The 72089-nt window shown below is 42.2% G+C and overlaps 2 long non-coding RNA genes across 2 annotated transcripts; one reads left to right on the top strand and one right to left on the bottom strand.

Annotated features, from left to right (window-relative positions):
- The first annotated feature begins 6 nt into the window (after positions 1-6).
- LOC123362884 lies at positions 7-1604 on the top strand. Its single transcript, XR_006576620.1, has 3 exons — positions 7-62; positions 936-1062; positions 1421-1604. It is a non-coding gene; the product is annotated as an uncharacterized LOC123362884 (long non-coding RNA).
- Positions 1605-30036: 28432 nt separating this feature from the next.
- LOC123362883 lies at positions 30037-59700 on the bottom strand. Its single transcript, XR_006576619.1, has 3 exons — positions 59606-59700; positions 46327-46412; positions 30037-30632 (listed from the first exon to the last, which is right to left on the bottom strand). It is a non-coding gene; the product is annotated as an uncharacterized LOC123362883 (long non-coding RNA).
- Between the last annotated feature and the right edge of the window lie 12389 nt (positions 59701-72089).

Here is a 72089-nt window from a genome sequence, read left to right as displayed (position 1 = left end):
GTGCCCCTCCAGGAAAGAGGGGAACAGAGGGCAGCAGAAATGCTGTGTAAGGCTTGAAGCAGGTATAAAAATTCATCTTCCGTCTCTAGAAGAAATAAATTGGCTAGGGAATGTTTAGTGAGACACTATCAGATTTATTTCTTATTTTGGCTTGTGAATCGCCTCTCTTTTAATCCCAGCTGCTTTTGTGTGCTTGTAACCTTTAAGCTGGACCCCCAAGAAAGCTATTTGGGGTGCTTAATTTTTGGAATTGCTCTTTTAAAATCCTAGCAAATGCCTAAATTCCAGATGTATTTTCTTTCTTTCTGTTTTTAATAAGATTTACCTTTTTTTTTAAGAACAGGATTGAATTGTTGGTGTCCTAAAAGGTTTGTAAATGTGGGGTTTAATTAGCTGGTGGCCACAACTAATTTTGTTTGTTTTCTTCCTTAGCTCTTCCCCAGAGGGGGGTGAAAGGGCTTGAGGGTACACCACAGGGAGGAATTCCCAAGTGCTCCTTCCTGGGCCCATAGTTTTTTTGTTTGGTGTTTTTTTGTGGGTTTTTTTTTTTTTGCATTTGGGTGGTGGCAGCGTTTACCAAGCCAAGGTCAGAAAAAGCTCTAACCTTGGGAGTTTAATACAAGCCTGGAGCAGCAAGTATTTTATTTTTTTAAAAAAAAACCTTGTGGGGCCCCTACTTCCTGCGCTGGAAGTGCCAGAGTGGGGATTCAGCCTATCACTCAACACCATCCTGGATGTCCAGTGGCCTGCTTTTCATCTGCTCCCTAATTTTTGATCTGGCAGGTTTGTGGGACCCTACCAGCAGTTAAAACCCCACCAACCTAGGTCTCAGTGTGATTGGAACACACAAGCCTTCTCACTGCAGTCAAGTGCAGTTCCCAGGGAAGGTGCCAAAATTAGGCTCTCTTTTATTCTATTTTTTTGGTCTATTGTAGATAGGTTCTGAATCTGTGTCCATCACTGTGGTATCTGAATGCAGGATTGGAAATGCGCAATGTGGTCCCATCTCAATATTGTGTCAAACAGGAACCTTAATGTGAACACATTCAAACTTTTGGAAAGGTGAGATTCTAATCAAGATCTGAGAGAGTAGGAGGGGAAAAAGAGAATTTGTAAAGTGCTTTGGGGCCATGGCAGGTGTTAAGTGTCTAGAAAAGATAGAATTAATTGAAGTATATAATATTATGGAAAAATTGCCTAGTGTATATTATTGAACCTTGAAGGCTAAAAGAAAGGAACAGTTTCTGGTAATTTTCCTTCAGTGTAATGCATACCCTTCAGGTAAAAATTAATTTTATTCTTGTAGTAAGAAGATTTTTGGTCCACTCTAGTCAAAGCTTCACTGAAGACATTTATTTTTTCATTGCATAGTTATGCATCATTTGGTTTTAGAACAATAATGCTTATGTGTTGCTCCTAGAAACCAAGTGTGAAGGCAGTAAATCAAGCAGGTGAATGAATGACATGAAATCCATTGTTTAAGTAACAGTCTTTTTTCAGTATATTGCAAGTGTCAAACAATCAGATTAAAAATTTGAGCAGCCCTGGGATGAATGAATTAAACATCTCAAGTAATCTTGATGAGAGAGTACATTTCACACAAATTCCACCTATTTATCTTTTCTGTGAACAGATTTGGTCCTTCCCTTCCTCTTGCATATAGCAGTGCTATATGCAAGTACATTCCTGAGACAAGCAGCAAAGACACACAATGAGATCAAAAAGAAGAGGCTGACCTACAGGATTTGTATTAGGAAGGTAACCCAAATCCTGTGTTTTGGATTTCTTGAGTTTTTATAAATATTGTAATAGGTAAGTACTATGTAATTTCAATCTTAATTTTGTTATTTTTAAGCAAAGTTTTTTTTGCTTTTGGATAAGATACCATCTGGAATTTTTAATACTTGCTTCTCATAAACTTGTAACAGTATGATACAAAATTCTTCAGACTTGGCTTGATTTTGAAGTCTCAATGAAATCTGAAGAACAAGCCAGATTTTAAGAAAATTTGTTCACTGGCTTTGAAACACACATGGTGCTATCCTTTTATGGATTTTTATGACCAGGAAAGACAGTGATGTAATCCAAATTGACCTCCTGTTATTGCAGGACATAGATTTCACCCAGTGATTCCTGCATCTAGCCTAACAACTTGTGTTTGAAAGAAATGCTGGATTAAATATAATATAGCAAAAGATGCCTGACATTGCTTATGATAAAGTCAAATATTTTTTAATCTTTTCATAAAATCTGTTTTGTGAAATCCTCTGTGTTTTGAATCTGTTGTCTGAGAGATCATTTTGCTTTCTAATTTCACAGAGGTATTCTGTTCACCCTTTTTCTTTAATTAAAAGTTGTCTTTTAAGAGCCTGATTGATTTTTCCTTGTTTTAAGATCCAAGAATTTTGGATCTGGGCTCACTAGAAATTGGTGGGGAGAATTTTCTTGAGTCTACCCAGGAAAAAGGGTATAGAGACTTGGGGGAAGGAAGAGTTCCAAGTGGCTCTCCCCTAAGATTTAGAACACTCTTGGTGGTGGCAGTGACTGTTTTGTCTAAACTGGTCAAAATAAGCTTAGGGGTTATTCATGCAGGTCCCCACATCTGTACCCTAAAGCTCAGAGGTGGGGGGACACCTTGACACTTGCATTCATACCAGTGCTACTGCAAACCCAGTGACTCATAGTGCCCTGTCACACACCTCCCCTCCCCCCCACTTATTTCACTTGAGGCCTTTTCTTGCCTCTGGAAGAGAACTTCTTTGCTGTTCATGCATTACCCTCTTTACAAAGTTAGGATTCTACCGGGGGTTCCTGTTCCCTTTGGGGCTGGCCTTCCATGGACCACCAGTGAGGGTTTCCTGCCTTCCACCTATAGAAAGTACGCTTTGAGGATAGAGGTTTTCCTCACAGCTCTGCCTCAGCCTATAGGGCATTGCACCAATCAAATCCTACAAATCTTTCTACCGATTTACTTGGCTGTGGGTTTATATTTACCTGAGTGAATTGTCCCTCTAGAGCAGTGGTCTCAGGATCCCTCTCATCCCCTGACTTGTCTTGCCTCTGCTTTGGGACTAGCAGAGTAGGTTCACCCATTAAGACTTCCTTGTCAGCTCACTGGGCTTACAGATCTTGGGCTACAGGGCTAAACTCTGCAGTGTAGAAGTTCAGGCTTGGGCTGGAACACAGGCTCTGAAACCTCTGCTACTTTTAGACTCAGCCCAAGCCCCGTGTGCTCAAGTCAATTGACCCAGGTTCTGAGACTCAGTCCCATGGGTTTTCAGTGTCAGGAATCAGGATCTGCAGCAGAGCCATCTGTGGGCAACCTAACAAGTACAGCTGGCATGTAGTAGGGTGCCTGATTGGTTACTGTGACAGGTTCTCCCCTGGGGTGCCGCCTGGAACTGGGGTATCATTGAGTCCTCTGACTCACCAGCCTGGGTTTCCTCTCACACTGTGTTGCTGTGACAAGCTGCAGACGACTCTCAGTCCTTTACTCCCACCAGCATTCACACAGGCAGGGGCACACCCAGCTGCAGTTGCATGCAGACTCTGGCCAGCCACTGCATGAACCAACAAGAGAGAGGCTACAGCCAAAATAACTGCCAGCTCCCCAGCCTAAGACCCAAGAGCTGTACCATCCTGCCCTGGTCAAAACCCCAACCAATATGAATGTATTACTCAGTTTGCCCGCCCTCAGTGTGGAGAGGAATATGCAACAGCCTTTGCTCACAGAGCTTTTTCCCCAGATACTTCACTTAAAGGCACACTGGTTTAGATAAAGCAAAAAGCAAGTTTATTAACTACAAAACATAGATTTTGAGTGATAAGTGATAGCAAACAGATCAAAGCAAATTACCTATCAAATAAGCAAAATGCAAACTCAACCTAACATACTAGATAGATTGGATATGAATTAGCAATTTCTCACCCTTACTGATGATACAAGCAGCCCACCAGGTTTCCATACACAGGCTAGAAATCCTTTTAGCCTGGGACCAGCACTCCCCCCCCAGTTCAGTCTTTGTTCCTTAGGTGTTTCCACAAGTTCTCTTGTCTGGGGAGTGAGGTCACTAGATGATGTCAGACCCCACCTTCTATAGCTTTAACATATGGTGGAAACTCTTTGTTCCAAAAACAGTTCCCAGCCCAGTTTGTGGAAAAATACAGGTACCCAAAATGGAGTTCAGTATCATGTGGTCTGGTCATATGCCCTTGCTGAGTCATAGCAGCCATTACTTACAGGCTGGCTGAAATGTTTATAGGAAGGCTAAGCTCTTCTATAGTTCATGGTGTTGCTGATGGACCATCAGCACAGTCTAGCTTCTTCATTGTTGTACCTGAAAGGCTAGCTGTGGGTGTTACTCAGAGTAAGCACATTTGAAATAGATACATAGTCAATATTGATAACTTGATACAAAAATGATACATTCACACAAATAGGATAATCATATTCACAATTCATAACTTTTCCAATGATGCCTCATGTCTCATCTTGTACAAATTGTGTCATAATCATACACCCATGATGAATATGGGATGTAGTATCATAGTTACACCATCTGATTGGTGGGAATAGTCATCAGACCAGCTCTTAAGTCCATCCTCAGCAGTTTAGTGACTGCTCAAAGGATTTGCCTACAGCTTTGATAGCTCCTGCACCTGCTTGTTCCCAGTCTTGCTTGTGCCTTGTTCCAATGCTGCTCCAGCCTTGCCCCTGAAGCTGCAATTCCTGATTTCCGCTCTGACCCTTAGAACTGGCATCTGACTCTGGTTCTGACCCTTGCATCCTATTCCTGACTACCAACTCCTGCTCCAGCCACTAGATATGACCACCCATGTGCCAGTCACTGATTGTTTGAGCAGCCAAAACACAAGCAAGAGAATTAGAGCTGACACCTCGAGCATGGATTCTGCAATGGCCAATATCTCTCTGATAGAAATTGCAGACCCAGGTTGCCATGATTTGCCACTTGCAGGCCATTTGGCCAATTCAAGACCTGGCATCTGGTCTAGAGGAACTTCTAGTGGCCAGGTCTATGAATTTACATCAAGGATTATATAAAAGGTCTTGAGACCTCTGCTCCCACACCAAGAACTCACAATCAAAACCCTTAGGTCACCTTCAGTCTCTGCCCATGCCTCCACAGTCTTGGTCTACTATATCAATGGACTTCACTGTAGAATTGCCATGCTTCCCAGGGACACTCAGTAATCCTGGTTGTTGTCCACCACCTAATACAGGTGGCTCACTTCATCCCATGTGGTAATGTTCCTACCACATAGGTGATGGTTCATATCTTCCTGGAAATTTTCTTCCATTAGCATGGGTTATTGATGGACACTGTATCAGTCCAGGGTCCCCAATTCATCTCCCCACTCTGGAAGGAATTTCTCAGATTTCTTGACATTGAGTCCCTTACCTCATCCATCTATTACCCACAGATTAATTGGCAAACAGAGAGTCGCTCAAATTTTGGAGCAGTATCTTTGCTGCTTTTGGAGTTGCCACCAGAACAACTGGCTTCACCCACTGTGCTCCACTGAGTTTGCATATAACAATGCAATCTATGCCTCGACCCAACATAGCCCATTCTTTGCAAATAATGGCTTTCACTCCTGCTTCCACCCAGACTAACCTGTGAGTTTTAAGTAATGGCAGCTTTGGATTTGCCTCCCACCTACACTGAGTGCATTGGGAGCTCAGGGAACACCTGCAGTCTGCCAGAGATGCCTATAAACACCATGTAGACCAAGATCATCAGGCTGCCCCCAATTTGGCGATAAGGAACACAGTGTGGCTTTCTGCCTGGAGCCCTAAATCAAGCAACCCATCCACAAAACTAGACTACCAATACCTGGACTCATCAAGAATATAGAATGGGTAAACCTAATGGCTTTAAGATTATAGCTGCCCAACGCCTTGAAGATTCATCCCATCTTTAAAAACCTACATTGAAAACCCATACCCAAATAACTCCAGCCCACCATCGCCACCCATAACAATCCACCAAATCCTCAACTCCCAGTGAATTAGTGGAAGGCTCCAATACCTGGTGGTCTGGGAAGGCTACAGTCTGGACAAGCAGTTTTTGGAACCAGCAGAGAACATCCACACCCCAGACCTATTGAGAGAGTTCCCTTGGAAGTAGCCAGAGAAACCTGGCCCTAAGGAGGCACCTTTATGGAGCTGTGGGTGTACTGTCAAGAATCAGGTTCTGTAGCAGAACCAGTCTCTGGGCAACCTAATGAGTGCAGCTGGTTTATAGTGACTACTGGATTGGCTACAGCACCTGACTAGTGAGGAGAGTCAATAGACCAGTTCTTAAGCCCAGCAGCAGCAATTTGGTGGAGCTGGACTCCGGCTGGCTGGTAGGGGACTCCAGCTGAGGCTGGCTTAGGCTAGCAGACCTATACTTTGGGGGCAGATGGAAGACACAATGAAGAATACTGAAACCAGTCTAGAAAGTTATGGAGAAAGCAGAGGGGAAGACTGGTCACAGGTTAGGAAAAAGAAAAGGGTGAAAATGCCAGTACTAGAAGAAGAAACAGCAGACAAAAAGACATGAAAGAGTAAAGAGAAAAATCACACTGCTATAATAATGAAATCACTAGTCAAGGATGTGACATAAACCCTCTGAAAGTGGTAGAGTGGATTTAAAAGTGCTGGAGACACTGAAAGAGCTTCAAAGCTACAATTAAGAGATCTATTAATTGACTATAAAGCAAGGAACAAGTGGGAAGCTATTAAAGATTACAATGCTAGGAAAACTGAAGTGAGCCAACTGCCTAAGTAGCTGACAGAGACAAGACGAGTTGGATTTGCGGTGCCAGTTGAAATGACTGAAGATGAGGTAAACAAAGAATAGGAGATGATAAAGTACTATATGCTAAGCAGCTAATTAGCAAGAAGAAGAGAAATAAAGCCATCAACAGTTGTGCTAGTTGGAGATCAGATTTTTTTTTTGGACAAAACCATATATACCATCCCCAGTGAGTTGCTACAGATACCAAAGGTTTGGACATGTGGCAAATATATGTAAAGGGAAAACTAGATTCAGTAGGTGTGCAGGGGGGCACTCCTAAGACAGTTGTATGGAAGGAGCCAAATTAAAGTGTAGCAACTGTGGAGGAAAGCACTGTGCGACATGCATAGGTTGTATAGCAAGAAAGCAAGTTACAAAAGAGTTACAAATAGCATGTCATATGTAGAAGCTATTAGGAGCCATCTAAGACCAAAAGGGGAAGAGAAAAGCAAACTCAATAAGGAGAAAGACAGATACACAGCTGAATAAATCCAAAGATATAATGAGTGATACATGGAAAATAGAAGACATTATGCATAGACAAATAGGTTTAGCTTTTATGATTGAAGTAATAAACTGCACATCATAGACAGGGGGGAAACAAAAAATGAAAAGTATAGTTAAAGCAACAGAAAAGTACCTACGTGTTAGCAACTTCTCGGCAGAATGATTCCATGCTTTTTTTAAGTGAAAAATATTGAAGGATAAATAGAATGCTACTATTTACTGTTGGAATGCACAGGAAATAAAAAACAATATTCTTGATAAGACTACTAACCCTGATATCATTTGCATAAAAGAAACATTGTTAATAGGAAATCCAAGGATATGGCATCTAGAGGCAAGACAGAGAAGTAGGAAGGGGTGGGGGAATTTTTTTTAAAGGAAAACTTAATTATTTTGAAATTGTGGTGAAGAAACTAAATATAGAGACTAATGCTATTGAGATTCCAATGAAAAAAAATAAATCTGCAGCTTTGAGAATATTTAATTTATACAAGCCCCATGGAAAACTGGAGATTAAGGACTTGACAGCGATAGCTGAAGGTGAAACAGGACATATATGTGGAGACCTAAACGGCCATAACAGATTGTGGGGAAGTGGAAAATATGATAAGAATGACAAATGTCTAGAACAATTCATCAATAAAAATAATATAGTAATTCTGAATGATGGTACACACCCACTAGGTTTAATGCAGACCATGGAAATCTCTCCTGTGCAGATCTAGGAATTGTGTCAAGTAGTCTAGCAAGCAAATGCAACTGGGAAATTGAGAAAGAAGAGGGAATGGGAAGTGATCACTTTCCTATATAGATATATCAAGAAAAAGGCAATATTGAGGATGGAGGATGATTCCTGCTAATTGGAATATAAAAAAGGCAAACTGGATACTATTTAGAAGCAAATGTAATGAAAATATTAATGAACAATGTATAAATGATGGCATTGAGGAGTTTAGTAGCAATATAACTAAAGGAATCATGGTGGCAAAAAAGTTAGCTATACTTAAGATATCAAAGCACCCTAAAGGCAGAGACCATGTACCGCAGTGAAATGAGGAGTGCAAAAAAAGTAATTAAAGAAAGGAACAAAAAAGCAAAAAATATAATCAATACTTAAGACAATGAAATATAAAGAAACAAGACAATTGTGAAAAGGTTTTTAAAAGTCAAAAAAAGAAAGCTAGTGAATGTAGTGTGAGAAAATCAGTAAAGATACTAAAATATCAGAAGCAGATTATGACAACAAATGGAATACAGAGTAGGAGCATTTCTTTACCAGGCCTTATTGTAGAAGGCCAAGGGATAAAAACTCTTATAAAGAAACAGTGAAGTTCCAGCAGAAATATTCCACAATGTCAGTAATGGTGAAAATCTCAGTATAGAAATCACTTGAGGAAAAGAAAATTCATTAAAGAGAATCATTAGAACTGGAAGAGGTGGGTGGAAGAGGTGCGTGGAAGATGACGCTACAATATTGAACAAAAACTTCAGTATGAGGGAACTTGAAAAAGTTATAGCTAAATGCAAAATCTCTGCACCAGGCAAAAATGTCTCATATATCGAAATGCTAAAAACACCTGGATGAAGGGAGTCTGAAAATACTGCTAAAACTGTACAACAGTATATGAGGGAAAGTTGAGCTACCAGTAGAGTGGAAACATGTGATTGTAGTCCCAGTATGGAAAGCAGATAAGCTGCAAACAAGACCTGATGTGTACAGGCCAATTGCCATGGTTAAAGCCATGGCAAGAATAGTGACTGAAAGATTTAAAACATATCTAGAGCTAAATGAATTTACAGATAACATGCAAAGTGGGTTCAGGAGGGGAAGGAATAAAGCTGCTTATGTAGTAAGAGTAGACATGGAAGCTCAAAAAAAAAGGAGAAATAAAGAATATGTGATAGTAGCTTTCCTAAATATTGAAAAAGGATATGAGAGGACTTATTGCATAAAATAGGCAATAAGGGCATAACAGGACTTCAGTCACTCAGCCAGAGGTTAGAGGTCTATTACAGGAGTGTGTGGTGAGTTTCTGTGGCCTGCAATGTGCAGGAGATCAGACTAGATGATCATGATGGTCCATTCCAACCTTAAAGTCTATGTGTCTATGACTATATAAGTGGATAAAGGATTTTTTAAGTAAAAGTACCATGCAGAACAGAGTAGGGAAAGCCTATTCACTGTCAGAGGGGATTTCTGAACATTGTTTTTGTACCCATAAGTTTTTACTGATTTAAAACTGAATTTAAAACTGAAAATATAATTAAATAGAATGACCTTCCCTATAAGTGCCACTGATGCTTGTTTTACACAATCTTCCCAAAGAGCATTATGCAGTTGGATGAGTAGAGCCAGAGAAGGAATTTAAGGCTTTATCTTACTCCCTTTGAAGTCAATGGCAGGACTCCCATTGACTTCCATAGAGCAAGCCCAAGTGGGCTAGGCAGGCAAATCAGTTCTGCCTGCTCCTCAGCAGTGATTATAAGGAAACTAAGGTAGGAAGACAGATTTCAGCTTCAGGTTGAAAATTCTGGTTAGTTAGTGCCTTCTAAGACTTCTAAGTGTAAGTCAGCTGCTTGTCTGATAGGCAGTAAGTAAATATATATCAATTGACTAGACTGGGATTTTAATTATCCCAGGCTGATGAACCATTCGATTCTTCCTAGCCTTTGTTAGATGCCATATAACCTACATCGTGCAGGTGATAGAGAGGAAAAATCGAAACAAATTGCTCAAGTTTTTGACATGACATCTTATTATATCAGGTTAGACCATGTTACTGTGCATGACTCTGAAGCAATAAAATAGCTATCCAAAAGGCAAGAGAGAATAGTGACATTAATCCAGAGAATGGAGAAAAAAAATCAATAATTATAAAACACTAGTGGTGCTGTATGTCAGAAGCAGAATAGGCAGAAATATTCATTTGAACCCCACTGGATAATAAACAGGATGTTTTTAGTATTAAGGCTCCATCTATTGTTGATCTTTTCTGCTTTAAATTGCCAGTGTTCCAGGCCAAGTTAAAGGAAAGAGAAAAAACAAACAAAAAAATATTGATATTACTGCAGGTGTCCAAAAGAGGACAGAGTCTTAAAGTTCCAGGTGTTAATCAACAACAGTGCCACTACAATAGTCTAGTTACACAAGGCCAACTTCTGCTCGGTAATTAATCACAAAGAAGAAAGCAAGTTACCAGTTGAACAGAACAATAAATATTTCAATAAATCACTGTTTAAAAATATGAACATTTATCCACATCAGATTACAACAAAATCCTTCTTAATACTCTGAGTAACAGATAACTCTTGACTCACAGTATGGATTGAGACCAGCATATGGTGATTTCTACATACAGCCTCGCTTTACCCCCTAAACAATTTCCTTTACCAGTTCTTTATTTTATAACAGAGATGCACAGATATTTTATGGCCAATTTTAGGATCTAAATATCAATTGTCTGAGGCTCCAACTATTTTAGTAAAAAATCATTGAACTAAGTCACTAACTTGTGAATTTCTTTCAAAACTTTATCATTGCAATGTTTTATTTTAAATGCAGTGCCCTTTAATTTGATCAAACATCCCTTTTCTCACAGAAGTTATATATACAAAAGACCTATTAGGTCATTCAGTACAGACCCCTGCCAAAGCAGGATAGTTCCATATAGTACTGTTCCTAGTGCTTTATTTAGTCTGTTTTTTTAAAAGTTGCAAGCAATGGGGTTTCTACTGTATCTTGATGTTTCTCTTGATCTTCAGTATACATTCTCCCCTTCTATATAACCACCCTCTATTCCTAGTTATATCCATGTGAACCTCTCACATAGTAAAACTGATGGAGGGGTTTCCAGAGTAGGAAACCTCAGTGAGGTTCTCCTCACAGTGTTACTCCCACAGAACCCACTTCTGGATTCCAAATATCACAGGGGACCAGTAGGAGGCTAGGTACATCAGCACAGCATTTCGGGCCCCAGCTGCCCTGTTCCTTGGCAATGCTGCGAACCACAATACCATGGTCTTCCTCTGAACCCAGATGCCTCAGAGAGACCCTCCCCATAAATAGGGAATCCTGCTGAGGTGAAAGCTCCCACTTCTACAGTGTATTCATGTGCTGTCGGCACAAACATCTGAAACACACTGAAAGCTGAAAATGTGTGACAGCTTAAAATAAATTGACTATCAAAATAAATAACAGGGAATATAGTATGTAAAGTATCAGTTCAGGCTATTTTAGTCAGTCATTTTCATTTTTAATTAAGAATTATCCAATTTTAAATATAAATAAAGCTGCCTGAAAATTTAGGAGTAGCTTGCCATGGATTATATGGAACCTTATCTATACACAGGTAACAAGGCAGGCTTCACTCCTGCCCTGTGATCCCACACGAACAGTCTTGTATATCTCTTGTTTGTTAACACCTTTACACAATTTATTATTATTACCAGCACCATCACAATCCTGTGCAGAAGCTCTATCTACAATATTTTTCAGACGTCAGCCCTTTTTCCAAAAAGATCTCACCCTCCTGAGATCCCCCTTTCCCTCAGCACTGTTAGTTTTTTTTCTCTCTCTTCTCTACACTGCCTTCCTATGCTTTTTAACTACCCGTCCCAGCTGATGGGACAATTAGCTCCTTACTGCCCCCAGCCTTATTAGGTAATTAAGTAATCCATTCCTCATTCAAGTCTTCTCTGGGGGGAATTAAGCAGAGCTTAAGTGACCAGAGTGCTGGGACAGCTGTTTCTCTCAGCACTCTGTCACAATGCCTTAAGATGAAAAAAATCCATTCTCACTTCTCAATCCCTCCAGTCCACTAATCTTTTTAATTAGAGCTGGCTCAGACTAGGAATTCCAAGTTCATGGGAAATTTTGACATTTTGAAATTTGATTTAGTTCTGATTCAGATTGTGGGGCTGCCCCCAGAGCCTTGAGATGGGATTCTCAGAGCTTCCAGACTCCTGGCTGCATAGCTGGGACTCCCAGAATTTCTAGGTTCCCATCTCTGTGGCAGGGAAACTGGAAGCCCTGGAATCCCTGACACTGTAGCAGTCCGCATGGCAGGGCTTCCCCATAGCCACACACCCTGGAAACCCTGGGGCACTCTGTATGGCACTGCTGTCCCAGCACTGTGGACCTTGGAAGCCCAGGATCCCCTGCAGCCCACAAGGTGAGCTGGCAGGGAACCAGGCTGCCTGGCAGTCAAGATTCTGCAAGCATTTCTGGTTCAACAAATTGGCATTTTCTGACTATGGTGTTTCATTGGAAAATTCCCAGCCAGCTCTAATTTTAATCATGCATGTCTGAACTCCTTCCAGTTTCTCGACATTGTTTTGGTAACAAATGCCCAGACCTGGTTAACAGGTATTACCTCCATACTCCATTATATGTTGTTTCAGAATATGCAGCACAAAACTACACTGGCCTTTTTGCTGTGCAGGTATGTTGCTTTGCAAACTGTGGCAATATTCTGGCTCCATTGAAGTCAGTGGCAAAATTGTCTTAAAATGACTTAAAATGAGGCAAGGATTTCATCCTTTATGACTTGTCTGATGTTCTCTCATACCCCTAGATCTCTTTCAGCATTAGGTTTTTCAGAGGTCTCTCTCTTTTATGGAGCATGAGTGTTTTGGATTAATTTCCCCCAGATATATTTACTTGCATTTTTTTATAATCTGAATCTGATTTTGTTATTTCTTGCCTCTAACTCTAATCTCTATAGGTCCCTGTGTATTATTCTTCTGCCATGAGTGGAGTTTGCAATTCCATCATCCCCATGACCCTGTAGATTTTGCTAACGTCTGCCAGCTCATTAACAGAGATCTTCCAAAAATACTCTACTTAATCCAGGTCGGGGTTAAGCCATCACTGCAGGGAAGCACTTCTGCTGTTTGTGTTCTAGGAGTTAGCTAGGGGTTAAGTATATAAAACTAGTGGTTAAATACATACAACTTTTCACAAGTGCCATGTTTACTTATAAGAAGGTAAATGCTATTTTTTAAAAAGCCACCCATGACAAATTGAGCTGTGTGGGTTTTGTTGTTTTGTTTCTGTTTCTTCATGGGATCAGATGTCAAAACTTACAGGATGTATTCTGATCTCAGTCACACCATTTTTTACACCAGAGTAACTCCATTGGTCTCAGTAGAATTACTTTTGATTTATACTCATGTAAAATCTGAATCAGGCCCTGTGCTTCCAACTTTTAATGAGAGCAAAAAAGTACTCGGAATTCCTTCCTTCTGGGTTTTGCCCCAGGAAATCAGATAAAGCTGACAGTGCAGCCTTGATTGTGACATTACTATCTAGGTCATGGAGCCACCCCGCCTTGCACTTAGCACTCCAGCTGGCTCAGTACAGTAGGATGACAAAGAGCAGCTACACTCCCTGTTTAGGCCCCAGTCCTACACTGAGCTTAGTGTAGATAGGCTCCTGTGCCCAAGCAGAACCCCATCTACTTCAGTGGGGTTTCACCTCTGCAGAGGTCATTGGGATTGGGGTCCTAACATCTTCAGGAGCTCCTGCTTCAGCTGTGAACCTCAACATCAGCCTTTTCACAGGGCTGTGCCTCAAAGCCAGAATGCATCCCTTAATGCCATTTACAGTTACAATCCTCTGGGATGGGCGGGAAGGAAACTAATTCCATGTTTGACAAATTACTCCATTACTGGTAGTTATGTAAATGTTCTCATTCCATTAGGCTTCTTAGTACTTTAGCTGGAATTCATTTTGTATATTTTATGAGTTGTTATTTCATTATTATTGTGTGTTAATTGTCCATGACCCAAACATATGGCTTTACAAATAAAGTGATATAATGAAGATGGTTAATTCCACAATTCGTCAGTCAGATTTTTGGGACAGTAATAAGACCCAGCATTCAAGTGACAACAATATAATCCCTTGGGTCACAGGCTGGAAGTGGCTCCAACCCAAAAGAAAACATCTCAAGCCCACATCCAGAAAGATTCATCCACATGCTGTGTAAGACCTGAGCTCCTGCAGGGTGAGAGCAGAATGGCTAATTCCCAATAGGATGAAACTCCTGAAGGCTAGAGCTCAGCAGGGAAGGTTTTTATCTGAGCCACTAATGAAGCAAAGACTGCTTGCTGAGTGAGTGGCTCTATTAGCCCAAAACTGGAATAGGACTATAAAATAATCAGTCTCATACCCTGAGCTTCCCTTCAGACATTATTTAGAGCAGTCTCATTTTGAAGTATACTAGGGCTGTCAAACGATTAAAAAAATTAATCGCAATTAATTGCACAATTAAAAAAATTAATTGCAATTAATTGCACGATTAATGGCACTGCTAAACAATAATAGAATACCATTTATTTTAAATGTTTTCTACATTTTCAAATATATTGATTTCAATTACAACACAGAATACAAAGTGTATAGTGCTCACTTTATATTTATTTTTATTACAAGTGTTCGCACTGTAAAAAGACAAGAAATAATATTTTCAATTCACCTAATACAATGCAATCTCTTTATTATGAAAGTTGATCTTACAAATATAGAATTATGTACAAAAAAAACTGCATTCAAAAACAAAATGTAAAATTGTAGAGCTTGCAAGTCCACTCAGTCCTACATTTTGTTCAGCCAATCACTCAGACAAAGAAGTTTGTTTACATTTGCAGGAGATAATACTGCCCGCTTCTTGTGTACAATGTCACCTGAAATTGAGAACAGGTGTTCCTATGGCACTGTAGTAGCTGGTGTCGCAAGATATTTACGTGCCAGATGCACATGCTTCAACCACCATTTCAGAGGACATGTATCCATGTTGATGATGAGTTCTGCTCGAAAACCATCCAAAGCAGTGTGGACCGACACATGTTCATTATCTGAGTCAGATGCCACCAGCAGAAGGTTGATTTTCTTTTTTGGTGGTTCGGGTTCTGTAGTTTCCGCATCAAAGTGTTGCTCTTTTAAGACTTCTGAAAGTATGCTCCCTACCTCGTCCCACTCAGATTTTGGAAGGCACTTCAGATTCTTAAATCTTGGGTCAAGTGCTGTAGCTATCTTTAGAAATCTCACATTGGTACCTTCTTTGTGTTTTGTGAGATCTGCAATAAAAGTGTTCTTAAAATGAACATGTGCTGGGTCATCTGAGACTGCTATAACATGAAATCTATGGCAGAATGTGGGTAAAATAGAGCAGGGGTCATACAAGGATTTCAGTCACAAATTTAATTAACATATTATTTTTTAAACAAGAGTCATCAAGCATGGAAGCACGTCCTCTGGAATGGTGGCCGAAGCATGAAGGAGCATATGAATGTTTAGCATATCTGGCACATACATACCTTGCAGTGCTGACTACAAAAGTGCCATGCAAATGCCTGTTCTCACTTTCTGGTGACACTGTAAATAAGAAGAGGGCAGCATTATCTCCTGTCACTGAAAACAAACTTGTTTTTCTTAGCGATCGGCTAAACAAGAAGTAGGACTGAGTGGACTTCTAGCTGCTGAAGTTTTACATTGTTTTGTTTTTGAGTGCAGTTATGTAACAACAACAAAAATCTACATTTGTAAGTTGCACTTTCAGGACAAAGAGATTGCACTACAGTACTTGTATGAAGTGAATTGAAAAATACTATTTTTTCTGTTTATCATTTTTACAGTGCAAATATTTGTAATCAAAATATACACTTTGATTTCAATTACAACACAGAATACAAGGCACGTATGAAAATGTAGAAAAACACCCAAAATATTTAATACATTTCAATTGGTATTCTCTTGTTTAACAGTGAAATTAAAACTGCAATTAATCATGATTAATTTGTTTGATTGTGATAAAATTTTTTGAGTTCATCGCGTGAGTTAACTGTGATTAATCAACAGCCCTAAAGGATACATCTCTTGTGTTAAAGCAGCATTATGATGGATAAAAGTGAAGTGACAGTGTTAACAGTCTCCCCTTTTGAGCCATAAATACTTATTAGTCTATATCCTACCTAGAAGACAAGAGTTTGTAATAACTTATGTGGAGAAAGATATTTCTCTTTTCCGTTCATTTCTCAGGGTTCTTCACCACCCCATAACAGAGTTTATATACTAATTAATCTATTTGTTCCTCCATTATTAGTCACTAACATTCTATCCTGTTGTAGGCAATGGTCTGTCACTCTGCTAGCTCAGTTTGCTTGCCTCAGAGAGGAGTCAGGAGAGGAGGGTGAGAGGAAGAGAGAAAGAGACATAGTGAAACCCTAATTTACCAGCTCAACATCCACAAAGATTGACTCTGGAAGGGAAAGATCTCAGGGGCTAGGGAATCAATTCTCAGCCAGGGCTGGGTAGTTAAGGAGAGTTCAAGTGAGGGAGGGGGTGTGAAATTCTGGGAATATTAGATTGCCCTTTCTTTAGCTAGTATCATAAAAAGTATCTTTACAATCTGACATCTAGCAAAAAGGACATTTATTATTGCTAAGAGTTGTATGACATTGGGTGAAATCATTAAAATTAGGTTGCATTAAACCAATACTACTGCAAGGTAGGCAATCCTTTATCATTCAAAACATGTGCTCACTGGAAACTTGCTCAAGGTAGCGTGACAGTAAGTGATTAGAAAACAAGTGAGGAAGCAGTACACCATTGCTAATTGTCTTCCGGAAATCAGAGATAAGCCTGTTGTAAAGAAATTGATTCCAGACAGCATTTGAGTGACGTGATGTGGTGTGGTTAAGGCATAACTGAATGGAAAGGCTGCCAGAATTATGATAAAGCAGTAGAAAACACAGGGAATAAGGCTTCCTTGTTAGTCATGATCCTCAGGGCCCATTAATAGAGACATTGCAGCTTGCTAGTGTCCTGACAATTACAAGGTAAGTCAAAATTGTATGTATTGCCATTCCATGCAAAAGCACAGTTGAACAATAGCAAATAATTCTGGGGTCACCGAGAAGTAGATTTGTGTAAATAACTGATTTTTCAGTGCAGTGGCTGAACCAAAAAAGTGGGGAAAAAGGTGTTTTAGTCAAATAAAATGTTTTCCTGGACCAGAAATTAAAGTTTTGTTTCGTTTGTGGGTTTTTACCTTTTTCTATAAAATAAAAGTAAAATTTGATTTTAAAAGGCATTTTGAATTTAAAAAAATCAAGTTTCTTTTCAAAAATGTCAAAATGAAATATTAACATTTTCTGATTTTTTTTTGGCTGCAACAATTTAGCAAATTCAACATGAATTCACAAATAGTTTTAGTAGATCCAAATATGCATTTTCAGGGGTGGAGGAAGAAAGTTTTGCCCCCAAAATTTCACTCATCTCTACTGAGAAGTACATTTTCATTACTATGTGTAGAAATAACCTTTTTGGGAGGGTGGAGGCAAAATTGGTGCTATGTTTACTTTCCTGTTGTACCCTAAGTGTTTTACCAATTTAATTGTTTTGTTTTGTTTAATTGTAATTGTTTACCATTTAATTGTTTTGTTCAATTGTAATTGTTTACCATTTTAATGTTTGTCCTTACAACTGCCCCAGCAGGAGTTGTGGGAAACATTACACCTGAACTTGGTACTTCCTAGAACTCCATAGGGTGCAGGGGGAGGTGGCCACATTGCTACAATTTAAGAGGATGCAGAATCCACTCCTCCCTGCCTAGTTATTTCCACTGGCTAGTGTGGAGACATGGGCCTGACCCATCCCCATACCCTGTGGAGAGGTCAAGAGCATGACAGTTCATCAGATATTTGAGTAGCAGCTTTCTCACTCACAGCCAACCTTAAATACCATCTTGCTCCCATATTATTCTTGTTTGTGATGGGTTTTTGTGACATTGGAACTTATTCGTTTATGACATAATATGACATTAGTATATGGTTAAGTAGGAAGATAATGAAAAGTACTATTTTCAATATGAGCAAAGACGGCAGGAAAAAATATAAAGGTGAATGAATTTCTTCTTAAATGAAAACATTTTACTTAAAATGTGCTAATCAATCAGCTTAGTACACATACAACAACAATTATTCATAATAAGCAGCTAAAATATTAAAATAAGAAATTAGTTCAATACCCAAAGTATCAAAATATTATTAGAACTAGAGCTGGTCAAAATGTTTTGACTGAAAACATTTCATGTAAAAAATGTGTTTTCATTGGAAACAAACATTTTGCAGGAAAATTTTATTTACGTAAATATATTGAGCTTGATGAGAAGTTTCATTTTGCTTTGAATTTAAAATGTTCATTTTAGTTTTAAATATATATTTTTTTGCAATTTTAAAATTTTAGGAGGGTTCCTTTTTTGCCACTGAGTGGTGTGTAGGTTCCTCTCCCCCACTTTTTTAATTTTCTTTTCTTCTCACTCTAAATTTCCATAACTTCAACTTTTGAAATGTTAGAGTGCAAAAATCAAAATGGAAAATCAATTTATGTCACTTATAGGCAAAAAGAAAAAAAGAAGGAGAAGAACCAAGAAAATGTTGAAAATTTCAAATCCATAAAAAGTTAAGACAAAAAAAGAATTGTCCAACTCTACAAAACAGAAATAACTTTAAAATGTCAAAAAAAATCACAACATTGTTTTTACATTTTCCCGCTAGCTTTGCTCATAACCTATTCCACCTCAGGAAATTATTCACAGGAAATATCCTTTCACCATGCCGTGAAGGCTATCAAGACTTGATTCCAGCTGACAAAGCAAAAAGCCCTGGAAACATTTAAATGGTTGACTCACTGTCCCTGTCCATTCTATAAGGAGCAAATTGCAATCCTTGTCATTTTGTTGTTGTTCTCTTCAAGATCAACTTGTGTAAAATATTTGTATTTGAATTTTTTCTTACTTGCTGCTTCTTTTCTCTTGCAGAATTCTTCTGCTCTATTGTTGGATGTGACATTACAAGCCCTGTCGTTGCTGATTCAGGCTTGTGTGTCATGCACAGACACATCAACAGATCCTGTTGACTAACAAATTCTCACTCAGACATTCACATAAATTATAAATCTCAAGATATAAGATGCTTTAGGCATCTGTCTTGCTTCAGCTTTAAGCATGTGCATATTTATATAGGAAAGACTGAAAGTTAAAGAAAGTTGCAATTGCTGGACAAGAGCAGTCAGGTTTGCTTTCCACTAACCTATAGCCAAAGGTATAATTAAGTATGGTAGCCTGCTTATAAATGTCTCCCTCTTACGTCATGTTCACTGTGGGATTTTGGTGCACACAAGAAAATGAGTGAGCAAGAAAAAGAAATTGATGAGGTTAGCACAGGATTTATATTCATGGATCTATTTTGGAGTAAGGTACTATTCAGTGTGAATAAGGAGGCAAAGTAGGGCCCTCAACAGATAAATATATTTTAACTTGACAGTGAAAAGTTCCCTTTAATGTAATTTTAATATAGCATTCTTTTATTTTAAAGGGGTTTTACCTTTATGTCCTGAAATGTGCTGTAATGCTTGCAGGGTTGAATTGAAAAGTGTTATTTCTATGGGAAATGTTGTAACCCTCTGTGGTACTAAGCCCTGTAGGTTAGTGAGCAATAAATAAAAGCATTTTTGTTATTAGTTTGTGGCCTTGTTTATATTCAGGCTTCTCAAACAGAGAGAATATTGGTTCTTTGCCTTCCCATTGGTCTTCAATCTGGTGAAATGCTTTTTTATTTCTCATATGCATTAGATACATTTCTCTCATTTGCTCTATCTGTACTTTCTTTTAGAGGTGTGTGTGATCAGCACTCAGCATTTTGCTGTATTCAGGGTATGTTTCTGGATATGCAGTTGCAAGGCTCCATTGTCTGCATAATCCTTTATGTTTTTATTTTTTTAAACTATTTATTATCTTTTCTACTTTTTTTTTTAAAAAGGCTGCCTTCATTTTCCATTGCAAATAAGGATTAAGGCAAGATTTTTTATCCAGCCTCTGAGTCAGTGAGATAAGTTTCCTACATGTCCAGTAGGAAATCTACTAAACAATGGTGAATGAGGTATAAGAAATAAAAAGATTCCCAGTTGGTCACTAATATGAACAACTGTAGTTTTACCACATACATTAAAATTATGCAATTCTTCATAAAGGTGTTAATGGGCTTTTGCATTGGATTTAGCTAATCTGAGTAGCTGTGGCATCCAGAAGAATAACCAGTTTTGGAGGAACTGGCCTTTAAAAAGGCCCAGAGGCCACTGAGAAGGAGAGATTATTTTTCTTCCGTCAGGACTTGTCTATACTTAAATTGCTGCAGCAGCACAGCTGCACCAACCCAGCACCTCAGTGAAGATGCCACCTAGGCCAACGGGAGGGCTTCTCCTGTTGGCATAGGCAGGGCTGCCAGGTGGGAGGGGCAAGTGGGGCAATTTTCCCCAGGCCCCACAGGGGCCCCCACGAGAATATAGTATTCTGTAGTATTGCAACTTTTTTTTAATGGAAGGGGCCACCAAAATTGCTTTGCCCCAGGCCCCCTGAATCCTCTGGGCAGCCCTGGGCATAGGTACTCCACCTCCCCGAGAAGCAGTAGCTATGCTGATGGGAGAAGCCCTCTCATCAACATATACTGATGTAACTCCAGGTGTAGACAGCACTCCCTGCATTGCTCAGAGGTGTGGATTTTCCACATCCTTGAGAGCCATATTTTTACTGACATAAGTTGCTAGTGTAGACCAAGCTTCAGATGCAGCATCTGCTTTACTCTTTTTTGGCCCACTGAATGGTTAAGATCCTATGAGTCTGTATCCACTTAGTGTTTCCCAGAGCCGATAGTTCATATTATGAAGGATTTGCTCATTTATTCATTTGAGATTAATGTGCTATAGAAATTCCTCCCACTCCTTTGTGTTAAATATAGCATGTTGACAGGGCCATCCTGATGGGAGGGGGATGGGAAAAGTGGCAGTTTGCCTCAGGCCCCCATTTGAGAGGGTCCCCAAAGCAAATGTCATTGTGACCTGGCATGGGGGTAGAATTGCCACTCACTTTTGGCTGGCATCCCCTCTATGTGAACAGAGTGGGAGTGGGCCAAATGTGAGGGAGTCTCATTGCATCCTAGTATGTGGGGTGACAGGGCGAAATTTGAATAGTCGTTCAAGCTAACAGGCAGGGTTGAAGTGGCCTCAGCTTTGGCCTGGACGCTCCTATGATGGAGAAGTAATTAGGTCAAACCTGAGTGGGCTGCAACCCGGCAGCCCAGGTCTCAATGCCTGGAGCAGGGAACCAGACTCAGCTCCTTGGGCCAGGAGCCACTGCTGTTGGGTGAGTCTAGGGCAGGCTCGCTCTCCAGTGTCCCTTCTACTCCAAAGGCCTCTCCTCAGTGGCAATTTTTGTGGAAGGGTGAAAGAGCCTCAGCTTCAGATTTTGCCCCAGGCCCCCAAAAGCCTCTGGGCAGCCCTGCATATGCCATTTCTGCCACCTGGTCACTATTGTACGTAAAACAAGTGTCCTATTGCACATAGCACAGGAATATATTTTGTTCTTTGTACAGCCTTAAATTCCATAGCCACCAGAACAGACAATGTTAAGTTCGTTGTGTCAAGATCAGTGTATATGATTGTTACATAACAACAACATATGAGGATTTTACTCTTCAAAGCAGTACATCTCGGTACTAATAAAAGATATGTGGCCAAACCCCATGCACCACTTTGAAAATATTAACTAGTATTTGGACCCACAATTCATTACAATTTCAATACTGTGGGCCTATTTATTTGTCTGTGCAGACTTTCATCCACAAAAAAGGAGACTGAGTTAAAGCCTAGCTAAAACTCTGGACTTTACGGCAAATTAATAATGTATTAGAATTGAGCAAATAAGTTCAGCATGCTTTGCCTCTTTCTACTCATGGAATGTCTGCAAGAAGTTTGCAATTTCCTCAAACTTCCTCATTATCAAATGTTAAACAGAGAAGAACTTATAGCTAACTTTGCCTCATCACATTCACACAAGAAAGAACATGTTCCACACTAGACTAACCACAGACAATGTGGTCATACCCTTGTTAGGCTCATTTAACTGCCTCTGTGCCAGCTGCCAGTGAAGTGGTGAGAGTTTTGAGTAGTCTGTCCCCTTGCTGTGTCAATCAGTGTTCTATCCCATAAAAGTTATACAACTTTCACTGCAAATACTCAAACATGTAAGTTTAAGATTCAGTTTCTGGGAGCTTGAATGTTCACTGAAGGCAAATATAAAATGGTACATGAACAAAGACAGTTTATTTTAAAATTTGAACCAAACTCAAATTGTGTGGTATTTGCCAAAACGTAGTATTATCTAAGTATTATTTGGTTTGAAAATTTGGTTAAAACGTCTACTGTATATTAAAGATCTCTGAAGTTTGTTCAGGGTATAAGAAATACAGTTTCTATGAGATCGTTAGTGTGCATTTTTCAAGCTTCTATTTGAATGTGATTACCAGTTATATCATGGTCAACAATTGAAGAGTTACTTTGGAATGAGTGACATGAATCAGCATTCATGTTGCACTCCCTGTCAGTACCTGCCCCGGGGAAGCTAATGCTCCAACAGAGGACCAAATTCAGTGATGAATCTTAGTCACATGCCACTTGAGGTACATTGCATATACGCTAACAAGAAGTGGAAAGAAGGTCTTTTTCTCCACTGGATTTACTTCAAGTAAATTCATATGAAGGACAAAATGCAATTTACTGAACATGAATGAAATCAGTGTTTGTCAAGAGCTGGCACTGTGTTACCAGCCAGGTGTACAGCAGGAGCTCTTTGCTGGCAAAGCTATAATATGCTGGCAAAGCACACATACTGTGGACACAACTTATTCCATCCCTGCACGCAAAGCAAAATATGCTATACTGGCAAAGCACAGTATTGCTGATGTAAACTCATCTATACTAGGGGCTTTTGAAGGAACAGCTATATCACTCAGGGGTCATACCTCTTCACACCTCTGGCCAATAGAGCTTTGCCAGCGGAAGTGTGTAGCGTAGACCTGGTCTCAAACACAGTAGCACCTCCCTTTATGTTCTTAGAAATAAGTAGAGATTAAATAACTAGAGCTGGTTGAATGTTTTACTTCAGTACTTTGACCATTATATGTCCTTTTTGCAAGAAATGAGACCTGATTTTTCCCCATCTACCCAACATGATGATCAGCAAACCTGAACCAGCACAGATGGAGCAAAGGAGGTGCTCAGACAATTCCCTTCTTGGTTCAAACTCTCACTGGTGTTCTCCTGGGGTAACACAGGGCAGACTGAGAAGTGACAACGTGTCCCTCTGTCTGACCATCTATGTGTTTGTCAGGAATTAGGAAGAAGTAATTTGGATGTCCTCTGTTCTCTGAAGAAGTCTAATCGACATACCCATCAGGAATGTCTTTACTTCTGTACTAAAGTGATCAGAGAACATATTCTTCTTTATCCACATAGACATAGAGCTGATGGGAACCTGATCCCTATTTCAGTGACAGACATTAATGCTTTTAATCTTGAGGGCCCAGCTGGCTACACTTCTGCTACACTGCTACAGTTAGAGTTATTTTGCTCAATATCCAGTCAACAGATTTCTTCAAATTCAATATGCTCCAATGTGGCACAAACATTACATCTGGACAGATGTTTGTTTCACTGCACATGTCTCTCTTGTTTACAAGAGTCTTGAAATGATTTCTTGTTGTCGCCTTAGGAAAATCCACAGTGGACAATAAAACAAGTTTCTGACTGTCCTATTCAATGATACTCTCCGCTGGTTTTCATTATCTGATTCTCTTTAATAAGATATATAGCATCAATAGTAAGTGCTAGATTCTATCTTTGCTATATTCCTAGGCTGCAGAGTAAAGGAGACAGGAAGACTCAAACAAACACCCTTTCCCATCTGTACCTGGTCCCTGGCCCTTAGGTTCTGGGGTGCAGAGTTATGTGGGCACTGCCTGTGACATTGCACCTCATAATGCTTTCTGAAAATATGCTTATGAGTGTAAATATGACATAACTGGAATATGTTTTATGCTGTGTATGCCATGTAACATATCTTTGCAAAGGTTATAATCTACTGAATATATTCATCCTATTTGTATGCATGTATCATTTTTATATCTGAAGTTATGAGCATTGGCTCTATGCTTGTATTTAAAGTGTTTGCTGTAGGAAGTACATAAGACATATTTGGTCAACATAGGGTGAAGGGGTTGGGTTATTCAAGTAATTGGGAGTACTTAACTAGCACTGGACTTTGGAGATGCCAATCCACATCTGAGCTTTCCTGGGAACATTCAAACTAACATGTAAACAATGGTGTTGGCCTGCAAAAAGCTGAATCATTCAGAGACATGTGACTTGTCCAGGTGGCTAGAGACCCCCATCTTGTGGCTGTGAGGTGAGACAAGAGAAAGACTATATTAGCCCCTGGATACCCCTCCATTTTGTCTTCAGATAGCTCAAGAGATAGCCTCTCCACCCCAAAGAGATGCCTGAAAGAAACTTGAACAAAAGACAGTAACTACAGGGGTGTGAGTGATTGCTGGACCCAGATTAGAAAGGAGTCTAGTCTGTCAAAGAATCTTATTGGAACATCTAAAAAGGCATCTTTTAAAAAGTGGAAGTCAAATCTTAGTGAGGTAAATAGAAAGGAGCATAAACACTGCCAAATTAAGTGTAAAAATGCAATAAGAAAAGCCAAAAAGGAGTTTGAAGAACAGTTAGCCAAAAAGTCAAAAGGTAAAAACAAAATGTTTTTAAGTACATCAGAAGCAGGAAGCCTGCTAAACAACCAGTGGGGGCCCTAGACGATCGAGATATAAAAGGAGCACTTAAAGACTATAAAGTCATTGCAGAGAAACTAAATGAATTCTTTGCTTCAGTCTTCATGGCTGAGGATGTTAGTGAAATTCCCAAACCTGAGCCATCCTTTGTAGGTGACAAATCTGAGGAATTGTCACAGATTAAAGTGTCACTAGAGGAGGTTTTGGAATTAATAGATAAACTTAACAGTAACAAGTCACCGGGACCAGATGGCATTCACCCAAGTGTTCTGAAAGAACTCAAATGTGAAACTGCAGAACTATTAACTACGGTTCGTAACCTGTCCTTTAAATCAGCTTCTGTACCCAGTGACTGGAAGATAGGTAATGTAACGCCAATATTTATAAAGGGCTCTAGAGGTGATCCCAGCAATTACAGACCGGTAAGTCTAACGTCGGTACCGGGCAAGTTAGTCGAAACAATAGTAACGAATAAAATTGTCAGACACATAGAAGAACATAAATTGTTGGGCAAAAGCCAACATGGTTTCTGTAAAGGGAAATCATGTCTTACTAATCTATTAGAGTTCTTTGAAGGGGTCAACAAACATGTGGACAAGGGGGATCCGGTGGACATAGTGTACTTAGATTTTCAGAAAGCCTTTGGCAAGGTCCCTAACCAAAGGCTCTTACGTAAATTAAGTTGTCATGGGATAAGAGGGAAGATCCTTTCATGGATTGAGAACTGGTTAAAAGACAGGGAACAAAGGGTAGGAATTAATGGTAAATTCTCAGAATGGAGAGAGGTAACAAGCGGTGATCCCCAAGGGTCAGTCCTAGAACCAATCCTATTCAACTTATTCATAAATGATCTGGAGAAAGGGGTAAAAAGTGAGGTGGCAAAGTTTGCAGATGATACTAAACTGCTCAAGATAGTTTAAGACCAAAGCAGACTGTGAAGAACTTCAAAAAGATCTCACAAAATGAAGTGATTGGGCAACAAAATGGCAAATGAAATTTAATGTGGATAAATGTAAAGCAATGCACATTGGAAAAAATAACCCCAACTATACATAAAATATGATGGGGGCTAATGTAACTACAACTAATCAGGAAAGAGTTCTTGGAATCATCATGGATAGTTCTCTGAAGACGTCCACTCAGTGTGCAGCAGCAGTCAAAAAAGCAAACAGGATGTTAGGAATCATTAAAAAAGGGATACAGAAGAAGACAGAGAATATCTTATTGCCCTTATATAAATCCATGGTATGCCCACCTCTTGAATACTGCATACAGTTGTGGTCTCTTCATCTCAAAAAAGTTATACTGGCATTGGAAAAGGTTCAGAGAAGGGCAACAAAAATGATTAGGGGTTTGGAATGGGTCTTATATAAGGAGAGATTAAATAGGCTATGACTTTTCAGCTTGGAAAAGAGGAGACTAAGGGGGGATATGATAGAGGTATATAAAATCATGAGTGGTATGGAGAAAATGAATAAGGAAAAGTTATTTACTTGTTCCCATAATATAAGAACTAGGGGCCACCAAATAAAATTGATGGGCAGCAGGTTTAAAACAAATAAAAGGAAGTTCTTCTTCACACAGCGCACAGTCAACCTGTGGAACTCCTTACCTGAGGAGGTTGTGAAGGCTAGGAGTATAACAGGGTTTAAAAGAGAACTGGATAAATTCATGGAGGTTAAGTCTATTAATGGCTATTAGCCAGGATAGGTAAGGAATGGTGTCCCTAGCCTCTGTTTGTCAGAGGGTGGAGATGGATGGCGGGAGAGAGATCACTTGATCATTACTGTTAGGTTCACTCCCTCTGGGACACCTGGCATTGATCACTGTCAGTAGACAGGATACTGGGCTGGATGGACCTTTGATCTGACCCACTATGGCCATTCTTATGTTTTCTGAGGATGAGATTTATCTGCATTTAGTTTCCTACTGTATTAGGCCTAGACTTGCGTGTTTTAGTTTATTTTGCTTGGTAACTTACTTCGTTCTGTTATTTCTTTGAACCACTTAAATCCTACTTTTTATATTTAATAAAATCACTTTTTATTTATTAATTAACCCAGAGCAAGTATTAATACCTGGAGGAGCAAACAGCTGTTCATATCTCTCTATCAGCATTATAGATGATGAACAATTTATGAGTTTACCCTGTATAAGCTTTATAAAGAGTAAAACAGATTTATTTGGGGTTTGAATCCCATTGGGAACTAGATATCTGGGTGTTGGAGACAGGAGCACTTCTTAAGCTGTTTTCAGTTAAGCCTGCAGCTTTTGGGGGATGTGGTTCAGACGTGGGTCGGTGTTTGTAGCAGGCTAGCATGTCTGGCACAACCAGGCAGGGTACTGAAGTTCCAAGCTGCCAGGGAAAATGGGCTTATAGGTAGTTTCAGTACATCAGGTGGCAGTCCCAAGGGAGTTTCTGTGACCTAACCCGTCACACTGTCCACCTGCTCACTCCCCAGCCACATGCACAAGAAGGTACCCAGACTTAGCTCCCTGCATCAGCCAAGGAGGGGGGTCTGTGGCATCTATAGACAAGCAGCAAACTTCTACTCTTTGGAGCAGCAGGAAGCAGAGAGCGTTTTGAGCCTCATGTGTGTTTGAGGCACAGTGCACCGCAGAGCTGTTCATTATTCACAATTGTGCTGGAGATATAATCGAGCCCTACATAACTTTTAGACAATTTTTGTTGAACATTTTAAAAAAAGCCTCTCATCTACCTACCAGAAGAACCAAATGTATTTTAAACACATTCCTGTTGTTCAGCATTCCTGTGATTTTGAAGAGACATTAGGTGGTTAGACAATGCAGTCCATAGATATGCTATGCACTAGTTACCTGGTATAGTTTGTATTCATAGGTATTCAGCTCTGCCATGAATAGTTCCGTACATCAGAACAAAAAAGTCAAGGCAATCATACATCTCTTGGAACACATATGAGTCATAATGTCTTAATTGCCTGCTGGATGCCCAAGGGTAAGTCATTTTCCCCATTTGTAAAATGGACATAATGATACTGACCTTTATAAAGCATATTGACATCTACTTATGAAAAAAGGTATGTAAGAGCTAGGTATTATTATTGTTTTATTATTATTATTTTTTATTTTATGGTATCCTCTAAGGATTTATTTTTGCCTAGCCTTTGTACAACCTGACTATCCCAAAAGTAGAGCCATTAAAATAGATTTTAAAATCTCAGCTATGGCATTAAAATGAGATATTGATAAAGTATTATACCAACATAAGGAGTAGACATGGAAATATTTATTAACTAGCAAATTTCACTGCAGTCTGTGTCCAAACTTAACACAAATCTATATTCAGACACCTATTTCTCCACATCCACAATTTTTCTGAAGATTTGAATTAAAAAAAAGTGATGTTAAGGACAAAAATAATCACTCCCCACATGCACCCACTGTGACAAAAATATCACCAAAAGGCTCAAGGGTTCACCAGAGATATGGGTATAGAACAATGGAGTGAGGAAGATCTGGCTGGGTATCTAGTTTCTAGTTTGTACATAGTTAGGGCCCTACCAAATTCGTGGCCATGAGAAACGCATCATGGACCACGAAATCTGGTCTTTTGTGTGCTTTTACCATATACTATGCAGATTTCATGAGGGAGACTAGCATTTCTCAAGTTGGGGGTTATTTTAGGACAGTCACAGTATTGCCACCCTTACTTCTGCACTGCCTCAGAGCTGTGCAGCCAGAGAGTGGTGGCTCTTGGCCAGGTGCCCAGCTCTGCAGGCAGTGCCCTGCCAGCAGCAGCACAGAAGTAAGGGTGGCAATACCATACCATGCCACCCTTACTTCTGTGCTGCTGTCTGCAGAGCTGGGCAGCCAGAGAGTGGTGGTTCTTGGCCAGGTGCCCAGCTCTGCAGGCAGTGCCCTGCCAGCAGCAGCACAGAAGTAAGGGTGGCAATACCATACCATGCCACCCTTACTTCTGTGCTGCTGTCTGCAGAGCTGGGCAGCCAGAGAGTGGCGGCTGCTGACTGAGGGCCCAGCTCTGCAGGCAGCAGTGCAGAAATAAAGATGGCAATACCATACCATGCCATCCTAACTTCAGCGGTGCTGGCGGTGGCAGCTCTGCCTTCAGAACTGGGATCCTGGCCAGCAGCTGCTGCTGTCCAGCTGCCCTGCTCTGAAGGCAGGCTGCCACCAGCAGCAGTGCAGAAGTAAGGGTAGCAGTACCATAACCCCCCCCACCAAAAACCTTGTGCCTCCCCCGCGCGCACGCATACACACACACAACTCTTTTTTGGGTCAAAACCCCAACAATTAAAAGACCCCATGACATTTCAGATTTGAATAGCTGAAATCATGAAATTTATTATTTTTAAAATCCTAGACCGTGAAATTGACCAAAATGGACCATGAATTTGGTAAGGCCCTATACATAGTATATGTTAATATGATAAAATTGAACTAAACATTCAGTTAAGGGAAAGTGCTATGAAATGAGGAATTATGGAAAAGTGGAGGCTTTCATTAAATAGAATGAACACAGAGAGCAAACCAAGCCAAAGAGTATGATATTCCAAGGAGCTGGTAGATAATCACTCCACTTCATAGTGGATGTCTGATCTATCTGTGAAAGCAGGATTTTGGCAGACATCAGACTCCCAATGAATAGTTGCCCCTTGAGCATCACTATGTTCCACAAACATTCTCAGCATACCTGGAGTTGCAGGAGATAATGCCTTCCATAAAACGCTAGATAAGCCAACCTTGAAATTTCTGCACCCACGAAAGATTAATAAAACCTGGTCCTTGCAGTGTCAGATGAAGCCAATATTGACTTTCACAGGAGTTGAATCAGACCCTAAGTGAGCAAAGAGAATATACCACTTATCTTCAAATTGCCCTAACTCAATTTTAATTACAATTAAAGAAGAGAGGTTATTTCTCCTCAAAGATTAATACATTAAAGAGCCATTATCTACTCAGATGAACAGGTATAGCAATTTGAGGTTTGCTTTTCACTGCTTTCCACCACTGTGTGGGTCTGTTAAACCTGTGCACTGTGCATAACATAAGCCTTATGTAAAGTATCCCTGCAAATGACTGCACCGAAACACACCCTCAAGGAGGATGTCAATGTGTGAATATACTTTTTAATGAAAATCTTTTTCATAATATGGGGGCCTTTTTTTATTTTACTTGGCTCTGTGTATGTGTGCATGTGTGTGTAAAACTGTCTCTTTTTATTCATTTTTAAGTTAAAAACATTGGAAATATTTTTAATTAACCAAACAGTGAGTCTTCTGTTAAAAATTCTGTCAATAAAAAAATGGCGGGAGGGAGTTAAGAGTTCCAAATTTAAAAATTCAGAAGAAAAAAATCAAATGGATCTGTTTCAGACACCTTGAATGTCAGGTTTTCATTGTTCAGCTAGTTCTAGTGGTAACCATATAATATTGATATTGCATTCTCTATTCATGGAACCTTCCAAGTTTTACAATGGGGAGGATGACACACAAAGTTGGCAAGCCCCTGTTCTGTTCCTCCTTCTTCCTTCCACACCCATGAAGATCCCCAGTCACATGTGGATTGTACACCAGGGCTAATGAAGAATTGAAGGTGGTGGCATTATTTTCTCCCTCCAAGATGTAGGTCCTTTCTCTACAAACAGCAAAAAAGTGGGAAAGAACAGGTAAAGCAATGAAATAACTTATTCCTAGTTTCTCATATCCTACACAGAAAATGAATGGCTAGAAATATCTGATCCAATGCTAGCAGTCTCATCCTCCATTTTATTTGTAGAGTAATTTTCATTTTGTTAATATTCATGCTCACTGAATTCACTTAAGAAGTTGAATCAGGGACCATGTACAAACAGGCAGATGTTCCCCAAACTAAGATTAATTTATTTATCTGATGCTGTTCACACCACACTATACCATATTGACAGAAATCAGGAATTAGACTTAGGGTATAAAGTATCAGAGGGGTAGCAGTGTTAGTCTGGATCTGAAAAAAGTGACAAAGAGTCCTGTGGCACCTTACAGAGTAACAGAAGTATTGGAGCATAAGCTTTCATGGGTGAATACCCACTTCGTCAGACACATGCTTATGTCACTTAGGGTATAAACACACCACGTTTTAGAACTTCCCCTGCATCAACCCTCCTGACTACACAGTTATAACATAGCAAATACTGTAATCCACCTACTAGGGAACTGCAGATAGAGCTGTAAAAATAAAAAATTCAGAAGGGTCTCATCTAATATAGTGTCTATCCAGGCCTTACCAATACACAGAGAGATTTTAAAAAGTACAGACACAACAAAGGAGCACTGATGTGACACTAAGTTCTGGAATAATTCTTATTATATTTCTGAGATAGCCAAAGAAAAAATAAAGGATTTGCAGCCAGAGACCATCATAGCTAGCCAAATTGTGTTCTGTCTCTCTGTTTAGACCAGGGGTCTGCAACCCGCGGCTCCGGAGCCACATGCGGCTCTTCAGCCTCCTTGTTGTGGCTCCCTTCGGCCTTGACAAAAGAAAAAAAAAAGAAAAGAAAAGAATAACGGTTATTTATTAATTTAATTTTTATTTATATATTATTTTATTTTTGTTTATTTTGTTGCACAGTTATCTTGGAGTTCGAGGTGATACTTTAACATCAAATTTTTAAAAAGTTTTTATAATTTGTCAATTAAAATATGCGTCACATCCACGTCTATAGCCCTCGTCTTTACCTGCAGGCGGCTTCTTGAGTGTGCGACCCCCGCAGTAAGCTAACCATGAATACATCCCAAAAAAGAAAAATCTCAGAAGAAAATAGAGAGTTTAATTCTGCATGGACAGATTCCTTTGCCTTCACTGCCAACGACGCTGACTTACCTGTGTGCTTGGTATGTGGCGAGAAATTAGCAAACAACAAAAAATGTAACGTTGAAAGACATTTTCAAAACAAGCACTCAGCATTTTCTGAAAAGTACCCAACTGAAGATGGGCGAAAGAGAGCGATTTCGGAACTACTACGGAAAGTTGAGCAGAGCAAACATACTTTCAAGAAGTGGATCAACTCTCCAAACTCAACTACAGCTGCTAGTTTTGTGGCAGCTCATGAGATCGTAAGGAGGGGGAAGCCATTCACAGACGGAGAATACATGAAAGAATCGTTCATAAAAATATCAGAGCATCTATTCTCCGAATTCAAAAACAAACAGGAAATTATTCAGAAAATTAAAGAAATGCCTCTCTCTGCAAAGACCGTCAAGGACAGGACCATTAAAATGGCAACAAACATCACCAGTAAGCAAATTGATGACATCAATTCAGCTCAAGCATATTCAATTGCCTGTGATGAGTCAAGTGATGTAAACGATATTGAGCAGACAGCACTGTTATGCAGATATGTGAACTCTGATGGGCCGCAGGAAGAACTGATTGAACTCATACCGCTAAAGGGCCAAACGCGGGGACAGGACATTTGTGAGGCTGTTTTGAGTTGTCTAAAAGCCAAAGGAATAAACACCACTCACCTGGTGTCAGTGTCTACTGATGGTGCACCCAGTATGAGAGGAGCACAGAAGGGCTTTGTGAATTTACTTCAAAAGTCGCTGAATCGAGAGCTGATGACATTTCACCGCATCTTGCACCAAGAAGCACTGTGCGCTCAAACATTCCCCCCTGAATGTGTGGAAGTGATGAACCTCGTTATTAAGATAGTGAACAAAATAATTGCAAACGGGTTAAACCACCGACAGTTTTGTTCATGTTTAGATGAAGTCGAGAGCGCATATTTGGATCTCCTGCTGCACAACAGAGTTCGGTGGCTGTCAAGGGGAGACATGCTGAAACACTTCGCTGCTTGTCTGGAACATGTGAAAACCTTCTTGGAAAGCAAAGGCCTCAGCTATCCCGAACTGGGAGACCTCAATTGGCTGGAAAAGTTTTATTTCATGGTGGATATGACAAGTCACTTAAACACGCTGAATAAAAATCTCCAGGGAAAGGGAAGCACGGCCCTGCAGTTGCTGGAGGATGTTCTGGCATTTGAGCGCAAGATGACAGTGTTTGCCAGAGATGTACAGAGAGGTACGCTCTCTCACTTCCCCTCCCTGAGAGAGTTCAAAGAAGAGAACAATCACATAAATTTTGATTATTTACACTGTGCAATTATGGCAATGCAAGCTGCATTTGGAGAAAGATTCAGCGAGTTCAGAAAGGAAAAAAACACTCTGTCCTTCCCTGTCACACCGCTGGACATTGACCCATCCCTGCTGAACATATCCGCATTCACAGGGATAAGTCAGCCCGATCTTGAAATTGAACTGGCCGACATAGCGGATAAAGACTTATGGGTGTCCAAGTTCAAAAGCCTGACAGCGGATCTCGAAGAAGTCGCCCGTCAGAAGGCCACTCTCGCTAAAGAGCACAAATGGAATGATATTGAAAACCTCCCCAAACCCGACAAACTTGTTTTTGAAACATGGAGTGCCATTCCCGACACGTATATGAACATGAAAAAGTATGCATTTGGAGTCCTGTCCATCTTTGGCTCAACATACTTATGCGAGCAAGTTTTCTCGAGCATGAACTTCATAAAGTCCAAATATCGCTCCCGCCTCACAAATGAGAGCCTACAGTCCTGTGTGAAGATCAAAGTCACATCTTACAGCCCCGACATAGGGAAGATCACCATCGAGCTTCAGAAACAGAAGTCACATTAAACAGGTGAGAACACTAGCATTTAATAGGCTATTATTATTCAGAAAAAAACATTTATTTCAGACCCGGAGCTGATGTAGTTTTTTATTGTATGTTCAGGTGCTTCGGTTGATTGCTGGCCGAGAAAGAAACCCGAAGAGGATGAGAGCACACTAAAATGGACTTGTCAAAAAACGTTCCTAATTTTATGTTTACTTTTTTAATACTGCTAAGCTGCAACTATATTTTTTTTATATTAAAGTGGGCTACGTTTTATTTTAATTTTACACAAATACGGGAAGGACTCAAAAAGGCCTGCATAGTTCAGTGTTTAATTTATTTCAAAGTAGGCCTACACATGCACACTGCACTTCTGTTTGTTGTATTCTGTTGTTGTAACAGGTAAAATTAAAAAAAGATTAAAACTTTTAAAAGTTTATAAGCAGTGTTATGTTTTGCGGCTCCAGACTATTTTTCTTTAGTGGAAGAGGGGGCAAAATGGCTCTTTTGATAGTAAAGGTTGCCGACCCCTGGTTTAGACATTCATTAAAGTCAAGTCTAGAATATGTACCCCAAAGGAGTTTTCTACACAAAGCAGTTCAGAATCCAGTGGTAACACATACAGTGTGTGTTTTTCCAACAGTTTTCTATTCCTTTGAGTAAAATCTACTTTTATAAACAGGGAAGCAGGTAACAATGGTTTCTTCCCGGGTTATTTATTTACAGTACTACGCATCCTTAAACTTGTAATCATATGTAAGTTTAAAAATGCATGCGTGATTGTAAGTCATTTTATTTGTTCATGCCATTTTAACCATTTCATAGTATTTGGCTTTTCTTGTGAATGTTACAAAATCCACACAGTGGAAGGATCAAGAAAATATATCATATTGATAATATGTAAGAAAAGTAACAGATAGCCCCAATGAGAGGTCTGAGACATTAATGTGAATAACTGGGAAAACTCTCCAAAATAAGGTCCTTGAGAGACTCTTTGGTACACATACACATCAGAAAATGGATATGTATACATCACTTGTTGGTACTATCTATGTCTATATCTATAGATATATAAAAATACACACACAAGATCATGGAAAGGATGCAATCACTAAAGACTTAAAAGATGGTAGCATAACTAATGCCAATCAATAATGGTTTTATAGAAAACAGGTTTTGTGAAACAAATTTGGTATCTGTTTTATAGGAGATTACCAGTTTGGTTGTTAAAGGTAACTGTGTTGGCATAATATACTCAGACTTCTGTAAGGCATTTGACATGATTTAACTGGGTGTGCCTCCTCCTTCCTGAGTAAGTGAAATGAAAGTGTTTTTTGGATTAGGAATGGGCCCCATGCTTCCTACCTCATGTAGTAGAATGGCATGAAAAACTTTGGTGCCTTGATAGTGGAAATGTTTAAGTCTTTCCCAAACCTGGGGGAAAGTACCTGAAGTCCTAGGGATACATGGCAGGAATGGGAATAGTGGAGTGTATGTTTCCTGTGCTGTAAAAAACACTTAATTTTCAGCTAAGCATATGTCTTATACATAGGCAGTGTGGCATTGATTAATCTGTGTCTTAATGCCTTTATTGAACATGTTGAAATTTGAAAACCTAAATAATAATTTATTGGCAATATTACAGCATCTGTCAGTACCCTGTACCAAAACCACTCCCTCAAAACCTTAAGCACCTTCCAAGCACACCAGAGATTACTGGGTTCCAACAGCTGTGAATTGCACTCAGCACTGTTGACAATTCTAAATCACTACATTAACATAATGGTTGCATGTCTCTCCCCTCCCCAGCTATTCCTCATAAACCCATTACTTAAGGCGCTGAAAATTATGCAGGCATATTAATAATAGAATTTGTCTCCATAAATGGGGAAAAACCCCACCCTAGGCAGTTCTTGAATGACTAAAATTAGGGGGTTCCATTCATCAGTTATTTGTGCTATTCAGTTAAGTACTTCAAAACCAGTATTTCCCAAAAGAAGTGCAAACAAGTCCTCCACCTTTTAAAGTGAAATCAGAAACCATTTTGTAAATTGTATGAAGGCTTCCCATACTGTTGTAACTGGGATCAAGGAGATGCAAAATAAAAAAGCAAGTCATATGTATCAATGCCTGAAATTGTTGCCATCAGACCCACCGCATTATTTTTTTCAAAATGAATCACAGCAGATGAGTTGGTTTACATTCAAGTGTCAATAGTGAGAAGGACAAACGTTGAATAATGAACTCATTATATCACTGCTGCTAGGCTCCATAGCAGAAACCCATTCCCCATGCCTAGTAATAATTGGCTTTAATGTGTACAATGTGACCTACAGGAAGAGATAACGAACTTCAGCTGCAGCACTTCAAATGGGAACAAATGCCTTAAAAAGCTATGTACCCTTGTAATGGGGTGTATATAACCCATGCTGGCCCGGCAACCAAGGGGCTAATGCAGGTACTACCATCCCAGGCTGATTGGCAGCCTCACAGCAGCTAGGAGAATAAAAGAGCTGAGAAGCAGAGGGCCGGGAGGGCTGCCAGACGAGCAAGCACACTAGAGAAGGGACCTCCTGCCAGCAAGCTGCTGAGAAGCTGCTCAGAGACAGAGGGAATTACCAGACCAACAGGCTGAAAAGCCTGCAGAAGCCAAGTGAGGTAGGAAGAAGTTCAGGGCACAATAGGAGTCATCGAGTCCTGATTCTGCCTATCTGGCTTAAGGGCCCCAAGATGGAACCTAGTGGAGTGGGCACGCCTGAGAGACTGAAGAACTGACATGGTTTTCAGACCCTCTGCGTGCCAGGACCAGTTGACCTCACCAGGAATAAGGTGAAAACCCATGCCCCCAACAGGTCTTGGGCAAGAGAAACTCTCTGACCATCCCACTAGACTGAGCAAGCTCTAGTGCAATTCTCCGTCTGGACAGAGGGGGTGCTGTTGCATCAATACACCAGCCCACATGACCCATAAGTAGATAGGTATGTTCTCTAATGTACATTTAAAGCAGTTAAAGAAAAAGGATGTGAAGGTGTCCCTTGACATTGTTGCCCCTCAAGATCCCTGCTGTGTCAACATATGTGCACATATAGAGTCCCTAATTTCCATTCCCCACTTGGGCCCAGGACTGGGGTGTATCTGTATGGAATCCAGCTGCCTGTACAGAATTTTCAAGCTGTATTTTTCCTGAACCCACTTGGGATGGAAATCACTCTCCTTTACCCTTGCAAATGTTGTGCAGGGCACAGCAGGCAACAATCATATAAATGGAATCCAGGCGGGTGCACAGGCAGCACCAAAGAGCCTTCAGCCTACCAAATGCACATTCCACAACCATTCTGCAACTACTTAGCTTAAAACTGAATTCCCTTTTTCCAGGACCATATATGTTGGGGTACGGTTTCATGAGCCATGGTGGGACTGGGTATGCTGGGTCTCTCACTGTAACAGTTGACACAGATACACCATACAGAACAATATCGTTTCTGAAGAATAAAGTCTCTTCTTCCCTCCTTGAATCCCGAACCTTTCCTGTGTTCATGAATCTGTCTATGTGCTCACCTTGCAGAATGATGGAACAGTAACCTTTTAGGTTCACCTACTCACTTGCCACTTGTAGTGGGCAAACTATTGGGATACAAGTGCTATGATGGCACCTACACTGTTCAGAAACCCTAGCCTCTGAAAACCAGCTATTATTTCTGGAACTTTTCTAATAGCAACCACTTGTGAATAGATCAGTGTTAATTGCCTTCCAAACCTGCACAACCACAACCTTGACAATGGACTTTCCAACCTCAAAGTGATTTGCTCTCTGGGGTACCCTGCCTCCACAAGGCAATAGCAATCTGCTTCTGAACCAATATGGCTTCCCTGAATTGAGTGTTCTGCTGGAGGGTTAATGCAAGCTGCTCACAGAACTCCATTAAGGTCTGTTTCCTCATTCGGAAGTTCTGAAGCCACTGCTAGTCATCCCAGCTTTCCAAGACATTGTGATCCCACCACACCATGCTGTTCTCCTGGATCAGAAGTGATGATCCACCAAAGGCCATGCTATGGCAATACCAGTGTATTTGTCCAGTGTGACATGAATGAATTTTCATTGCCTCTCAAGATCAGCTGTTTTCAATGTCTAAGAAAATGTTGCCCAAATACTATCATGTACCATGCTGAGCACTGCCTACACTGCACAAACATTGTTCCCTCTATAAGGAGTAAGAGCAGAACCATTTACAAATGATCCATGTCTTCAACCCAATTTTGCAGTGAATAAAAGTTAGGGGAGACATGATCAGGAAGCACCACTGGCAAATGTGTGAAGGCAGGGAGCAGTACCTACAGTACACAACAAAATGGTTCCTAGATTATCTCCCTGTGATGCACACAACCCTGGGATACCACCGCTAAAATGCAAGCGCTAGCCTTGTGTACTTGGAGTAGCACTATGAGTGTGGACTCAGGTATACACATATACATAGCATTATTCCCATGCCTACATATGCTGTGCTGCACATGGGTATGTGGAGCACAAGCAACCACATATACAATCTAGTCCTCAGGTATGTGAGCCAGTGTAGATGTAGCCTTTGGTGCATAGGCAGGGGAACAGCAAGTAAAAGTAGACATTTGTACTATTACCTCTGTGTATGGCATTAGTGAGACCATTATTGGAATAGTGTGTCCAGTTCTGATGTTCACATTTCAAAAAGGATGTAGACAGATTTGGAAAGGGTTCAGAGAAGAGCTGCAAGAATGATTCAAGGTGTGGGAAACATGCCTTTGTGACCCTAAGAGCCCCTCAATGGCAGCTGGCAAATGGTTCATTATCATGTAACAACTCCTAACTGGCTTAACAAACTCAATACACCTAACACATTGCTGTCGTAATACTTATCTATAAAGAAAGTCATGTGAGATGTCAAATAACCAGTGATCCACTGGTAATTAACATGATTGTGAAATGTATGTATTAACACTGCATAAGAAATTATGGCTATTATGCTTTAAAGTCTGTAACCAAACAAAGGGACAAACAGGTTTTCTTCCAGACGAGATGGAGGATAGTTATCGCCCTGTCTTTCATGTAAGTTGGGCATGGTGATGCCAGAGGCAATGGGCAGTTCTTTCATATCAGATGCCTAGTCTCAACAGTTGACAAGAGGGGGTGAATACCAAGGGAGGGAAAATTATTTTTGTAGTGCTAATGAGGCCAATCAAGGTTGCCCATTTCAAACAATTGCCAAGAAGGTGTGAGTATCAGCAGAGGGAAAAGAATAGGCCGCCTCCACCTTAATTGAATTGGCTCGTTAGCACTGACCCCCCCCCCCCCCCCACTTGGTAAAGCAACTCCCATCTTTTCATGTGCTATCATATATATTCTGCTTACTGTATTTTTCACTCCATGAATTTAAAGAGGGGGTTTTAGCCTATGAAAGCTTATGCCCAAATACATTTGTTAGTCGCTAAGGTACCACACAGACTCCTCATGGTTTTTGCTGATACAGACTAACACGGCTACCACTCTGAGATCTGATCAGCCTGAGATGAAGGTTATTAAAGATCTTACACACAGTCAGACAGGAACGCTTCATTATATGGGGCGGAGAGACCATACTGTGTTCAACAGCTTGGCTCTGGCTCTGACATCAGCCACTGCACAGCATCTTGAACTTTGAAAAGCATCTTCACAGGCGAAAGTATTGGTACATAGGGAACCCTGTGTGCAAGATCAGTAAGAGTCGCAATTTTCAACCTACATAGAATTGCCCCAGTGACAGGCAGATTTAAAGGTCAGAGCACGGTCAGAAACCATTCCGCATGGGACCAAATGGTCATGTCACCTTAGCTTTTTTAAAGTTTAAAAAAAAAACATAAGTCAGAAGCCTAAACAAAAGTGGAATCTCACCCAAATCATGTTGGTTTGTATATTTCCAAATACTGGAACCTTGCATGACCGTGATACTTTTCCTCGGCAAACTGTTCCAGCTATAACCTTGCTATCTTGTCTTTTTCAATTGCAAAAAGAACAAAGTTATTCAGCTGTGTCTGATAAAACTGAGTCTTGAAAGTCACTTTTATCAGACGGGATGCCAAACCTATTTCAGCAGCAAGAATGCGTTGACTTACTCATCTACAGAGCCTTTTGTTTTGCTCCTTTCAAATTCGCCTACAAGGTCTTTGGGTTTTTGTTTGTTTGTTTTAAAATAATCTCTGGGATCTTCAGCTTTGCTGCTTTGTAGCTCAGCTCTGTGGTATTCAGTTGTACTGAATTCAAGCAAAGTTTCTCTGGAAATATCATCACCTACTACTACAAATGCCACTTCAGTGATACTGCACAAATCTTCTTCCTGACTAAAACCTTGATACAATGACAGATTCATGTTTGCTGAATTAAGGCAGTTTATGACTTTCAATTTCAGACTGCAGGAGCTGGTCAAGAAGTTGACAAAACGACAGTTTCTGCTGCTTAGGATATTTCGAGGAAGTTTTTAGTAGCAAAAAAATTTTCTTTTCATTTTCTAAAACCAGATTGTATTTGGATTTATGGTTTTCATTTTCAGATGTCTTCCACTATGAGAATAACTAAGTTGGAAACATAGGCAAAAATAAAGTTTATTTTTGTGCTGCTTACTTAGGGTTGCCACCCGTGCAGGTTTTACCTGGACAGTCCGGTTTTTGGCTTCTGGGTCCAAAAGCCATTTAGGGTTGCCAGGTGTCCAGTTTCTGACCAGAGGACCTGACAACCCTAAATGGCACCCAAACCAAAAGTCTGGTTATTGTGCAGGGGGGGAGGTGCCGGGTCATTAACCTGCATCAATCCCATACTCAGCCGGGGCCATCTCCTATTTGCAGGCAGACTCTTTGAGATGATCCAGTGAGTGACAGGAGTGGGGAGGGAGAGGAGTAGAGCAAATGATGGGGGCAGAGCCTTGTGGAAAGAGGCGGAGTGGGAGCGGAGCCTCGTGGGGGTCCGGTTACCAACAATTAGGAAGGTGGCAACCTTATGTTTACTTTATCCTTCAGTTGTGGAGGAATCCTAAAAAGTGTGGTTTTTGTTTTGTGTTTTCAGTGCAGAATCTATCAGAAATAGGCACAGCTAGAGTGGGGCTGTGGGAGAGAGGCTGGAGCAAGCAGACACATACATCTGTGTTCCATAGTAAGTAGGCGGCTATGGAAACAAACATTTCCCAACAGTACTAGCGCATACCTAGCACCTGTGAACCCTGCATGATGGGGTAGGAAACTTCTACGACTACATTGTGTGACCTTTGCAAAGGCATTTCAGAACAAAATGGGGGCTAACGGCCTAGGGCAGTGTTAGACACATGCAACTGCATCACCCCTGCGGCAACGAGGGGACTCCTTGCCATGGGTGACTGACTCAGATACTTCTGAGGGTGAGGCCCTCAATGTGGGGAAGAGGAATAGTTGATGCAGCTGCTCAGGGGCCCATATGCTTGGAGGGCCCCTGGAGGCTCAGGGCTGCTCAGCCGCACAACATGCACCTGGTGCATCCTACTGAAACCTCTAGGAAGAGCAGTGCACTGGTTCCCACAGCCCATATTTGAATTTGCCTGGGAAGGGGGCCTCCAAAAGGGTGGCTCTGCCATGAATTCTGATTAGAGGGTCCAGCTATGGCACAGCCTCCACTTTGGATGGAGGCCCTTCCTTCCCTCACATTGCCCAGGCAAATTCAAATGCAGCAGCAGGCACTGGTGCACTGCTCTTCCTAGAGGCTACGACTCTAGCTCTGGTGGCAGCAGCAGTGATGATTTGCAGCAAGTTAAAGAAGTATGGACTGGATGAATGGACTATAAGGTGGATAGAAAGCTGGCTAGATCATCAGGCTCAACAGGTAGTTATCAATGGCTCCATGTCTAGTTGGCAGCTGGTATCAAGCGGAGTGCCCCAAGGGTCGGTCCTGGGGCCAGTTTTGTTCAATATCTTCATTAATGATCTGGAGGATGGTGTGGATTGCACCCTCAGCAAGTTTGCAGATGACACTAAACTGGGAGGAGTGGTAGATACGCTGGAGGGTAGGGATAGGATACAGAGGGACCTAGACAAATTAGAGGATTGGGCCAAAAGAAACTTGATGAAGTTCAACAAGGACAAGTACAGAGTCCTGCACTTAGGACAGAAGAATCCCATGCACTGCTTCAGACTACGGATCCAGTTATCTCCTCATACAAGGCAATAGTCAGGCATAACTTGCCCTTGGTGAATCCATGCTGACTGTTCCTGATCACTTTCCTCTCCTCTAAGTGCTTCAGAATTGATTCCCTGAGGACCTGCTCCATGATTTTTCCTGGGACTGAGGTGAGACTGAGTGGCCTGTAGGTCCCCGGATCCTCCTCCTTCCCTTTTTTTAAAGTTGGGCACTACATCAGCCTTTTTCCAGTCATCCGGGACCTCCCCCGATAGCCATGAATTTTCAAAGATAATGGCCAATGGCTCTGCAACCACATCCGCCAACTCCTTTTGCACCCTCGGATACAGCATATCCAGCCCCATGGATTTGTGCTCATCCAGCTTTTCTAAATAGTTCAGAACCACTTCTTTCTCCCCAGAGGGCTGGTCACCTCCTCCCCATTCTGTTCTGCCCAGTTCAGCAGTCTGGGAGCTGATCTTGTTCGTGAAGACAGAGGCAAAAAAAGCATTGAGTACATTAACTTTTTCCACATCCTGTGTCACTAGGTTGCCTCTCTCATTCAGTAAGGGGCCCACACTTTCCTTGACTTTCTTCTTGTTGCTAAAATACCTGAAGAAACCCTTCTTGTTACTCTTAACATCCCTTGCTAGCTGCAACTCCAAGTGTGATTTGGCCTTTCTGATTTCACTCCTGCGTGCCTGAGCAATATTTTGGTCATTTTTCCAATCTTCCACTTCTTGTAAGCTTCTTTTTTGTGTTTAAGATCAGCAAGGATTTCACTGTTAAGCCAAGCTGGTCGCCTGCCATATTTACTATTCTTTCTACACATCGGGATGGTTTGTTCCTGCAACCTCAGTAAGGATTCTTTAAAATACAGCCAGCTCTTCTGGACTTCTTTCCCCCTCATGTTATTCTCCCAGGGGGATCCCGCCCATCAGTTCCCTGATGGAGTCAAAGTCTGCTTTTCTGAAGTCCAGGGTCCGTATTCTGCTGCTCTCCTTTCTTCCTTATGTCAGGATCCTGAACTCAACCATCTCATGGTCACTGCTTCCCAGGTTCCCACCCATTTTTGCTTCCCCTACTAATTCTTCCCAGTTTGTAAGCAGCAGGTCAAGAAGAGCTCTGCCCCTAGTTGGTTCCTCCAGCACTTGCATCAGGAAATTGTCCCCTACACTTTCCAAAAGCTTCCTGGATTGTCTGTGTACCATTGTATTGCTCTCCCAGCAGATATCAGGGTGATTGAAGTCTACCATGAGAGCCAGGGCCTATGATCTAGTAACTTCTGTTAGTTGCTGGAATAAAGCCTCGTCCACCTCATCCCCCTGGTCTGGTGTTCTATAGCAGACTCCCACCACAACATCACCTTTGTTGCTCACACTTCTAAACTTAATACAGAGACACTCAGGTTTTTCTGCAGTTTCATACCAGAACTCTGAGCAGTCATACTGCTCTCTTACATACAATGCAACTCCCCCACCTTTTCTGCCCTGCCTGGCCTTCCTGAACAGTTTATATCCATCCATCCATGACAGTACTCCAGTCATGTGAGTTATCCCACCAAGTCTCTGTTATTCCAATCACATCATAGTTCCTTGACTGTGCCAGGACTTCCAGTTCTCCCTGCTTGTTTCCCAGGCTTCTTGCATTTGTGTATAGGCACTTAAGATTATTCACCGATCATCCCACTTTCTCAGTATGAGACAGGAGTTCTCCCCTCTTGCACTCTCCTGCCCGTGTTTCCTCACAGTATCCCATTTCCCCACTTACCTCAGGGCTTTGGTCTACTTCCCCTGGTGAACCTAGTTTAAAGCCCTCCTCACTAGGTTAGCCAGCCTGCTTGCAAAGATGCTCTTCCCTCTCTTCGTTAGGTGGAGCCCGTCTCTGACTAGCACTCCTCCTTCTTTGAACACCATCCCATGGTCAAAGAATCCACAGCCTTCTCTGCAACACCACCTGCGTAGTCATTTGTTGACTTCCACGATTCGACGGTCTCTACCCAGGCCTTTTCCTTGCACAAGGAGGATGGACAAGAACACCACTTGCACCTCAAACTCCTTTATCCTTCTTCCCAGAGCCACATAGTCTGCAGTGATCTGTTCAAGGTCATTCTTGGCAGTATCATTGGTGCCCACATGGAGAAGCAGGAAGGGGTAGCAATCTGAGGGCTTGATGAGTCTCGGCAGTCTCTCCCTCACATGAATCCTAACTCCTGGCAAGCAGCACACCTCTCGGTTTTCCAGGTCAAGGCGGCAGATAGATGACTCAGTCCCCCTGAGGAGAGAGTCCCCGACCACCACCACCGACCTCCTTCTCTTGGGAGCGGTGGTTGTGGAACCCCCATCCCTAGGACAGTGCATCTCATGCCTTCCAATCGGTGGAGTCTCCTTCTGCTCCCTTCGCTCAGATGTATCATCTAGTCAACTCTCCGCATTAGTACCTGTGGAGAGAACATGAAAATGGTTGTTCACCTGTATCTCCATTGTTGGTACATGGACGCTCCTCTTCCTTCTTCTGGAGGTCACATGCTGCCAAATTTCTTCACCATCCCTCTGTCCCCGCAGCACAGCCTGCTCTGATTCTTCAGAATGTTGTGCCCGTAGAAGCATATCCTGACGTCTGTCCAGGAAATCTTCATTTTCTCTTATGCAACGCAGGGTCAATACTTGTTTCTCCAGACCTTGAGCCTTTAGGATTAAGCTCTAAGTAAAACTGGAATTGCGGGTTTAACACAAGGTTAATTGCTGGATAAAATGAAAATATGGTATTAAGTATATACTGTAAACTTATCCAGAATCCCACTTGGAGTTTGTCACCTCCTGGAGTGTCAGACTGATCTAACAACAACTGTAAGGGCTACCAGAACCCTCTGACACCATTTCCCAGCATGCTTGGAGTCAGGCAAGGGGACCGAGTGGAGTAGAAACTCCGGCTGAGGCCAAGAGCAAGGCTTCTGCATGGGGTGATATGGACAGGCAGTTTGCTGGGTCAATGATGAGCCAGGTCTGCTCAGACCTTCAGTCGGAGGGGACAGCCTGACTCAGAGACAAGGACTAGTTTTAATTTCAGTTTTGAGCCCCAGCATCTTCTTCACCCTCTTCTCAGGACCTCAAGCCTGCAAATCCCAGCAGCCAGCCAGGAGGGCGCTCTCTCTCTCTGGCTCCCCCAGTCCATGCTAGCAGCTGCAAAGTCCAAGGTGCTACCTTCCTGCAGCATTCTAGGAACCCAATGCTCTCCATTGGGCTCTCTGAAGCAACTGATTGCCTCTGGCACTGCAGCTCTTTTTATATGGGCCTATTGGGCCCTGATTGGCTGCTCCTCACAGCCTCTCTCAGATTGGCTTCTCCTCATGCAGCCTCCCTAGGCTGTTTTTAACCCCTTTTCTGCCAGTGTGGGGTGGACATCCCATCACAATCACTGTTGTTTTGTTTTAAGCCAGCCAACATTCGTTCACAAGGCTGCACCCCTTATCTCTGGACTCCTCATCAGCATATCATCTGCCAGAGAGGGAGCTAGGGATTGGGAAGAGTTGAGTGTTAGCAGGTGGATTTGTTTGTGTTTAGTATGTATTTAGTTAACGTAACCCTTTCCTTCCCCAGATCCTATTTTCCTGCTCCCAATAAAGTCTGTTTTGTTATACTGTTATTTTGGGGTATATCACTTCTTACTAGGATTGCGTTGGTGTATTTTCTTGTTTCTTGGGTACTGGGGTTTTTAAACGTTTGCCCATTAGTAGCATTATTCATTTTTCCCAAGGGACAGCACTGTTTAGGTCTCAGGCAGAGAGAGGCATCATGTTGGGTGGAGACACCACGCATCAGAAGAATAACTCAGGACCCAGCCCATGTAAGGAGAGGAGACAAGGCACTCCAAGTAGGGAAGAGGCTTGACCCACACCTCGGGGGAATGGCTGCATACCCTTTGGTCCTTTGAGTCATGTCGCTGCTGGAGAGTGGCTAGGTTCTAACAATTACTTTGGAAAGTTTATAATTGTGTGGTTGGTTTTTATTGTCTTCAGTAGAACTATATAGATTAATGAAGAATCTGCTTCAATGTTATTATAGTGAAACAGAAAGCAGATTTAGTTCCAAGATAAAAATGTCAGTTTACACTTTGATTTTTCAGAACACTCATTTATTGGGATTAAATGTATGGGAAAATTCTATTAGATCTGTAATTTATTTGTGAATGTTTACATTTTAATTCTTACCAGCTATTATTTAATATCAGTATCAGCTATGCACTTTAGCCTTTGTTTCTGATTTACAAATCATTGTTTGAATGTATTTATATTTTTAAATGAGTAAAAGGATAGTAGTAAATTACGAAATGCTAAAATGAACTACAGGGCCATTAAACCTTCCCTCTTTCGCACTCCGCCCCTCTCCCCCAGTGTACTGTCATTCCACAAACAGCCCCCATGAATGGTCCAGATGGTAGCCAAAAGACTTCTGCGGGGTTGGGATAGAAGACGGATCATACTGATTAGCCACTGTTGCCTTCAGTACATACCCCTGGAGAGTTTCACCTGCTTCAGCTCCTCTGTGCACATGTGACCAAAGGACCCTGAATGCTTTTTCTTAGGAGGTTTCTTCATTCTTGAAAGAAAGATATGCCACACTTTTCATTAACTCTTAATGGAAAGACACTGCTAAATTCTCCCCACAGAAATAAGCCGGAAACATAACTCAATAGGATCTGCATATAAATACAAGCGGGAAGAATTTGGCTTATAACCGTAAAGAATAAGTCCAGAAAGATTCTCTTTAGGACAGTGAACCTTTTGTCCTGCTCTCTTTTTTGGTCCGTGCGTCTGTCAGGAATCCCAAAGAACTAATGGACTGATGAATGCCTTTGACATTCCTATCCAAGGTAAGGCTCCCTCTCTTGATTGCACTCCTGCTTAGTAATGTGCAATTTCAGTGATGGAAGAATTTCCCCATTATACTATACCCAAGTCATTTGGACACATACACAAAAAACTCATTCTAGCTCTAATGTAGGGCTCTTTTCAAGATAATGGTTGAGTAAAGTAATTCCCTTTATTCAGATCTTGCTCATTATGATAATTGTCACATTAGAAAAATCCAGATGTGGAATTTGACAAAAACTTTCTCTGTGCAATAAAGAAGCTCTGTGCCCAAAGACATCATTAATTTTTTGCAAAAGAATAGGTGATTCCTTGAACAACGCTAACTTGTCATCAAGATACAAAGATATTAAGATAATATATACAAGCACTGGACTATTGTAACAAATAGGGAAGGTCTTAACAAAAGGGATGCATTCTCAATCTTACTTTTGCTGCTCAATGCATCAGCTTTCTCTCTCTCTTTTATGGTAAATTTTAATCAGAATTATATCATATACCCTTAGCCAAAGTTATTTTACACAGTACATCCATCTTCAGATAGCGGTCAGCTTTATCAATGAAAACTCTTGTAATTGAGAACCTAGTGAACTTTTTAGGATAGAAAGCAAATGGTCACAATGCATATTATTCCTCATTATAGGTTCTCTGTAGGAGGTAGCTGACAGACTCTTACTACTCTAAGCAACTTTAATATCTAAAAAAGCCCACAATAACTTTTGTCAGCTAACATTGGGATTTTCAAAGAGAATTGGCATCTGAATCTCTTTGAAATTCAGTTCCCTTAGGCATCTTTGAAAATCCCAGTCTAAGTATATAGAGCCAATGGGTGCTGTGTTTAGTACTTGAGGTTTTGAAACAACACCCTTCTAAAAAAAAGGAACACAGATGGGCAAACAACTAAATGTAATGATAAAACTAGGCATGCACCTGAGAAAAGTTTTAGGATTGGCATGGTCCATGGGCAGAAAGTTTACAATCTAAGGTCCCAAGTCAGGCAGCCATTTAAGCACATAATTAATTTTAAGCTTGAGGCAATGGGATTTAAGTACATGCTCAAGTGCTTTGCTGAATCAGGACCATAGGTCTCTATCCTCTAATTAGATTGGTACAAGTGGCTCTTAGTGCCCATGTGGTGCCTCAGTGACTTCACTGAGACTCTTCACAGGGACCAGGATCTCCCCAAAAAGGTAAACTTACAGTAGACTCCACTTAATAGCAACCCCCATGTTGTGGCTTGGCGTGGTTCCTCCCTGTCTGCATCAGAGGGAGGCCACTCCACCTCATTACGCTACCTAACGACTGAGAGCCAATCAACAGTACTGTAAGTCAGTACTGAGTCTGTAGTCAGCCCTCTGGCTGGGGCCAAGCAATACCAAGCGGTCAGGCTCAAGCCCACTGGCAGGGGGCAGAGAAAAAGCAGCCTGTTAATAGGAACATTGTGCCAGGAACCAATCCTGTCCCATTGACTTTAATGTTAATGCGATTTGGATATTGGCAATGGCGTGCTGCTTGTTAACAACTTTTTTTTTTTGGTGGGGGGGAAGAAAGTCCCCAAGTGCAGGCAAGTTTGCAGGGCTGCAGCCAGGGAAGGAAGTGATGAGACATGCCCCAGCCAACCTGCAGCTGGTGCTCAGCATGTCCCACTGTTTTCTGCTGGGGCCGCATCCTCACAAACCTGCCTGCGCACATAAGACAAGGGACTGCTGGCTGGTATGGGAGGGGGGCGGGATATGGGTAAGGCCATAAGTAGGAGGGGGGGCGCTGCTGCCTAGATGCCAGAGCTGCACAGTACTTCTCTGGGCTGTGCCCTGCTGGGGCACTGCACACAGGGTAGGAAGTGCTGGGGTGTTTTGAACCCCAACCCTCTGGAGAGTGCAAGGAAAGCTACCGTGCAACTCCGTGGGCCTCCAGCACTCCCAGCGCCCCCTCTCCCCATCGGAAGTCCCAGCATCTGGGCTGCAGCTCTCCTCCTCACTGCGTCCCTGCCCACACACAGGTGCAAGGCTGCAGCCAGGGAACGCTCATCCCAGTGCTTCCTTCCCTGGCTGCAGCCTTGCAAACCTGCCTTCTGCTTATTGGCAAGTGCCAGATAATGGCCAGTTTTTGCTGTCAACAAAGGGGTTGCTAATAAGTGGCATCTACTGTACCCAATCAGGGCCTAAATTACACAGGAAGAAACAGGGGAAGGAATAACGTAGATCAAAAATAGTAAGCCACATGAATCATATAAGTGCTGATATTTTTCCCATAGAGACTGAGAGCAATAGTGGAGGAGTGACAGTCCATGCTGGAAAGAAAGCCAAAAGAAGTCAACAAGAAGGAGGAAAGCGAGGATGTCTGGCACAGGAAGGGGAATATCATTCCAGGCATAGGGAGTAGTGTGACAAGAGGTAGAAAGGTGCAAGCATGAGCAGACAGAGGGAACAAGATGAGAACAAGACAGAGCATGAGGCAAGAAATGTCAGGAAATGAGAATATCAGACAGGGCAGTGAGGACCAGTAATTTGAACTCTACATGGAAAGCAGCAGAAGACAGTGAATAGGTTAGAGAGGGGCCAGGGGAGAGAAAAATTATTTTAGCTGCTGTGCTTTGGGCAGGTAAGACAGGAGAGTCATGGAGGATGGAACAAGCAACAATAAATTGATACTAAGTGCAGAGACTTGACATAAGTCTTCCCTAAGGAGCCCATAAAAAGTTGGCATATGCAAGGCCAACACAGACACCTTCCTAATTATTCTTCAAGTCGTCTTGAAATCTTTTTACATGGAATAATTTAAGTCAGTAAAACTCAGAAGTTAAACAAGGAAAACATGGATTGTCTACAAATGAACAACGAAAATACTATGCACAGCATGAATCCCAACAGCCTGGTATCATCTAAGGCAAGCAGGATTTGGTTTTACTCATGCAAATAATCCCGAAAGGGATTCTCCACTAAATCACTTCTGTAAGTGGACTGCTGGCTTGGTAAGTAATATAGGCCAGAGGTTTTGATTCTGTGGATCACTGATCCACCTTCTGTGTCAAGTATCAGAGGGGTAGCCATGTTAGTCTGGATCTGTAAAAGCAGCAGAGTGTCTTGTGGCACCTTATAGACTAACAGACGTTTGGGAGCATGAGCTTTCGTGGGTGAATACCCACTTCGTCGGATGCATGTAGTGGAAATTTCCAGGAGCAGGTATATATAAGCAAGCAAGAAGCAGGCTAGACATAACGAGGTTAGTTCAATCAGGGAGGATGAGGCCCTCTTCTAGCAGCTGAGGTGTGAAAACCAAGAGAGGAGAAACTGGTTTTGTAGTTGGACCTTCTGTGGTCCATCTTTGGGGAGTGATGGCTGCACAGTATGAATGGCCTCCACCTCAATAGAAGGGGAACCAATCTGCTTGGGGACAGGCTGGCTAGAGTAGTCAGGAGACCATTAAACAAATAGCTTAAAGGGAGGGTAAAAAGAGGGAATATATGAGCATTCATTTAGCACAAAACTGAGATGGTGAAAAAATTAATCAAGGAACCACAGGACATGAAGACAAGAAATTCTTTAATTCCCTATACATCAATGCTAGAAGCCGGGGTAACAAACAAAAGGAATGAGTATTGCCCATTTATGAGTACAAAATCAATCTAGTTGGTATTACTGAAAACCAGTGGGATGATCTGCATGATTTGAATGTTAAAATCAACAGTCATAATCTATGCATTAAGGATTGAGTGGGCATGAGGGGTGGGGGAGTGGCACTCCATGTCAAAAATGTCATTAATAGTTTCAGAGTCACTGATAACTTGGAAGAAAACAATCTTGCATGCTTATGGATCAATGTCCTAACAAAGAAGGCACAAGATGGGGCACTAGTTGATGGTTGATGACAGACCATCAAATCACACATTAGGGAATAGGATGAGCAGCTCCTTACACTATCTACAATGTGTAGAGGGGGAAAGTTCTGTGATTATGGAAGACAGTGATGTATGCTGCAGGTCTCATGTTGCCAGTATTAAAACATGCTTGGAATTTCTAAATATTATAGATGAGCATTTCCTAACTCAAAAAGTGTTGCATCCAACATGAATGGATTCTATATGAGAGTTTGGCTTGACAGATGAAGAGGTCACAAAAATAAAAATTAATGGTAGCTTAGGTACAAGTGATCATGACTTGATCACATTTATAATCTGCAAACACAATGAAGTCCCAACCAGTAAAATATATACACTCAACCCTGGTGCTTTAAAGGGCCATTTTCACAAACCTGAAAACAATTATGAGCCAAATCAGCTAAGAGGAAGAATTTGGCTTAACGGAGAAATCTTTGGTGTATTTAAACACAAAAAGGAACCTTACAAGAAGTGAGGCAAGTTTTGTTCAATATCTTCATTAATGATCTAGATGATGGTGTGGACTGCACCCTCAGCAAGTTTGCAGATGACACTAAACTAGGAGAAGTGGTAAATACACTGGAGGGTAGGAGTCGGGTCCGAAGTGATCTAGACAAATTGGAGGATCATGCTAAAAGAAATCTGATGAGGTTCAACAAGGACAAGTGCAGATTCCTGCAGTTAGGACGGAAGAATCCCATGCACTGCTATAGGATGGGGACCGACTAGCTAAGCAACAGTTCTGCAGAAAAGGACTTGGGGATTACAGTGGATGAGAAGCTGGATATGATTCAACAGTGTGCCCTTGTTGCCAAGAAGGCTAACGGCATATTGGGCTGCATTAGTAGGAGTATTGCCAGCAGTATTGCCCCTCTATTCAGCACTGATGAGGCCATATCTGGAGTATTGTGTCCAATTTTGGGCCCCCCACTACAGAAAGGATGTGGACAAATTGGAGAGAGTCCAGTGGAGGGCAACAAAGATGATTAGGGGGCTGGGGCACATGACTTATGAGGAGAAGCTGATGGAACTAGGCTTATTTAGCCTTCAGAGGAGAAGAGTGGGGGGATTTGATAGCAGCCTTCAACTACCTGAAGCGGGGTTCGAAAGAGGATGAAGCTAAGCTGTTCTCAGTGGCGGCAGATGACAGAACAAGGAGCAATGGTTTCAAGTTGCAGCGCGTGAGGTCTAGGTTGGATATTCGGAAAAACTATTTCACTAGGAGGGTGGTGAAGCACTGGAATGTGTTACCTAGGGAGCTGGTGGAATCTCCATCCTTAGAGGTTTTTAAGGCCAGGCCTGACAAAGCCCTGGCTGGCATGATTTAGTTGGGGTTGTCCTGCTTTAAGCAGGGGGTTAGACTAGATGACCTCCTGAGGTCTCTTCCAAACCTAATCTTCTATGATTTCATCAGAAAAAATGTGAATGATAATTGTGAATTGTTAAGAACACTTTAACAGATGCCTAAAACCCCACAATCAAGAAGAAGACCATACTGGTTTAAAGAAAAACGACCTGGTTTACAGTGGAAGTGCAGGCAGCAATACAAAAATAAAAATTAATATTAATTAATATTAATAATAAATGCAAGAAAAGGGAAGTTGATAGTAATGAATATAAAGCAGAAGTTAAAATCTAATCTACTGGAACAGTTTACTGAGGTTTGTGGTGGATTCTCCATCACTAGCCATTTTTAAATCAAATTTGGATGTTTTTCTAAAAGATACACGGTAGGAATTTGTGATATTCTGTACCCCGACGCAACACCCTGACACCCCTATGTTTACCATGGTGATATAATTATATGTTTTGTGAAAAGTATGCCGTGTAAGGTATAACTTTAAAAATCCTGATCTGTTGAACATTAATATCACGTTGGCTTGTATGTGCCGTCATTGTATCTGAAGCTATGACTATTGACTATGTACCAGTATTTCAAATGTGTTTGCTTCTGCGGTGACACCCACAAGGTCATGTACATCCAGTCTAGCCAGCACATTGTGGATGAACCATTCAAGGTAATGGCCCATTAAGAACAATAGGCCTTAGAAGAAGCTTAGCCTCACCTGGTGGGCTTTCCTCTGGATGCTTCAGCCAGTATATGAATAATGGCTGCTATGACTCATCGAAGCATGGAAGGGCATTGACTAGATCTTGAGATACTGGACTTCATCTTGTGCCTGTACTTTTCCACAAACTGTGCTGGGGACTTTGCTTGGAACAATAAAGTTTCCTCCACATGGAAGAAACTATAAAAGGGGGACGTGACATCATCACTTGGCCTCACTCCCCCTACAACTCAACATCTGGAAACACCTGAGGAACAAAGACTGAACCAGGGAGGTGGTCCCAGGCTGAAGGGATTTCTAGCCTGTGTATGGAAGATTGTTGGATCTTTGCACCATCAGGATGAGACACTGCATGATTCAAATCCTGTTTAGTTAATAGAATTTAAATTGTGATTTTATTTCTTATGTAACCAACTTTGATCTGTACGCAGGGCCGGCTCCAGAGCCCAGCGGGGCAAGCACCCGCCTGGGGCGGCCCTTTCCCGGGGGGGTGGCAGGCTGGGCCGGCGGACCTGCCGCAGTCATGCCTGCGGGAGGTCCACCGGAGCCCCGGGAGCAGCGGACCTGCCGCAGGCATGAGTGCGGACGGTTCGCTGGTCCCGCGGCTCGGCTGGACCTCCCGCAGGCATGCCTGCGGCAGCTCAACCAGAGCCGCCGGACCAGCGAACCGCCCGCAGCTGCGGGAGGTCCAGCCGAGCCGCGCGACCAGCGGACCCTCCGCAGTCATGCCCGCGGGAGGTCCGCTGCTCCCGCGGCTCCGGGGCGCCTCCCGCGCATGACTGCTTGGGGCGGCCAAATTTGTAGAGCCGCCCCTGTCTGTACGCTATTACTTATAATCACTTAAAAATCTATCTTTCTGTAGTTAATACATCTGTTTTATATTTTTTTACCTAAAACAGTGTGGTGTTTGAAATGCAAAGGGAAATCTGCTCAGGAACAGGGGCTGGTGCATTGTTCTCTCCACACTGAGGGAGGGGTGGACTGAGTAATAACTTACATTGGTCAGGCTTCTGACTAGGGCAAGATGGCACAGTTCTGGGGTCCTAAGATGGAGAGCTGGGAGGGAACTCTCGATTGTTTGTTTATGAGGGGCTGGCGAAAGCACTCATGTAACTGCAGCTGAGTGTGTCCCAACTTGTGTATGGCTGTGTAAGTGCAAGACCTGGAGAGGACTGCAGCTTGTCACAGCCTCACAATGTGAGAGGGGGCCCAGACAGGTATGCCAGAGGGCTCAGCAGTACCCTAGTTGCAGATTGCACCCTGGGGAAGTCCGTCACAGAATTATTTCGGGGACTTTCCATGCACTGTGTTATATAGGAAGTGAGACTAGATGGTCACAATGGTCCTTTCTGGCCTTCAAATCTATGGATCTATGAGCTTCTCCAATTTAATTGGGAAAACCAGCAGTATAAGGAACAGAGTTGTTCAACTTAATGTAGATACTTTTATTTTGACACAATGTACATCTTTTCATCTGTTTTGCTTTTTCTTTTTTTCCTTTTCACAGCAAATGACATTTCACAGAATGAGAAGCCTGATTAAATCACCAAGGCATTTTGTGTAAAAGCTCAGATGTTATCTAGGAGACAAGGAAAAGCACACACGTGGTACAAGCTCCTACGACCTTTATTACATTAATTCTAAAGTTTAGAATATTTGCAGTTTGGACAAATAGGCCTGATGAACAGTGAGGGTTTTTCTGGTTCCATTTTGTGCTTTTACCTGTTTCACCTTTACACATATGCTTCTACGCCACCAGAACAAGGACCCAACATGAAAAGGGAACTAGGAACACTAACTCCCATTCAATAGGAAGTCACCTTTTATTTCAGAGGGGAACTAATGTCCTATATTAGCTAGCTAAAGATTGTCCAGGTTAAAGTGATCCTCAACTGAGGAATTTTTTTTAAAGCCACATATCGAAAGTTTAACCTTTGTAATGCAATAGTGCTCTTGCATACATGTAACCCTTCTGCCAGGTATCACTAGCAGTAAAGGCCAGTTTCAAATGATGTCCAAAATAAATAAAATCCGTAGAAGGAACCATTGTGACCATCTGGCCTTCAGTATAACACAGGTCATAGAACTGGCTTCAGTCCCCATCTCAGACCTTATCTACTCTCAGGTTTTAAGAACCCTAAATCCCCTGGTCATCTTCATTAGTGGTTCTTCCCTGCCAACAAACAGTCTGGAATCCTTGGGAACAGGAAACCAGAAATAGCATGGGGGGGGGGGGGTTTGGTGTTTTTTTTTTAATTTGGGGAGGGGTGAAGATAAGCATTTATTTACATAGTAAAATGATATTGTTAAAACCCGAACAGTACAAGTGGTATGGTGATTGCACAGTCCCAGTTATTAATTGCCTGGCTTGTTGGGGCCCAGAACTGTAAATATTTAATACCACCTAGCTTTTATATAGTGTTTTTTCACCAATAGGTCTCAAAGCACTTAAGGAGGTTGGTATCATGATCTCCATTTTACAGATGGGGCAACTGAGGCATGGAGCAGGTGAAATGATTTACTCAGAGTCAGCAGTGACAGACAAAGGAATAGTATCCCAGTCTCCTGAGTCCAAGCCCACTGCTTTGTCTATGAGGCCACACTGTCTCTCAAAACAGTCCCCAGTCCCCCTAAGCCTCATTCACAAAGCCAATTAGACTCAATGGCAGGCAAGAGACTGCCAGGAGATAGCGCTCCTCAGCCTCTTCCTGTGAAGTTCACACCACCAGATCCCATTCTGTTCTACAACTTTCCAGGGCTGGTTCCACAAAATCAGTGCTACCAGACTTGCTACTGCCAGATTCTCATCCAAAGACGTCAAAGCCACTAACTAGCTAGTGCCCCATCCAGTTCCAGTGTCAGATCCACTGCTACTAGATCCAATTCCACAAAGTCATCTCCAAACAGGATCCAGAATCTCTGGGCAGGGAAGCCAGAGCAAAGCAAAGCCTCCAGACAGAGTCATGCTCTCAGACACTCTGTGCTCTGTTTGATTTTGGGCTCATTACCCAGTAAGAGTCTACTACCTGTCAGCTGAGCATGTGACCCTCTTTTCCCAGGCTGAATCTTTCACAAATACATTTATATGCATCATTTAATATTTCTAGAAAAAGAGCACAAACTCCAAAAAATACAATATAAAATGCTTTATAGAATGGCATCGGGGTGAAATATATGTAAATTAAGCCTGCAAGACTTAGCTCCCCACCCCCCACCTTTCATATATGAGGGAACAGAGACTTTGATTCGTCTTTAAATATATAACAGTGTTCAAAAAAGAACTAGATAAGTTCATGGAGGATAGGTCCAACAGTGGCTATTAGCCAGGATGGACAGGGATGGTGTCCCTAGCCTCTGTTTGCCAGAAGCTGGGAATGGTCGACCCTTGATGACTATCTGTTCTGTTCATTCCCTCTGGGGCACCTGTCACTGGCCACTGTCAAAAGACAGGATACTGGGCTAGATGGACATTTGGCCTGACCCAGTATGGACGTTCTTATGTTCAAGCCTTCTAGCTTTATATATATATATATATATATATATATATATATAAGCTAGACATTACGGGCCAGATTCTACCCATATGTTGAGTGGGACCTTTTTCCTTGAGGTGGCTTATTGATTTCAATGAGATAATTCAGAGTAAAATAAGAAGGGTGACAATCTAGATTTATGTAAGGCTGAATCTGACTGCAGGTACCCAGTATAACCACACATCAAATTTGTCCTCCCTAAAATTATTTTGCATACTCAAAGGGGAAATTATAGTAGAGAGAGTTGTTTCTCTCATACTCCTGTCATCGTTAAAAAGAGGCAACAAAGATCTCAGAGATCTCAGGTACTATTGCAAAATGATACCTGCAGTAAAGAACCCAGCCATCAGCCTCAATGGCTGCAATTAACAAGAGAGAGGGACCTCTCATTTGGGCTGGCATTCCATGGAAATGAGCAAGGTCACTGATTTAAACTATCTGGTTTTAAAACTCACTGGCAGTGGCACCATGTTTCTGCTGAGCCAACATCAGCTTCCATTGAAACGGAGAGAGAAACTGCAGCTAGCACTGGCATAGGGGTTGGAACTCTGATCAGATTCAGTTCTGGCTATCAGCTAAGAGCTGAACACGCCATTTAGCAGCTAATACCGCTAGATTTTAGAATCTAGCAGGAACTGGATGTCTGTAGTACTTTACTTTTTAAAAGTTTGTCTTTATGCTTCTCATTTAATTCATCTGAATGTCCTATAACAAATGCACATTTGAAAAAAAGAAACACCACAGTCATGTGCTTAAACCTCAGATACCCCACACTGCTTGGGGAAAGAGGTGTGGCTGAAATCAGGGTCTGACAGGGGAAAATGGTCCGATTGGAGCTCTGTTAATATGAATTACCAGGCAAAGCTGCAGAATGCAGGCACTGGGAGATATGAGCAGAACTTTCTATTCCATTCTTTGCATCATTTCCTTCTTGTCTAAGAAAAAGTACAACAGGTTTTGTTTGTCTGGAGACTGGGCATTCCTGGCTTCTGTAACAGCCCTTTGGAGTCTGGGTAGATAGGTCAGCCCTGAGCATGCTCTGATTTGCACTGGAGTCTAGACTGGCCTTGGGCCAGCCCAAGAACAGAGGAAGAATGAAGGTAGCAAAAAGCCGGCTTTGCTCTCTTCTCCATGGATCCTGCACTAAACTCAGCTAAGGTGCTCTGACAAATGAGGTCCATTGAGCACAAGGTGGGTATAACATGCTGCCAAAATGACATGGGATCGTTTTTCACGCCCTTTGTTCAGTTATAAGTGACCACACTAGATGCAAGACCTGTGAAACGTGACCCTGCTTTGAAGTACTATCATAGTGGTGGGAAGTGTATGCTAGAGATTGCACAGACCGTTCAGAAGCTGTTTGTCCCTGCACATTAAGGTAAATTATTGTTTAGAAAAGACACTTTCACAGTTAGGGCAATTATTTGTGTAATTTAAAAGCCACTTTAAAGTAGGGTTAATTTTACAGAACTGTTGTGCACGTGCCAGGGCTGCACTGACCTGATTATACCACAAATAGCCTCTCTGTTCTCTGATTCCACCCACATAGAGAGTTCTCAAGTGGGATTTAACTTGGAAACTTTAGAGCTACTGGAGTCTGTAGCACCCATGTGTAAGCAAACCTTCACCCAATCTGCAGCGTATGGACAGAAGCCTCACTTCACCATCAGAAAAGCTATTCCAGGCAATCAGATACCTGAGTACAATAGTTTAAGAGGACACAGCCTAACTTACTTCTACATTTTATTGATCTGCTGCCTTAAGTTGAAAAAAAAGTAAGGCCAATTAAGGCTGCTTTGAAAGAAGTGGACAACTTGCCTTGCTTACATTTTTAATTAGTTTAATTTTAAAGTCTCAGTGAGTTACGATTCATTCTGTCAGTAATCCCTATCTTAAAGAGATCGGGACCAGGCCTGCATTAAGGAGCTTGCTGCACAATATGTGATTGACAGAGTAGACTGATTAAACTCTGGAGTTAAATTAAACTCTGAGAGATCAATTTTCTCATTTAAAGTTACAGTGCCATAGAAGTTCTGATTTAAGATAACTAAAGTAGGGAAGTCCAAAGAACAGGTCATCACACTGTGCTTGTGCTAACAAGGTGTTTATTTTCTTTGTTAGCCAAAAAGGAACCAAACAAGAGCATGTGACACTTTTTCAAGGTGTCCAGAACCATGGGTCATCGTTTTAACTCTGTGCCTCAGTGAGAGAGACTTGCTGATGGTAAATTGACATGACCCAAACAAGCTCCCTGAAACTCTGCCAGCCCTTGCTTTGCCTTGCAGGTTAACCTGGGTGTACCTCAGTTCCTGACTCCCCAGAACCCTCCCCCTGAAGTGTCTAGCCCAGGGGCAGGGCCGGCTCCAGGCACCAGTGGCGGAAGCACGTGCCTGGGGGCGGCACATGCAAAGGAGCGGCATTCTGTCCATTCTTGGGGCAGCACAGTCCGGGTGGTTTTTTTTGTTTGGTTGGTTGGTTTTTTTGCTTCGGCAGTTCAGGCGGCCTTTTTATTATTTATTTATTTATTTTTGCTTGGGGTGGCAAAAATGGTAGAGCTGGCCCTGCCCAGGGGTGGGCAAAGAACAGCCCATTGGCTGCTTCTGGCCCACCAGGCATTTTAATCTGGCCCTTGCGCTCCCACTAGGGAGTGAGGTCTAGGGCTTGCCCAGCTCCGGCGCTCCAGACAGGAAGCAGGGTCAGGGGCTGCTCCGCGAAGCTCCCGGAAGCAGCAGCATGTCCCCACTCCGGCTCCTACACGTAGGGGCAGCCACAGGGTTCCGCTCCGCACGCTGCCCCTGCCCCAAGCACTGTCCCCAGAGCGCCAATGGGAGCTGCAGGGGCAGTGCCTGCAGATGGGGGAATATACCGCTGCTTCCAGGAGTCGCTTGAGACAAGCACCACGCCGACCCTGCACCCCTGAGCCATCCCCCATCACTACCCTGCACCCCACCCCCCCTGCCCCATCCCTGATCCTCCTCCCGCCCTCCAAACCCCTCAGACCCAGCCTGGAGCATCCTCCTACACCCCAAACCCCTCATCCCTAGCCCCACCCCAGAGCCTGCACACCCAGCCAGAGCCCTCACTCCCCCCCACACCCCAACCCCAATTTCATGAGCACTCATGGCCCGCCATACAATTTCTAAACCAGATGTGGCCTTCGGGCCAAAAAGTTTGCCCAGCTCTGGTCTAGCCCTATCATTGGGCACACACAGTAGTTATCAGGTAAGCCACCCCAAAGAGACAGTACACCCGGCTGGAAGATTACAACTGAGGATCAGGTCTTTTATAGCAACACAACACTGGAAACTATTCGTAGTGAAAACAAATATAAGTTTGTTAACGAAGATTCACAGATTCAAGTGAGTATTGAGTAAGAATCATGGAAACAGAAATAGTTACAAATAAAACAAAAGTATAACACTTTGTAGAGACTAAAACTTACCTTTAACAAGATACAACCCTTGTTTAAAGAAGTTTTTCACCCTCAAAGTCTTTCTGCAGAGCTTGCTGGTTTTCAGTCAAAGCAGGATCTAAGACAATCACAAATCACCCCTTCTGCCAAGGGTGTTCCTCAGTTAAATGGATAACAGTGTGTTGTCCTTGCATCTCCTGTCATAGTGCAGTAGACCTTTTCTGTTTGTTCTCCAGTGTGCTGGGGCCATAATGAGTTCATCGCTCATCTCCCCCGCCCCCGCCATCAACCTGTTTTTTTCCTGTTGACTTTACATGTAAGTATAGCTCCCACAGTTTTTGTCTCACAATATTTAATTCACAGATGATGGAGAGATAATTACCTTCCCTCCGGTCTGGAACAAAGCCTGTTTCTCCCTGTGTTTGGTTACAGACTTTAAAGCCTAATTCATGTATACATAATGCCTCATATAGTGTTAATACATACACTTCACATTGATGTTAATGACTTGTGTGTCACTGGCTTTCATTTGATACCTCACATGACATCCTTTATAGATAAATACTAAAACAGCAATGTGTTAGGTGTAGTGAGTCTGTCAGGCCTGATAGGAGTTGTTGACAGAACAGTGAGCCTGGACATTTAATTAATCTACTATAATAATGTCCACTCAGCAACAATCAGAAAGCAGAAGGATAATACAAACTCAGTCTACCATGAGTATTAAACAATCAGTGCTAATAAATTAACTCAGACAAACAATAAGTCAAAACAGAGAAAAACCTTTTTTCATCCCCACTCTCTTCAAGAACACACTCTGAACTAGAGAGGGATGAAGATTTTTTCCTCTCAGAGAAATTTTCCCTTCAGAAAATGTCGTTTCATTGAATTAAAAAAAATTTGTGGGAAAATGTCCAGTTCAATGCCAGTTTTCAATTTTTCCAAAAAAATTATATCTCCTCTATGTAATTCAAGAGTGGCTGGGCATAGCACTCTGGTACTTGTCTGGGGGTGACTTGCATGTGAGAGGCTGGAGTGAGTGGGCAGAGTGGCAGCTCACACAGCAAAACAGGGCACAGTGCACACCAAACTATATAGTTCAGGGGGCACAGCTATCCAGCAGTCCAGATTGTATCTTGGGGTATATCACACACATGCAGCAGGACCATGGCAAGGTCCCCCTTCTCCCCATAAAACCCCCAGAGACAGTGCCAGGCACCACCAGCCCAACCACCCTTTCACTCACAGGAGTCATCACAAGGGGCTGGAGATCCCTCAACTCCCAAGAACATGGAAGGGGGAGGGGAAGAGAGAAAGCATACTAAGCTTGCCCTTGTTCCCCAACACCATACCCAGCAGTCCCTCCCCACCTCTGAGATAACAACCTTTTCCCACTGCTACCTAATGTAGTTGGTCCCATAGCTCAAGTCAGAGCAGTCTAAAGGTTCAGAATTCAAAAAACCCTGCTGATTATGGCTGATGAGGCAATTGTTAGTGCAACACACAATCGAATTTGCTTTTACAAACAAATTCAGAAGTTGCCTATAAAAGAAAAGTCAAGCACTTGAAAGTTAGGAAATGCCAGAACTAAGGTTGTCTATGCAGCCTTAATGGAGACCCTCATGTATATGCACTCTGATAGTGTATTTAATTACATGATCCCATTCCCCCACCCCCACAGGACTCCTGCCTTGTTCAGTAAACAGGATGAACGTGTGCTGGATGAGGGCTAGTTTGTTTGGGGGTGGGGGTTGATAAATTTCTGCTGTAGGGTGACATTTGGTTGGTTGAAGCTGTATTGCTAGATCTATTATTTGTATTGACTGTATTTCTAAAAGACCTGCCAGAGACGCCAAGCATAGGAAAAGCTTTTCTCCTCTATCAAAACAAATGAAATATACGAATTATTCCAATTTAAGTTCCATTCAGACAGACATATGCTTCCTAAAGGAACATGTCCAGTACAGACCAAGGCCTGGTCTACACTGGGGGGAGTGGAATCGATCTAAGATATGCAACTTCAGCTATGAGAATAGCGTAGCTGAAGTCGACATATCTTAGATTGACCTACCTCCCGTCCTCACGGCGCAGGATCGACAGCCGCGACTCTCCCGTCGACTCCGCTTCCACCTCTCGCCCTGGTGGAGTTCCGAAGTCGATGGGAGCATGTTCAGGGATCAATTTATCACATCTAGATGAGACACAATAAATCGATCCCCGATAGATCGATCGCTACCATTCTCCCATTGGCATAATAAATCCACTTCCACGAGGGGTGGTAGTTATGTTGGCAGGAAAAGCTCTCCTACAGACATAGCGCTGTCCACACTGACACTTAGGTCGGTGTAACTTACGTCGCTTGCGGGGTGGCTTGTTCACACCTGTGAGTGACATGTGTTATACTGAAGTAAGCGGTAGTATAGACCTGGCCTAAAACAAGGCCACTTTACCCAAATTACTCTGGATTACAATGGGACTGCTCACATGAAGTGTGTGCAGGACCAGGGCCTAACAGACAAAAGTGATGGGTGGGGGATAGGGATAAAACATACAGACAGAAGTATGAGAACCATATCTGGTTAGTTTGCCATTTTGTTCCCACTCCCTCCCCCTTTTTTAAGATTTCCTTGCCTGTTTTCAGTATTTTATCCCTTTTTTTAAAAATGGAAAATATTTCCCCAACCATTACAAATCCACCGATTGATTTATACCCACTATCATGTTTTTATTTTGTTTTCTTTTAATTCTTATAATAAAATTAAATGCTAAATTTCCCTTACAGCTCTTTTAGGAATACAGTAACTAAGATCTACTATATAAAATTAAAATAGAATTATCCAATGTTTTGAAGTTCACAATGAATTTTCATCACTGCTTGTTGTTTGTCTCTTTAAAAACTTGGTTATGTAAATAGCTTTGCTATTTAGGGATTCAGTTTCAGTGATATTCTGACTCTGAAGCTTTACTTGTGTGTGATAGCTAGGGATGTACTGAGACTATAGTAAATCTTATTATTGGCTTGCGGTGTCTCAGTATTGGAATTTTGTTTATTTAAAGCTTACAAAGTTTATGAGTAAACATTTGATTAGGAAAGAATAGGATTTTAGGAAGAGATTATAGTTTTAGGAATTTTTTTCTATTTGAAGGAAAGGTAAAAAAAAACAAATATAAAAAGATAATGTAAGCTTAATTTTAGCCAAAATTTTTAAGAATAGGTTCTGCATTTGCCTTTCTCCAGTCCCATGGCAACTTATTCATCCTCAGAGATAATTGCTAATGGTTCTAAGATTGCTCCAGCTAGTTCCTTAAGTACCAAGGATGAATTTCATCAGGCCCTGCAGACTTGAATACATCTAACTTATCCAAATATTCTTTAACCTGTTCTTTCCCTATTTTAGCTTGTGTTCCTTCCCCCTTCTTGTTAATATTAATTGTGTTGAGTATGTGGTAACCATGTTATCTTTTTAGCGAAGACTGAAGCATTTGCTAGTTTTCAAACACTTGTAATAGTAAGGGCAAAATTCCACTCTCGGCTCTGCATGGCAGATTTCATTCCTATATATATATATATATATATATATATATATATATACACACACACACACACACACACACTGCTTTCTCTGGGTTTGTGGGGCTTCAGAAGATTGCCCCAAGAGAATGGCTACATTGTCACTGGAGATGTCAAGAAATCATCAGCAATCAGTGACTTCCATAGAACTATGACCACTTACAGCAGTTTGAGGTCTGCTGTACATGGGCATAGCTCTGTGGAAGTCAATGGAGCGATGAGAGTTTACACCAGCTGAGGATCTGACCGCAAGTCTCTTTACTGTTGGAGTAATAGGAAAAAAAAACCTGGCTTGGGGAGAAAGCATATTATGCACTGGAACAACAAAGGAGCATGTGTAGTGCAGGGGATGATTTTGCCCTCACTTGGGCCATTTCTCTACTGTAGCTAGATCAATGATTGACAAGTGTCATCTATAGTGCAAACCATTGCCACTACTGCAGAAAGGTGGAGGCTTTCTTCACATGCTCAAGATAACTCTCTTGAAGTTTATTGTCCAAAGAATCTGTCCACTAGGCTAATAGTACTAGAATTACTCCTCCCTGCTCCACTAGGACTGTACATTGCACAGTACTACTCAGGTCCTTGTGTATAGTGGAAACCATTTCAGTTGAAGTCTGTAGAGCTGTACACAAACCAGAATCTCCATCTTGTGGGGAAGTTCGCGTTGCCGAAATTTTTCTTGTTCCAAATCGTAACGAAAAGTCGGAGATGCAATAGTTCCTGAGGAATGGACAATTTAAAAGAAATCACTTTTGGAAGAACCAAAATGGAATTTTTCAAACATTTTCAGCCCAGTTTCCTGGCCAAGCTGGGGAGCTGGGCAGGCTGCCTGCCTGGTTTTTTTCCCAATGCCATCAGAGCAGCATTTTCTGATGGAAACCTGTTCCACTGGAAAATTTTCAAACGGCTCTAATTGGAAGCTTCATAGAAAAATACTTAAGAAGCATCATATCTGCTTACAAAACAACATTAGGTGAGTGGTAAGAGAAAGCAGGCTTGGCTATAGGCTGCACAGATTATTGGTGTGATTAACAAGAAAAGGGGCATGATTATTTCTCAGTATCTTGTTGATTGGACATAAAAACCTCATCCTGTAATTGGCCAGGATGATGCTTGACCTCTCTCTCTGAACAGAAGGTCACAACAATCTGACCACTACTCACCTGCCTAGCCATGGCAGGTTTTAATTGGGTTCAGCTGAAATTAATTTAACTAGAGGAAGATCTTGGGAGTTACACCCTGGCTGCATTAGAACAAAGATTGAGCCCTTACACACACTTGGACAAGGGGAAAGAGGGAGTTTTGTAAAATTCCTTTTTCTCTCACTCAAAAAAAAAAAAGAGAGAGAGAGAGAGAGACTTTAATACAGAAAAGCTGCCTTCACAGTCTGGTAGCTCAGAGACACAACCAGGACTTTAACGTGAGCATTGTAAAGGTGTGCTGAAAGCTAAGAGACATTAAAAGAAGCCATTTCCCTTTTTGTTCTGATTCATTATATTTTGTTTTTTGTCTGAGGATAAAAGGTCTCAAAGAGACACAAACCAGAACTTTACTGATTACCTCATTGTCCAGATATAGGTCAGCCAATTTAAAAACAAAGTATAGCTGTTCACCTTCTACTTTTAGGTCCTTGTGAAACAAGATTGTGATTGTACATAGAGCAAAGCCGGCCTTAGTCTAATAAGACAATCATGATGCAATTCATGGAAGCTACATTTGCCATGACCTGGGGCTGACTCCTGCATTGCAGTTTAGATGACTGGGGTATGGAGCATGCCTAGGATATGACCCCAACCACCACCCATCCATATCGGGAAGAGATATCAGTGAGTACAAATAATAGGTGGGGTCCTCGGGTCTTGTATTTTAAAAGGTTTTTACATTCTTCTATCTTAAGACCATGATCATCACTTTACTGGGCAAGATGCAAAGGTCACAAGGTAAAGCAGAAGGAGGAGGAGACAGAGCCCATGTCTATACTACAAAGTTAAGTCGACCTCATGTAAGTCGACATCAAGGCTCCGATTTAAGCAAATCGATCTTGGATGTCCACACTACGCTCATTGTGTAGGCCGAGTGCATCCTCACTAGCAGGGCTTCCATCGTTGCATGGAGCACTGTACTGTGGGTAGCTATCCCATAGTGCATGTAGCTGAGTGGAATTTTGGGTTGGGCTTGCAGTGCCTTATGGGACCAAAACACTGGCATGGGTAGTTATGGGAACATGGTGTTAACCTCCCAGGATGCATTTACCTCCCTCCCTGAAATCAATGGCAAACAATCCAAGACTTTTTCATGCCTTTTTTCATAAGCCTGGGTTATCCACACAGACGCCATAGCATGATAAGCATGGACCCCGTTCAGCTGTACACTGTGTTGCGAGCATTACAAACAACTCATGCCTCATCCTGTAGTATTTACACAGATGATACAGGAGCCACCACATGGAACAATGTGATGCCACGCAAGGAGCCCTGATGGAAGACGTAGAACATAGCAATCTGCAGTTGCTTGTGACAGTCATGCATCACCTTGACACAGTTGAGTGCCATTTCTGGACCTGGAAAACAAGCACTGACTGGTGGGACTGCATCGTTATGCAGCTATGGGATGATGAGCAGTGGCTGCAGAACTTTTGAATGCATAAGCCCACTTTCCAGGAGCTGTGTGAAGAGCTTTCCCCAGACCCTGAAGCACAGCAATACTAAAATGAGAGCTGCTCTGACAGTGGAGAACCGAGATGCAATAGCTCTGTGGAAGCTGGCAATGCCAGACTGCTACCAGTCACTGTGGAATCAATTTGGAGTGGATAAATTTACCGTGGGATCGGTTGTGATCCAAGTTTGCAGGGCCATAACAGACGTCTGCTAAGAAGGGTAGCGATTCTGGGAAATGTGCAGGACATAGGGAACCCCATTGTGGCAAAACCATCCACTAACTGTGGTGGGGTGATAGACAGAACACATATCCCTATCTTGGCACCAGACCACCTTGCCAAAGAGTACATAAACCGAAAATGGTCCTTCTTAATGAGGTTGCAAGTGCTGGTGGATCATGGGGGCCATTTCACCGACATCAACATGGGATGGTCAGGAAAGGTGCATGACACGTGCATCTTTAGGAACTCTGGTCTGTTCAGAAAGCAACCAGTGACTTTCTTTCCAGACTGCAAAATAATCATTGGCGATGTTGAAATGCCAATCGTGATCCTGGGAGACGCAGCCTACCCTTTGCTCCCGTGGCTCATGAAGTCGTACACAGGCAGTCTGGAAAGCAGTAAGGACCAGTTCAACCATAGGCTAAGCCAGTGCAGAATGGTTGTGAAATGTGCCTTTGGACATTTAAAAGGTCGCTGGCATTGTTTGCTTATTAGGTTAGGCCTCAGTGAAAGCAATATCCTCATTGTTATTGCTGCCTGCTGTGTGCTCCATAATATCTGTGAAACAAAGAGAGAAAAGTTTCTGGTGGGATGTGGAAGGGTTGAAGCAGATCACCTGGCAGCCAATTTTGAGCAGCCAGACACTAGGGCAACAAGAAGAGCACATCGAGGGGCTCTGCGTCTCTGTGAGGCTTTGAAAACCAGTTTCAGCAACGAACCAGAATAATGTGACACTTATCTGTGTTGTTCCTTACCACACTGTCCCCTCCAGTGCATTTTCTCCCCTGTAAACTACACCCCCACTAACCACAGTGTGCTGAATGAATAAAGAGCCTTTTCTTCTCAATCCGTTAAGTTTTATTATGCACACAAACACACAGAGACAGCAAAGAAAAGTAAGATGATCTGAGGGGAAAGGGCTGATAACACTGCAGGGGAAGGGACAAGGACAGCTTGCTTACAGTTGCACTGCAATAATAATCAAAGGTGTGGGAATGGGCATCTTCTGGTCCTTGTACCCTCCCCTGGTGTTGAGTGCAAGGGACCATGCTGATTGCAATACCAAACTCCCCTCCCCGCACCCTGCCTCATAGGACATTTGAGGGAGGAGGATGTAGAACTGGGTGATGATGGCAGCAGGTTCAGCATAGGTGCAGAGGAACTCTAGCATCCAGCTGTCTTTCTTGAACCTCAGTCAGACACCTCAACATGTCTGATTGCTCCTTCATAACCCTCAGCATCTCTTCCTGCGTGGCACACTCTTGTTCGCTGCATGCTCTCCTGTTCTCCCTGTTCATGTCCAGGTTGTTGGACAGTGTAATCCTCCATGCGCTGAGCTGCATCTTGTCACTCTCGGAGGCGCGCATTAACTCATTGAACATGTCCTCCTGAGTCTTCTTTTTCCGCCTTCTAATCTGGGAAATTCTCTGTCCCAATGTGGAGGAAGAACCGACAGACAAGGTTTCAGCTGCAAAGAATGCAAAGCACAAGGGTAGCACTGACAGTGCATACATTGTTTCTGGTGCAAGGTTAATTTTTTTTTTATTATTAAAAAAACACCCCTCAATGCACTTCACTGTAAATCATAATGTAATCACAACTGCTGGCTACTGCAAGAGTTGGTTTGCTGCTTCAGCCATGGTGAGTAAGGCCACAAGGCATGGGCAAGAGGTCTTGTGCTGATGCTTTTGTGAAGACATCCTTGGGATCACAGGTTGGAACTTGAGAATAGCCCCCTTTCCCCTAGCAAGCTGGATGGTGCTTGAGGACGGGGACCAGTGTAAAGCCCCCCAAATAGTTTGTTTTTTACAAAAGCGGCACCAGATTCGGGGGGGGAAAGAGGGAGAAAAACAGGAAGCCACCACCCCTCCCCCCCTTTTTTTCAATGCTGATTGCAATACATGGTGATCCCTTCCAACCACAACATGTTTGGGAAAGCGTGGTTTTGTGACCCAGATTTCACCAAACGGGGTGGATAACTTGTTGAATTGTTTGTGGTTTAAGGGCTAGCATTCAAAACTTCCTTCGTTTCCCCTAGGTGACTATATGTGATATTACTCTCCTGGGGGCAACAGAGGTGGCAAGGGAGCAGATGCTGCAAGCGTGTGGGTACAGAACTGGTCCTTATGCTGCAATGCTGTGTGCCACAATGATGCCAGCAGAGTTAATACTGGAGTGGTGCAGGAAAGTGTCCTACCATGGTGGACAAAATAAGGCAGCCCTTCTCTGAAACCTTCCTCAAAGGATTGAAGAGTACCTCCATGAAAGCTTCCTAGAGATCTCCATGGAGGATTCCTGGGCCATCCCCAGGCCCATAAAGAGTCTATTTTGGAGAGCACCCTCTGCATAGCTGGAATGGCCTCCGATACCCACTACACCTACTTTTTTGTTCAGATTAAACACAAAAAATAATAGGATGTAACCCCTACAGTTTGATTGGAAATGTGTACTCACCAGAGGTGTCTTCCCTGGCATCACACTCTGTCACCAACTGGTCCTGTGAGGGGATGGACTCTAGGGTTAAAAATAGTTCTTGGCTGTCGGGGAGAATGGATCCTCCGCTTGCCTGCCTTGCATTCTCCTCCTGCTTCTCTTCAACAATGTGCTCGTCATTGTTGCTCGAGGTCACCCAGGGCCCCTGGGAGGTATCCATGGCATGTTTTGGGATAGTGGTGGGGTCACCACCGAGAATCACATGCAGCTCCTCATAAAAGCAACATGTCTGTGGGGCAGAACCAGAATGACAGTTTGTCTCCCTTGTCTTCTGGTACGCTTGACATAGCTCCTTTATTTTCATGTGGCTCTGCTGCGTGTTGGTATAGTCCTTCTCCCCCATTCCCCACACAATCTTAGCCTGGATGTCAGCATTTCATCTGCTGGATCGGAGCTCTGCCTGCACAGACTTTTCTCTCCACACAGCAATAAGATCCAGCACCTCCTGTGTACTCCATGCTGAAGCACGTTTGTGGCCTTGATTTGCCATGATCAGCTGTGCTGGCGAGCTCTCTGTGCTGATCAAACAGGAAATGAAAATTCAGAAGTTCCCGGGGATTTAACAGGGGAGTGGCTGTTTCCTGTGTACTTGGCTGACATGCAGTAGAGTTGAAAGTGCTCACCTGAGTGGTCACAGCAGAGCACTGTGGGCACCTCCTGGAGGCCAATTCATTTGAATTACATAACACAATATCTACACTATCCCCATGTCGACCCGTGGATGTTGAATCAAGCACTACAGCTCTTACAGAGGTGGAGTACAGAAGTCAACTTTACAAGCCACTTAGGTCGGCAGAAGGAACTCGGTAGTGTAGACACATACGTTATTGGATCAATTTAACATGACTTATGTTGACCTAAGTTTGTAGCATAGACCAGGCCAGACATACGTGCTAGTGTTTTCACCCTTCTCTTGGGAGACTATTCCACAGCCTCACTGATCTCACTCTCCAGGAGTTTTCCAATGACCACAGGTCCTCAGGCAAGTTAGTTTCCCTTTCTCACGATGAGGACAGTACTGATCTACCTACAGTGAAGGACATCATAAGTCCTGTGTATTTCTTTTATTTTGGCTGTGATACGTCATTGGCCCTATTTTACAGATGGGGGAAATGGAACTCTTTATTTTTATTTTTTGATATTTTTCTACTGTGTCAGGAAGCTTCCAAGATACAGGATCAGAGACCTGAGTGCAGATCTGTGAATTTTCCAATAAAAATGTTCACTCTGGCAGTGAAAAGGGTGTGGTAGCTGATTTAAAACAGCCATCTGAGGATTCTCTTACATAGGGGAAATCCCTGAGTAGTACAGAACTGGTGTATCTGGCTCCATGTCACCTCCTTCCAACCCTGCTGGAGAGGATGGGTGAGGGAGGCATGGACACAGTGCACTAAGTTGTATTCTGAGTGGGGTTGTATCTCCTTCCTCTGAAGCATCAGGGATAGCCACAGCTGGGCATGGGACATTGGGTGGGATGAGCTGGTGCTCTGCACTGAGCACTCTCTCTCTCTCTCAGATGGTTGGATGGATGGTTGTTGCTCAGAATTTAACTGATTGCTATATGAGAGGTCAGGAATGAATTTTCTTCCAGGCCAGCTTAACAGTGGCTTGCGGGCAGAGGGGCTTGCCTTTCCCTGCAATGTGTGGGTGTGGATCACTTGCCAGGATTAGATGAGTATCTCTCAATTAGTCATTTCCTGGCCATTGCAGGGGCCTTGGGCACTGGTGCACCTCAGTCGCTCCTATTCTCTGTCTGTGGCACATAATAGTCCAGTTTCCTGTGGGCTATAATACGGTCTCATTTTGATTGTTGGATCAGTGTGTGAGTGGTATTCGTGGCCTGTGATATACACGAGGTCAGACTAGAGATGGGGTGGTCCCTTCTGGCCTTAAACTCTATGACTATGATTCTATGAGTCGGAGGCTGAAGTAAACTTGGGCCTTCTCCCTGATTAGAGTTCTTGGGCCACTGAGGCCGGATACATTACAAACAAGAATAGCTTGCAAGCACCTCAGTACACAAATAGTCATTTATTCTAAAGTCTATACAGAGCTGAGCACACAATAAACAATAATAGCTTGTTCACTGAGGGGAAGGGGTTATCAGCATGCTTTCAGAGCCCCTTTACCAGCAGACACTTAGAGCAGTCAACTATTAAAGAGAGATCCCCTGATGGAAGAAAGCTCTTAGCCCTTAGGAGGCAACAACTGGATTAAAAATAGGACCATACAAAGAAAGGAGTTAGTCCTCATGTATACAGGTGCTGTGGCTTGCTGTTCAAAAGGAGAAATCTAACTTTTTTGCTTCACAAGAAGTCCCTGCAATTTGTAAAGCTTTTGGGAAACTGCCACTCTAGCTCCATAGGGAATAATCTTGTTCTCTGCTGTCATAGGTCTCACCCCCACTTGAAGCTGTTGGGTTCACAAGATGGGGACCTGCATGGATCCTTCTAAACTTAAATCCTAGTTTAGATCTGGTAAAAGCTGCCACCACCCAATAATGTACGTGTATTGGGACACAGTCCTTCCCCAAAATCCTTGGGGATCCCAAGAGCCCCAAATCCATGGAGTTCTTACACCTAGGAGAAATAAACCATTCCCCCCCTTCTTCTCTCCCCCCTCCCTTTTCCTAGGAGAGATACTGGGATCCAACTACAGAGGGATGCCTCCCTCCTCCCCTTCCCCTGAGAATACCCAAGGAAATATCAACCAAGTCCTTAACAGAAAAGATTTATTAAAGAATAAAAAGAAAGTAACTTGTCTCTGTAGTACTAAGATGGAACAATACACAGGGTCTAAACTTATCAATCTCTGGAGAGAATCCCCCCTCCTTTCTTTCTCAGTAAAAGCAATAACAGTACAGAATTAAAGAAATTCTATAGCAAAACACAGAATTGCAAATACAGAAATAAAAGTATAAGAATACTAGTTCCTTGCTAATACTCACTAGCTTGAATAGAAGAATTTATTGCAGAAACCTGGGAGGACTTGATTAAGATGTCTGGACTCTCTTAACTCCCAAGAGAGACTCTCTAAAAACAAAAGAACAGAAAAAAAAACTTCCCTCCACAGGGATTTGAAAATATCTTGTCCCTGATTGGTCCTCTGGTCAGGTGTTCACAGGTACTGCCTGTTAACCCTTTACAGGTAGAAAAAAACTCTTAACCCTTAACTAACTGTTTATGACACCTGCTCATTTTTTCCTTTGCTTCACAATTAAGGGCAATTGAAATCTTTCCCCTCTGTCTGCATGTTTGTTTTAATTTTGTGGTTGCATGATAAAAAAAAATACTTCTTCAAAACAAGGAAATAGAACAAACTATTCTTAGAATTACATGGTGCCAGGGACACATGCTGCTCGGAGAAAACATTTTTCTCATTTATAGTAATGAAAAATAAAAGGTTTAGTGCAACATAATTAACACACTTAAAACGGCAGCAAGATGATTTTGACAGCAGTGTAATACTCTCATCTGTCACGCTCATAAACTGGGGCCAAGCTCCTGGCACACAGGTTTCTTCCGGGCTGGTGACCAATGGAATAAACATCTAATATGCCAGTGTCCAAT

The sequence above is a fragment of the Mauremys mutica genome, chromosome 2, assembly GCF_020497125.1.
Source record: "Mauremys mutica isolate MM-2020 ecotype Southern chromosome 2, ASM2049712v1, whole genome shotgun sequence".
Taxonomy (NCBI): domain Eukaryota; kingdom Metazoa; phylum Chordata; order Testudines; family Geoemydidae; genus Mauremys; species Mauremys mutica.
The sequence above is the reverse complement of the archived record's forward strand: the minus strand, read 5'-3'. Positions and strand labels throughout refer to the sequence as shown.